Genomic DNA, 72,089 nt, shown 5'->3' with positions numbered 1-72,089 from the left:
ATGATGGAATTAAATGAATGAATGGATAATTTTCCAATCCCATAGGCAAATTCCCTACTCCTATCTCCACTAATGTAGCAAGTACTATCAAGAAATCAAAGGTCTTTTTAGGGATGTAATGGGGCCATGGGGTTCAAAGTGAGGCTAAGAAGAAAAAGGGATAAAAAGGATTCAAAGCATGAGAATATTTTCAATCTTGAAAACATAAGGTACATTTCTTATTTTATTTTATTTTTCTATATATATATATAGAAGAGAAATACACAATGAGAATTGTCGAGTGCTAGCATATTTTACAAAATACATAAAAATGAAGGGACATTTTGATACTTTAAACTTTGAAACTTGTATTTTCTCTTGATGATTGTCCCTAAAAATGCCACCTCCAAACTCATTTCTTTTAATACTTTGGGTGGATTTCTTTCAATTTGAATGACAATAATGAAAAAGCACATATACTAGCATTTTTACAAGATGACAAGCATTTCTTCTCCCTTTTATTGTATTTTTTTCTCTTTTTTTTTATGTGCCTAATATTATAAATAATTATTCTCATGAAAAGGGTTGGAGTGTTTGGTTCATTGGCTAGGTAGCAATAAGGGTTTCAAGAAAAATTAGGAATAAAAAGGCTCAAAGGGGTTTGCAAGGGTCAATTTTAATTAGGAAAAGGGCCAAAGGTTTAAAATGAGATGGTTTAAATCAAAGAATGCCTAATCATCTCTCTTGTCAAGTACAAGCTGGTATTTCACCTTGAAAGGTTTAGAAATTTTGTTCTAGGATTGGTGAGATATCATTTGACTACCTTATATCCAATAACTCCCTCTAAACACTCCAATCTCTAAAGGACTAGTTGGGTGGCTTTTTGGTTAAGAAGATATAGGCAAGGGATAGACACTTCAAAACTTTGCACCTCTTAGGAAACTTTCAATCCACAAACCCAACTGAAGATAAGTCAAATCACTTTCATAGGCAATTTTTCAATACTCAAGGGATTTGGCAAAAGATTTTAATGCATGATGCATGATTCCTAAAAATGAGCAATGCATTAACTAAATGGAGGAAATCTATTTGTGTGCAATGTGTATAATTTCGAAGTGATGTATAATGTGTGTGTAAATGTGTTATGTATATGTATGTATGGATGTATATGTAAAATATTTACAATATATGTAAATGGAATGAGGTGAGATGTTCCTATACTCAAAATGTGAAAAATGTAGCAAAAATCAAAATGCACACCCCCAAACTCAAAATTGGACATTGTCCTCAATGTCTCAAGTAGTGCATTATCAAAACTCAAAGCAAAAAGGAATTACTAGGAATAGTAAAATTTAAGAGCAAAAAGAAAGAGTTACCTGGTATAGAGCAGATGAGAATTCAAGAGATAATGGTGATGCATAAGAAGCTGCACAGGTTATGCAGAATAAAATGCTATATAGAACAGGTGCATAAGGAGGGTGCATAAGCTGTGCAGTTCTGCATAAGTTGCATAAGAGACTGCACAGGCTATGCAGAATATTTGCATAAGGAGTTTCATAGCCTGTGCAGTATATTCAAAAGCTGCTGCATAATGATATAGCAAGGAAAAATGTGCAAACACCAGTAGAGGCATGTAAATATATACAGTGTATGGACAAGTATGCACAAAAGGGCAGTAAAGGCAATGAGAATCAATGAGAAACTAATGGAATAGCCATCCAATAGAACTTTAAGGAAACAGAATTCAAGGCAAACTAAAATTGTTTCAGCACATCCAAAAAGAAAAACTACTAGAAGTTTGAACAAAAGCAAAATAAAAACTAATCTAATTCTATGGTTTTGCCCTTGTCCAAAGATGCTGCTAAAGGACTGGTTGGAGCTGGCTGCTGTCGAAGGGGTGGTTCTGGAGGAGGTGATGGAGGTGGAGGTGGCATTCCCAGAAAAGCCATGAGCTGCTTCATCATCTCTTTTAATTCTTTCTGCTTATCCCTGGTTTCCATGACAAAATCAAAGAGTTGATCATGACGATCCTTGAGGGTGTCAAGACCAGATTCAAGCTTCCTATCCACAAAGTATACATCATCACTAAGCCTCTCAAGATAGGTGAATAAGGCTTTAGTGTTGAAGGGAGGAGGTGCTGTGGATGATGAGGGTCCATCTGCAGAAGGTGTTGGTGTGCGGTCTGCCGGATATCTGTGCGGTGAGTGGGTGGTGCAGGTTCAGTAGAATGCTGTTGGACTGGTGGTACAGATTGTGCCTCTGGTTGTGCAATGGGTCCTGTGTCTGCTGCTGGTTGTGCAGTGTCAGAAGGTGGCAAACTGAATCCAGTTTTGTATAGGTGAGTAGCATCAAAATATAGTGTGTCTGAAAGTGCTGGTAGTGGATGCTCTTCCGAATTAAAACCAAAATGCTTAGCTATAATAGTTATGAGCCCACCCATAACTATATCACCTATAGATTTGGTAGCAATATGTAACACATGCTCATAAAAGAAGTAACCAGGAGATACCTTAACTTTGTGAAAAGAACACCATAGCATGAACAATTCAGATTTTCCAACAGCTCCAAAACTAGTCCCTCTGCCCAAGATAGTACTAGCAATAAGCCTATGGATAAATCTAAGTGCAGGGTTTAGTATTTGAGAGGTTTTGGATCTGCCAGCATAAAAACTCTGAGGTTGGTTTGTGATACTCCTCCAAAACTGAACAACATTCCAAACACCTTTATTTGCTACCTCTATGCCTGTATATGGCACCCTAAACAATCCATCAATTGCAAACCCAAAAATACTATGAAATTGGTCTAATGATAGCTCTCTATTTTACCCCAAACACCTAAAATTTCATAGTTGGCTTATAATCTATCTCATGCAATTTCAAGGTAGTAGAAAATGAGGAAATAAATTCCAAAACTAGAGCTGGATAAACTAGTTCTTGCTTATGCACAAATTTCATCCAACCTAAACCATCAAGGTAGGCAACAACATTATCAAATAAACCCACTGATTGGAGTGCATCTGTAGAGATGTACCTAGTAGGTTGCACTTTCCTGTCCTTGAGTCTCTTAAAGGTTGCCTTGTGAGTTGCATCAGGAAGGGGCCAAGGTAGTTTAGATACCTGTGTTGCTACTGAAGTCTGCTTTTTGCTAGAAGAGGGTGATTTGGCATGTGGGGTAGAGGTAGAAACGTCAACTCCCTGTCGTGTGGAAGCTAAAGTTTTGGGGTTTTTGGGTGGAGGCTCTGAAAGTGGAGTGGTAGGTGGGTCTTTACGTTTTGTGGGAGGTGGTGCAGAAGCCATGGGTCGGGTGGATTTCGACCTGATTTTCCTCTTATAGGTGGATGTGGGAGGTGGTGGAGGGGTTTGTTGTGGAGGAGAATCGGGATTGGGTGACCGCATTGCCAAGGGCGAGACTTGGAAAGGAGAGCCTTAAGGGGAATGGGGAGGCGATTCCATGGTGTTATCGATAATGGAAATGGAGGAAGGAAAGAAAAAAGTGGAAGAGGTAGAGGGAAGTTAGGGCAAAGGGCGGTGAAGAGAGGAGTGGGAAGGAAGAGTGACGCCGAGAAAAATGGACGTGGGGAAGGTGAATAGGAATGACGGGAAGAGGGAAGGTGGGTGCCGAAAGGTTTTTTTTTTTTTATTTGATTTGCATAGGACCTATGTAAAATTGCATAAGGGGAGAATGAGTGTGCATAAGTTATGCACTCCCTTATGCAGGTTTCGGCTGAAATTTGTAGTGTGAAAAGTCAGTTATGCAAAAGTGCATGACTTATGCGCTGCCTTATGCAAGATTTGGCAGATAGTGGAAGTGCAGGAAATGTGGTTATGCGGAAGTGCATAAGCCGTGCACTCCCTTATGCAAGTTTTGGCAGAAATTTGATTTTCAGAAAATGTGTTTATGCGGAAGTGCATAACTTATGCACTCCCTTATGCAGGTCTCGGCAGAAAGTGGAAATGAGAAAAGTTGGTCACGCAGAAGTGCATAACTTATGCAATCTCTTATACAGGTCTCGGCAAAAAATGGAATTCCAGAAGATGTGGTTATGCGAAAGTGCGTAAGCTATGCACTCCCTTATGCAGGTTTCGGCAGATTTTGGAATTCCAGGAAATGTGGTCATGCGGAAGTGCATAAGCTATGCACTTCCTTATGCAGATTTCGGCAGAAAGAGAAAATGCAGGATTTGTGGTCATGCAAAAGTGCATAAGCTATGCACTCCCTTATGCAGATTTCGGCAGAAAGAGAAAATGCAGGATTTGAAGTCATGCAAAAGTGCATAAGTCATGCACACACTTATTTAAGTTTCGGTAGAAATGAAATTTGACAAAAATGTGGCTATGCAGAATTGCATAAGCTAGGCACATTCTTATGCAGATTGCAGCAGGGATGAAAAATGACAAAAATTGTGGTTATGCAAAACTGCATAAGTTATGCAATGGCTTATGCAGGTTTTAGCAAAGATGAGAAATGGCAAAATTTGTGGTCTAAAAGCTGTATAAGCTATGCAGTTACCTATGCACAATTCAACAAGATTGAGATTACAATTGAAAATGATTTGCAAGTTTGAAAAATACACTAGAATGAAGAAATATAATTCTATGAAGCATAAATCATGAGAAATTATCACAAAAAAACACATCAATATATACAAAATCTATTACAATTGCATCATACAAGCTTGTAGAAGTGAGTTCTGCATAAGAGGCATTTATGAATTATGCCATTTCAACTCAAATTCTGCAAATTAGCATTTAGCACATTAAAGCTCAATAAAATCTGCATAAAGTTGCATTTATCCACAAAAGAAAATGGACTGTCCAAGTTATGCCAAGAAAATGCAGCATGTGCACATTGAATCACACAACCCAACTAAGCTCAAAACTACTAAAATGACCCACTTACCATCATATTAACATGATAAGCACAAATGCTTAAAAGTTACACACCCAACCTCAATAAAGAAACAAATGCCATGTGCTGCAGACCCCTCTTTGCTGAAAATTTCATTCTCTGCATAAACCAAGAAGCAAACCTGCACAGGTTATGCAATGAAAATAAACCAATCTTGGGAGAGTTGAAAAACAAAATTTCAGATTAAGAGTCACTCCCTAGCAGTTCACCAACCTTCCTCCATTGAAATACATCTACAAGGGACAAGATTTAACAATGTCAAAAATTGAATTTGGGGAGATTTAAGATAAAGACAAAAGCAATGTAAATAAAAGTAAATCAACAAAAGCAAAATAAAAGAACTTGGGATGCCTCCTAAGAGTGCTAATTTATAGTCCTTAGCTGGACTCTTCATACATTTCATTAAAAAGAGGTGAGGGATCAGAGAGCTTGTAACAGCTTGCTTCCTTTATTGGGTCTCCAGTTATGTAATGTTTCAATCTATGCCCATTGACCTTAAAATTCCCAGATTTTTCACTCCAAATTTCAATTGCTCCATAAGGGAAAACCTTAGAAACTCTATATGGACTAGTCCACCTTGATTTAAGTTTTCCAGGAAACAATTTCAATCTTGAGTTGAACAACAAAACCGAATCACCTTCTTTAAATTCCTTTTTCCTAAGATGCTTATCATTCCAAACTTTAGTTCTTTCTTTATAAATACGGGCACTTTCATAGGCATCCATCCTTAATTCTTCAAGCTCATTAAGTTGCAATAGCCTCTTCTCACTAGCTTGCTTGAGATTAAAGTTCAAGGTCTGAATGGCCCAATATGCTCTATGTTCTAGCTCCACAGGTAAATAATAAGACTTACCATACACCAACCTAAAGGGAGTAGTTCCTATAGGAGTTTTGTAAGCAGTCCTATATGCCCATAAAGTATCATCTAGTTTGACAGACCAGTCTTTTCGAGAATTGCTCACTGTTTTCTCCAAGATTTGTTTGAGTTCTCTGTTGGAAATTTCAACTTGTCCTGAAGTTTGAGGATGATATGGGGTAGCTATCTTGTGCACTACACCATACTTTCTCATTAAGCTCTCAAATTGCTTATTACAAAAATGTGAACCCCCATCACTAATTACAGCCCTTGGAGCTCCAAATCTACTCAAGACAAATTTCTTCAAGAATTTCACTACCACTCTAGCATCATTAGTTGGAGTTGCAATAGTTTTCACCCACTTTGACACATAGTCAACTCCAACTAGAATGTATTTATTACCATATGAAGGAGGAAATAGGCCCATAAAATCTATTCCCCAGACATCGAATAATTCCACTTCAAGAATATCATTTAGGGGCATTTGATCTCTTTTTGACAAATTTCCACTCCTTTGACATTTATCACATTCTAACACAAATTTCCTCACATCCTTAAAAAGATTTGGCCAAAAGAAACCAGCTTGCAGAATTTTACTAGCTGTTTTAGAGATTCCAAAATGTCCTCCATAATCAGAAGCATGGCAATGATGCATAACACTCTGTGTCTCCTCATCAGGAATACATTTTCTTATTAAACCATCACAACATCTCCTAAAGAGTAAATGATCATCCCATCTATAAAATTTTACCTCATGTAAAACTTTTTCTTTTATTGCCATGTCATTCCTAGGGGTAAGACTCCACAAGATAGATAATTCACCAAGTCTGCATGCCAAGGTAATTTAGCAACAAGAGAGAAAAGTTGTTCATCCAAGAAAAACTCATCAATAGGGACTTCATCCATTTCTTCATCATCCAACTTCAACCTACTAAGATTATCCGCAACTACATTTTCAGCTCCCTTCTTATCTTTAATCTCCAAATCAAACTCTTGTAGCATCAGAATCCACCTAATGAGCCTAGGTTTAGCCTCCCTTTTACGGAGTAAATACCTGATAGCAGCATGATCTGAAAATATAACCACCTTTGAGTCAATTATGTAAGGTCTGAACTTTTCCAATGCAAAGACAATTGCTAAGAATTCCTTTTCAGTTGTTGCATAATTTGTTTGAGCCTCATCCTGTGTTCTACTAGCATAATAAATAGCATAAGCCCTTTTGTCTTTTCTTTGACCAAGAATAGCTCCAATTGCATAGTTGCTAGCATCACACATAATTTCAAAAGGTAGGTTCCAATCGGGAGGTTGTATGATTGGTGCAGTGATAAGAGCTTGCTTCAACCTACAAAAGGCATCCAAACACTCTTGGTCAAATACAAATGGTATGTCATGACTTAACAAATTAGAAAAAGGTTTGGCTATTTTAGAAAAATCATTGATAAAGCGTTTGTAGAACCCGGCATGTCCTAGAAAACTTCTAATTCCTTTGACATTGGTAGGAGGAGCCATCTTCTCTATCACTTCAACCTTAGCTTTATCAACCTCTATTCCTCTGTTAGACGCCAAATGTCCAAGCACTATCCCTTCTTAAACCATGAAATGACACTTTTCCCAGTTTAACACAAGGTCAGTATCTGCACATCGCTGCAAAACTTTAGAAAGGTTAGCCAAGCATATGTCAAATGAAGATCCATAAACAGAAAAATCATCCATAAAAACCTCCATTATATCTTCAATGAAATCTGAGAAGATTGCCATCATGCACCTTTGAAAAGTGGCTGGTGCATTACACAACCCAAATGACATCCTCCTATAAGCAAAGGTTCCATATGGACAAGTAAAAGTGGTTTTCTTTTGATCATTTGGATGGATAGGGATTTGAAAAAATCCTGAATACCCATCTAAATAGCAAAAATAAGAATGCCTAGCCAGTCTTTCTAACATTTGATCAATGAAGGGAAGTGGAAAATGATCTTTTCTAGTAGCAATATTTAATTTTCTGTAATCAATGCACATTCGCCAACTAGTCACTATTTTGGTGGGAATTAATTCATTATTTTTATTTTTGACCACTGTCATTCCACCCTTTTTTGGGACAACATGTACTGGACTTACCCAAGTACTGTCTGAGATAGGATATATGATCCCTGCATCAAGCAACTTTAAAATTTCCGTTTTAACAACTTCTTTCATATTTGGGTTCAACCTCCTCTGATGTTCAATAGATGGCTTACAATTTTCTTCTAAAATAATTCTATGCATGCAAAAGTGTGGGCTTATTCCCTTAATGTCATCTATGGTATATCCTAAAACTTTCCTAAATTGCCTCAACACTCTTAACAACTTATCAACCTCTAAAATACTCAAGTTTGCATTTACGATTACTGGATAAGTGTTATTGGTGCCAAGAAATTCATACCTGAGCTGAGAAGGAAGTTGCTTAAGTTCTACCTTAGGTGCATCTTCTTCCTTGAATGATGGCTGCTTAGATTCGACTATTTCCTTTTGTGTAAGTTGAAAAATTGGAGCAGAAATGAATGGTGGACTACCCTCTAAATATTGAGCATATGCAGCCACATGAGGGTTGTCACAGTCTATACTTCCTCCATGAACCAAGCAATTCTCAAGTGGATCTTCTGGATATCTCTTTCTGAAGTGTTCTTCAACCAGCTCATCAATGATATCAATTCTCAAACAAGTATCAGCTTCAGAATGATGCTTCTTCATAGTGTTATTAATATTGAAAACTAATTGATCTTCACCAACTCTAAGAGTCAATTTTTCTCCCTTGACATCAATCAATGCTCCTGCTGTAGCTAAAAAGGGTCTTCCCAAGATAATTGGGATATTAGAATCCTCTTCCATGTCCAATATGACAAAGTCAATAGGTATATAGAACTTCCCAACCTTCAGAGGCACATTCTCCAAAATTCCTTCAGGATACTTAATTGATTTGTCAGCTAACTGAAGAGAAATATGGGTTGGTTTTAAATATCCCATATTGAGCTTCTCATACATGGAGAGGGGCATAAGGCTAACACTAGCCCCTAAATCACATAAAGCTTTTGTAGAACATGATTCCCCAATGTGGCATGGAATTGAAAAACTCCCTGGATCTTTGAGCTTTGGAGGAAGTTTCCTTTGGAGGATAGCACTGTACTCTTCTGTCAAAGCTACAGTTTCATGATCTTCAAGTTTCCTCTTGTTTGAGAGAATTTCTTTTAAGAATTTTGCATAAGCGGGCATTTGTGAAAGAGCATCAATAAAAGGCACATTTATGTATAGCTTCTTCAAAACCTCTAAGAACTTTCCAAATTGCTTATCAAGCTTGGCTTTTTAAAATCTTTGTGGAAAGGGAAGTTGTGGCTTGTAAGGCTCTGGAGGTATATACTTCTCTTCCTTCTCTTCAGTTTTCTCTTTACATTTTTCTGCACTTTCTTTCTCACTTTCTTGTTTTTCACTCTCATCAATTTCTTTCTCATTTTCTCTCTTCTCACCATTTTCATTTTTCTCATTTTTTTCACTCTTCTCATTATTTACAACTTTCCCACTTCTTAAAGTAATAGCTTGACACTGCTCTCTTGGGTTTTCTGGTTGATTTGGAAGTTTTCCAAAAGACTTGGTACCTGAAGAAGATGCTTGTTGTGCAATCTGATTTTCCAACATTCTGTTATGTGTTTGCATCTGTTCTAGCCTCGCTTTCATCTCTCTCATCTCTTCATCATGCTTAGTTTGGTTAGCAAGAATCTGTTGTAATAAAGCTTCTGTGGTGGAACTTTGTTCTTGCTGTTTTGGTGGAGGTGCAGGATTCATGTTTCTCTGCTGAAAATTAGGCAATGGTTGCCTATTTTGCTGATATGGAATTTCTTGTTGCTGTTGTGTTTGAAAATTCTGATTTGGGACTTGATTTTGTTGATTTCCCCATGAAAAGTTGGGATGATTCCTCTAAGTTGGATTATAAGTTTGAGAGTAAGAATTTCCCATTTGTTTGTTTCCATAATTACCAACATATGCAGCTTGCTCTCCATAGTCTACTCCATAACTGGTAGTTCCTTCTGCATAAGCAACTTGTTGTGAACTTCCAGATGATGATGATGAACTAACCAACATACTTAAATCTTCCATCTTCTTAGCAAAACATTTGTAAGTGCATCAAACTTTGCATTAATCATGTTGAATGGATCAAGGTCATACATTCCAGCAGCTTGCCTCTTTTGAGTTAGAGCTGGTCCTCTTGGACTACTCCAAAGATGAGTATTCTTTGCAATTTTCTCCAATAGCTCATAAGCTTCATCTTCATGCTTCATAATAAATTCTCCTCCTGTTTGAGCATCAATAATCCCTCTAATTGCAGGAGTAACATTGGTGTAAAAATTCTGGTTTATCATCCATTTTGGAATGGCATGATGAGGGCATTGTCTCTCTAATTCCTTCCATCTCATCCATGATTCATAGAGAGTTTCATCTTCTCTTGGTCTAAAAGCTGTCATTTGATTCCTCAATTCTTGAGTTTTTCCAGGTGGAAAATATTGTGCAAGAAATGCATCAGTGAGTTGCTCCCAATTTGTAATGGAGTTGTGAGGTAAAGAATCAAGCCAATCCAATGCTCTATCTTTCAAAGAGAATAGGAATAGCTTCAATCTTGCTGCATCATCAGATACTCTAGGTTGTTTTTACATATCACAAATCATAGCAAACTTCTTTAGATGTGTGTGTGGATTTTCAGAAGGATGTCCCCCAAATTGAGAATTTTGAATCATTTAAAGAACTCCAAAATCCATCTTGTAACTATTTACATCAATTCTTGGTCTTGCTATGCTCTCTCTCAAATCATCAAAACGAGGAAAAGCATGATCCATCATACTTCCCCTAGGCACATTAGCATTTACAGCCTCTTCACCTTGGGCTGCATTTTCATTGTTTCGATCATTTCCAACATTACCACCAATTCTAATTCTTTCATCAGCCATGTCTACTTCAATTTCAGTTTCTCTCAAGGCTTCTTTCCTTTTTCTGGTTTCTTTCTTGTTGGCTCTACAAAATTTCTCAATTTCAGGATTAAACAATAAGGATGTGTCACTTGTGTTTCTAGCTCTTCTCATAAAAGATTAGGAGTACCTAAAAAGAAAATAAACAAACACAAAATGAAAAGATAACAAAGATAAAACTATAAACAACTAAAATAATCAAGAATTCAATCTTAAACAAACAACTCTCCGGCAACGGCGCCAAAAACTTGATGTGGCCCAACCGTAAGTGCACTGGTCGTACAAGTAATATAGAAAAGATATCGTTCCCACGAGGAGTTGTGTTAATGATTGAATTTTTAATATAAAAATTCTAACTAATTTGGACTATTTTTGAAATTAAAGTAATAAATTGATAGATATTGAAGTGTGAATTCTATATGTGAAATTAATAATCTATTCAACAATGAAATGATTAACCTAAAATTGTATCAAATTAAAATAAGCAAATTGAAATATGGCAAGATTTAAAATGGCAAGCAATTAAATTCAATTAGAAATTATCAATGATAAAAAGGCAATTTCGGAGTTCGAGAGTTCATATTCAAGCTATTTTGGGATTTTTTAAATTGGTTATCCAATCTTGTGGAACTTATGGGTTTTAAGAAGATTAATTCTTAAATCCTTTGAATACCCTTTCGAGTGGGACAAAGAGTGCCTTAATCAATCTAATCCTACTTTTGTGGAGTTAAAGTTAATCAAGACCCATTAAGTTCCTTAATTAATCTGTAAATCCTCTTAATCCTTAGTTTATTTCTAGATCTAAGTTAATTAAGTCCAATTTCTTGATTATCTATCACAAGGTTTTCTCCTTTCGGTGCCTCAACCATGGATTAAGAACAACACTTAATGGGATCTTACACTAAGCATTTCATTGAGCACACAAGAAATGAATAAAACTCATTAAGACCACAAAATATGAATTACCCAATCAAAATCCATAAAATATCTCAAATATTACATTCCTTACTCCAGAATCAAATGAAAATTACTCACTATCCATAATATTTATAAGATATTCTGAGTTAATATGGAAATAAAGCATTAATCTAAGCTAAGAAACAAGAAACCCAATACTAGAAAGGTAGGAAATATGCAAGAAACGAAAGAAAACTCCAAATCTGGTTGGAAATGGAGGGAGTGACGTTTTTTACTCTTCAGCTGCTGCCCTCTTCCTTTTCCTTTTCTTTTCTTTTTCTCCTCCCTTTCTAAAATGGGATAAGGGTCTATTTATAACTTTTTTTCTGACAAAGAGCCCTAAAATGGTGTGTTTGAGGTGTGATTTTCTGAGGGAATCTTCTGCCAGCTCATTATGAAGTCTTTGTGGGACTGCATAAGTGGACTGCCCTTATGCAGTTTTCGGCTGGCTTCTGGCTCTCTTGTGCGAAACTGCATGAGCGAGGTATAAGACTGCATAAGTTATGCACAATTCTATGAGGTTGCATAAGGGAGGCACGAATCTGCATAAGTTATGCGGTAACTTATGCAGATTTCGGCAGGTGTTTGGGACAGTTTTTTCTCCTTATGCAGAACTGCATAACTTATGCGACAAGTTATGCGTAATTTGGCCAATGCATACTTCAAATTTGAAACTTGTTTTTGACATCTTTGACTGTAGAAATCACTCCTCAAAAGTAATATTTCTTTTTAGTCCTTCAAAAGCACCATTTTTCCTATAAAACAAAGTAAAAATTACAAATTAATCCAAAATTGGCAATTATGAAAAACTAACTAAATAACTAATGAAATTAGCTAAAAATGACAAATAATCAAATAAAATAGCTATGAAATTAAATCTAAATGACTATGCAAAATGTATGTATCACTTGATCAATAGCTTGTGAAACTTGACTGTCATCACAAGAAACAGCTAAGATCATACCTAAGTTAATAATGAATCTCATTAGAATTCAACTAAATAAGCCCCAATTTTTGAGCTAACTAAAATGGGCATGGCCCCTCCACTAAGCTAGACTTTCATCAACACATACATAGGGCCAGACGTACGGTTCAATTAAAAAATTGAAATAGCATACCAGAGTCGTGAGAGCTCGTCGTCCAATGGAGTTTCCCAATCCAAATTAATTTATGGGAAACTTATTTAATTAGGGCGTCTCCTCCGCCAATCCAATGACTTTCGTTGTCCTATTGACAAGGGGAGCTCCTTTCCTCGCCTGATTATTCTCCCACGATCGGGTGGTGTACATAGTTCATTTTGCGTTCTTTGGCAATGTGGGCATTGGAGAAGAGTCTTCCGTTGTGATGTCATGGTTCAGTTTACCATGTTTTTCTCTTCTGAGCGTGGTTGATCCATCACTAATTTAGTGAAAATTTTGCATAACTGCCCCACCACTCATTGCGACCAGCTAATCAATCCTGCGGTGCCATTTGACTCTTGAGAAGACTCAAAGAGGGTTCTTTGAGAGAGTGGATGTAGGCTAGTTAAGCCGAACCACTATAAAAATCATTGTATTTGATCTCTCTAACCTTGACCTCCTTACTTTTGTGCAATTTAAATTTCCCTTTTATACTTGATATTGAATGTTGGTTGAATTGATTAAATTGATAAACTTGAAGACATATTGAATAACTTAAGAAATTAGTTATATATTGTATGATGCATGTTTTGTTAGATATTGCCATAAATATTGATTGAGGCTTGAATTGCTATTTAGGAACACAATGTTGAAACACATATTACCTTCAATATATATAGAGAAGCACCTAGTTGAACAAAGCCACAATTTTTCATTAGGCTACAAGCAAGGGCCGAAAAATTGTTAAAGTCCAATTCACCCCCCTCTTGGACTATTTTGGGACAACAGATTTTAATTCTTTATTAAGAATTAAACTGACCGAACCAAGAATCGATTTTATACATATATTTTTTATAATTTTTTAGATATATCATGTACTTTTAATTATAATATAATATAATTATATATTTATATGCAATTAAGATTTTTTTTATAAGTAAAATTATTTAATTAATAAGAATTACCAGAAAAAACTTAGCATAAACCAATCTGAATATACCTAAGCCAGCAGGTCTCCCCATGACACCCAACCTCAAATTAGTCATGCTAAGTGAAAATGTGCAATTAAGATTATATACATATGTGTGTGTGAACTATGTAAACCTAATATTATCTTTCATTCCTCTATATTTTATTAATAATTATAATTATAAATACATTAAATCACTTATAATTAAGAATCATAAGTGTACTATTATATTATATATTATACTTAATGCTAAATTATATATATACATTATAGTTAAAAATTATACAATTTATAAAAACAAAAACTAAAAGGTATATTATATATTAACAATCAATTTTAAAATTTTAATGATAATTCAAGTGTAACTTTCCGTGGAAATAATTGTATAAAATTATTTCAAGAATTAAAACTCGAACCGAAATGATGGCAAATCGAATTAGAATTGAAGTACCAAAAACCAAATCGAATAAAAAACAAAATATTAAAAAATAAAATTAAAAATGTATCAAAATTTCTATTCGACTTAGTTTTCTTGGCAGACATTGATATGAAATCAGAAGAATGCCTTATCACAATCAATTTCAATATTGATATTGGGCCACTGACAGATATCTAACTCTGCAAATTTTCAAAATTTTTTTTGAAATATTTAAATTTATTTTGCAAAAACCCAAAGAAAAAAAGAAAACTTAACAAATTAAAATAGATCCATACTATTCCTGTTATTAGACTCTACACTTACACCCCAACCTAAGACTTATAGTATTAAGTGAAAAAATATGGAAAATATAATAATACAAAACGTTATATAGTGAATTCGTAGGCTCATTAGTCAAGTGAATTAGTCAAGTGAAAATCAATATCCCTAATCACTTTTTACTTAGTTTTTATCTCAAAGTTTTATTATTTTTATTAGTTAAATTTTCAATTATAATTAATTTTATTTTTAATAAATTTTAATTTCTTAAATTTAATAGTCTAATTAAAGACAATTCATTATATTACTTTCTTACCTCCTAATGTCTATATCCGCTCGATACGAGTGATTGTTAGTATAGCAGTGAAAGGAAGGAACAAGGAAAATATAAAGTGTTTATGCTCTAAAATTTTTGGGGGCCTGAAAATTTGTGTTGCTTTATTTTACAAAACCAAAAAGTTTAGATACTATGAAATCAAGTTCTTGTTTTTATTTTTTATTTTCAATTAGTAATTGACTTTTTCTTATTTAACTCTGATTAAAATTTAAATTTATTTTTTTTATAATTATATCTGAATATAAAAAAAAATAAAATCAAATTCTTGATTGCCTGTTATGGGACAGATTTATCGGTCTTATTAGATTTATCAATTTTTTTTTATACTTGTTATTTATTAATAAAATTTATATTTATTAAAAAAAAAAAAAGAAAAAAGAGTTCTTTGATTTGATTCTCTTTTATTTTCAATTGGTAAAAACGGAGGAAAGAGCAATTCCGATCCAAATAACTGATGACAGTGCAGTGAAAGGTACGTAACAAGTAAACTATATATAACCCTTTTTTTTTTTTAAATTCTTGAACTGTAATTTTTCTTTTTTTCGAATGTATTGTTTAATAGAAAATTTTATATAAATTAAATAAAGAAATTAAAGTGTAAATAAAATAAAAATATAAAAATTAATATATTTTTTAAAATAAAATAATTAAATAATTAAATTTATTAAAATAAAAAAATTAAATTATAATTTTTCCTATAAATAAGTCTTATTGAGGAGAAGTTGGGCACGGCACTTACCTTAGACTACTTGATTACTTGATCAATAGCCTGTCAAACTTGACTGTCATCACAAGAAACAGCTAAGATCGGACCTAAGTTAATAATGAATCTCATTAGAATTCAACTAAATAAGGCCCAATTTTTTAGCTAACTGCCCCACCACTCATTGCGACCAGCTAATCAATCCTGCGGTGCCATTTGACTTTTGTGGCCTCGATTCTTCAAGGTTTCAGATGACTTAGCTTTGGCTGTGTTTCCGTTGGTTTTTTTTTTTTTTCGTAAGCTATGCACTTGGTAACTGAGTTTTTTTCTTTTTGGAATGATTCATATATATATATATATTAGTGAGATTTTCATTTGATATTAGCTGTATCGCATGAGGATGGAGTTTACTGGGTGAATTTTTATGTGGTGGAGGTTACATTTTATTTTTATTTTATTTTCCATCAAAAAAATAAGACCCATGCTCACAAAATTATCTTATTTAAAACTAAAATTAATTGATAAATTTGATATTTAATCCATATATTGCGACACTTAGATAGAGAATGTTCAGTATTCATTAAATTAATATTAAAAAATAATATAAATTAAAATTGAGAAAAGATAATATTTTATCGCCACCTAAATTGACCCGAGAAACTCCATTGAAGGTGGGAGAAAGCAGGCGCAAATGTCGGAACCCGAAGAAAGAGCAATTATTATCATTTTTTTTTTGTCCTATATGGGCTCAAGAAATTATAGGAAATGTCGCCACTCCACTTTACAGCTGTATAATTATAAGAAATTATAGGAATCCATTGCCAATTTGCCCTCGTAATCATTGCCCATGTCGGTTCCCATTTTTAATTTTTAAACAGCAACTTGCATTCCAAGATAAAAAAAAAATCGTAACAACCCCACCCTTCTACTTTATTACCCTGCAACTGTACATAAAATTAATCGTGATATATATTCAGATATAATTATACAATTAATTAAAAATGCACTCTTATCTTTCAAGTGCAGTTATGCCCCTCCTGGTCTTTTTGTCTATTTATTTATGTTTATGTTTGCGATTGTTTCTGTCTGTATCCAATTTGGCATGCATACCTTTGTGTTTACTTATGTCTGCATCTGGATTTGTTTATCTATATATGTGCATATTTGTGTTTACAATTATATGCATCTATAATTCTGTCTATACATGTGTTTGTATTTATTTATTTTTGTTCTCGCCTATGTTTATGTTTGCTTACTTACATCTGTCTATCTATTTGTATATGTATACATATATGTGTTTGTGTCTATTTTTATTTGTATCTATACCCATTTTTTTTATCTATCTATATATTTATGTATGTCTATATTTATCTCTGTATCTATTTGTATTTGTGTCTGTGTTTGTATCTGTATCTATGATTATTTGTATTCATATGTGTTTGTATACATCCATGTTTGTTTGTGTTAGTGTATGTGCATGTGTCTGTATCTATATCTGTTTGTTTAATTATTTATGTTTGTCATATTGATAAAATGAGAAAACGCAAATAAAAAAGAGAAGATAAAATAGAATGATATCTAATAAGATATGATAATTTTGTCACTTAAAATATATATTATTTTAAGTTTTGAATTCATTTGCAAATTCTATCAATTCTGGTGAAATTTAGTTTAATTATAGCACAATTCATAGAACCTATTATTAAAAATTTCAAATAAATTTTTATTTAAATTAAATATTAAAATAATAAATTTACAAATAAATTTTACAAAATTTTATGGAATTCACAAGACCTTAGTTTTGGTGATATATAAAACATAACAATGGTTATTTATGTAATTTTATCATTAAAAATGTATTATTTTGAAAAATTTCAATCCCTCCAATTCTCAACAACACAGGAGAAAATGAATTTCACATCCTTTAATCATTTTTTGCCCTCTCATTTTACTTTAATTTTTAATCCTGACACAATCTTGTTTCCAAACATAGTGTTAAATTGTAAGAAATTGCACAATGTCTTTTTTTAAAAAAAAAAAACAAAGGGATCGTTATAAAAAGCATAATATATTCCTGGAAAACTTTTTACTGCTGATTATAATTAATTAGGATGTTACTGAAAGCCTCATGTTTAGTTTTACTATGGCAACGACTTGAATCACATCCTTGATTTTTGACGCATTTGCATGTGTAGTCCAGCACCATACAACCTTGGCAAGAAATCTCCTGAATGCTTTGTCTACAGCCCAAAAATATAACGAATAGTTAATAATAAATTATATAACAAAATTAATTATCTCATTTTAACAATTTAGTATTAACTTGTTAAATGTCACCATTAATAAATATAAAGTATAGACCAATTAATGTAAGAAAAACCAAGAGGGGTCCTAGTCTCTGATGCATGCACTTTATATCATCATTTATGTATAATTTTTTGCACATAATTTACCCTTGTTCATAGCTATTACTATAGATATTAGCATATATTTAGTCAATTTTGCATTTTTACACTTCTTAGTTTAATTTTTGGAATTTATTTGTTTTGTAGGTTAAATTTGGAGAATTTTGGTGTATTTTGATCAGAGCAGCCATTTGGAAGAAACTAGAGTTGAATTGCAAAATTTTGAAGTTGAGTTAAAAAGGTCGAAAGTGACACAACCTGCGACACAGCTTGTGCCACAGGTTGTGTCGATTGTCAGATATAAAGTTTTTCTTGGGCAGCATGTTTCACAACCCGCGACACAACCCGCGACACAACCTATTTAGCTTGTGCCGTTTTAATGAAAATGGCTGACGTGGCACTTTCGTCCCTCTAATTTAATACATCACTTTCTCCAGAATCTTCTACCTTTTTACCCATTCTAGGGCAAACCTCTGAACCATATAAAAGCTCCTTTATCTCTTTCTTTCCATAAGGAGAAAGAGAGGGAGATTTTGCAAGAAAGAAGGAGAGGAAGAGGAGCTCGTGAAATCTGGTTTTGCAGCAATAGCAGAAGCCGTTTTCTGCAACTCTCCAGCAGTAGAATCTTCATCATTTTACTGGGTTTTTCTATTCCTTAGCTTAGATTTTCATTATTTCTTCCTTTCTATACTTGGGTTCGTCATGAAACTATGATTTGTGAGTAGATCTTTGAGATTCTAGAGATGGGTTTGTAAATATTGCTTTGTATTGTGGTTTTTGAACTGATTTAGTCATTTAAATGAGATTTGCTGCATTTTGATTTATTGCTTGTGAGCTTGTTGCCTTGCTTGATGAATGGGCCCTCATTAAGTTAAGTTTTAATCCTTGACAGATGGACTGAAAAGTGAATGTTTGGGATAGATAATCTTGCAATAAACTTAGTTTTCTTAGTGTTAGAGATAAGCTAAGAGGATTAAGGGGATTTTCCAAAATCAATTAGAGTTTTAATTGGGTTTTTGTTAGGTTTGAAATACCGTGAAAACAGGGTTTGATTTAATGAATACCAACTTTGAAATGCTTGAAAAAGGTTTCAAAGAACTAAGAATTGATTTCCCTCAAAATTGCAATTCTCATGTGTTTGGTTAAATTAGGGATAAACCACATGCAAACAATATTGAAAACCCTATCTCTAGAATCACTTTAATTTTTATTGAATTTAGATTTAATTCCTCATAATTTCATAATTAGCAATTTCAATTTAAATTTTGGTAATCTAGTTTAATTAATTTAGTTAATTGTTTGATTTAGTTTAAATTCTTCAAATACCAATTTTAATTTTAAATTTCATTCTTAATATCTTTAAATTTTACCATCCTAATTAGCTTATCCTTTTATTTCCAATTTAAGCACAATTCCCTGTGGGAACGATATTATTTTTAAAACTATACTACTGTGACCCGTACACTTGTGGAAACTACTTCACAGCTAGCACAACCAAGTTTTTGGCGTCGTTGCCGGGGAATTGTTTGTTTTTAAGTTGGATTTAATTGTTTTAAGCTGATTAGAATTTTTATCTTCTTTTATTTTCACTGCTGTTCCTTGTGTTTTTCAGGTACTTTTCTTGTTTATGAGACGATCGAAAAGCACAAGTGATACTGAATTGTTGTTCAACCCTGAAATTGAAAAATTTTATCGAGCCAACAAAAAGGAATATAAGAGAAGAAAGGAAGCAGAAAAAAAAGAACAACAAAGATTTGACCAAGAGGAGAAAATTGAAAATATGGAGAATCAAAATAGAGCTATTGATGGAGATAATGGAGGAAATGAACAAAATAGGCAGAATGAAGTTGTTAATCAAAATGATCCTCAGAAAAGATGCATGTCAGATTATGCTTTTCCTAGATGTGCAGATGTGAGAGATAACAGACCTATTATTGGAGCTAATTAATTTGAGTTAAAGACTGGTCTCATTCAAATGGTTCAGAATTCACAATTTGAAGGTAGTCCACTTGAAAATCTGAAGGAACGAAAGCGTGAAAAACACAAGTTTATACCATTGAATTCAAAAATTTTCACCTAGGGTCACATGCATCATGCAAGATTTATTTTTATCTATTTTATTTCAATGATAAACAACATATTAAAACTCTTTTAATATGTTTTTGGATCTATATTTGTTATTTAAGATTTTAAAATTAATCAGATTAATTTTAGAACCCTAGATTAAATCAAGAACTATTACACTAACCTCTTGATGCACTGCAGCGTGTCTGCGCCTTTCAAATTTGTCTTCAGAACACCAGATGTTGTCCCTCTAGTTTGTCCACACCAAGAACACCTATGGCAGCCCTTGAACAGCTTCTAAAGCTTTTTCTATTAATTAAAAATTCAAGCTCTGCCTTTTAAGAGATTAGAGATGTAAACAGGACACTAGAAACAATTTCTAGTGTTCTTAATTCAAGAGATTGATGGCTAATCTCTTTGAATTGATGAGAGATGAAGAAGAATAGATAGAGAGCCTCAAAATGGCGTGACAAAGGAGAGGAGTGGCTGCTGGTTGTTTTTCTTTTTCATAACAACACTTATATAACTAGGTTAACACATTAAACTCTTGCCACATGTCACCCTTTGATTAGCTCTAGGTTTAAGTGACCCAATCACATTGTGCCAAGTGTCAAATCTATATTTAATCTTAATTTTAATCATCTTACATGATTAAAAAATATTTGGCAAGCTTATGTATTATGCCATGTGTCACCATCTCATGGTGCCACGTGCCACACTGCAAAATGACCAAAATCCCCCTGTGTCTTAATTTTGAGTTCTCAACCCAAAATAATTATTTCTCTTCTTCTAATCAATTTATATCAAATATAAATTAATTAATTAATCTCTATTAATTAATTTCTCATTAATTAAATTCATATTTAAACACTTTAAATATAAATTTAATTTATACTACACATCCAATAATCTAGATTTGGTTTCAAGTCATGCTAGGGACTTTGCAATCTAATTGCAAATCAAACCTATGTAATTAATCAATTAAACTCTTTAATTAATTAATTAAATCATATTTAATTAGGTGATAACTTGTGTATGTGTATGACTTATTAGGCTCATCACTAATTGGCAATGAGATATGATATCAACTCTTAATATCATCAGTACTTTTTCTTACCGTAAATGATTTCTCTAAATCATTTTATGCAACTCATAGACCATGGTTAACACCTAGCATAGCATGCCATGGACCCCCAATTAGTAATAAGGTTTACCTTAAATGAACCTATAATCATATGTTACCATGCACTAGAATCTCTCTGTTATAAAATCCCAACTCAAGCTGGAGTCATGGTTTATGTCAAACTCCATTTGCTATGAATATTATGTTCTCTTTTAATTCCAGTTCTTGATTAAAAAGATTTTTCTCATCAGAAACTCTTTTCTGAATAAATCTATCTGTCCTGGCCAGGAACTTGAAACATCAAGAACAATTAAATGAACATAGGATTTTATCTCTATTTACTTAGAGGAACAGATTCCATCTTGATCAACACCTACCTCCATATATAACTAGTAGGAGCCAACACATGCCATATACCCATACACAGTACAAGTATGAAAGTAGTATCAAACTCAAACTACTTATATACAAGATAATCATGCTATCTCAGTCTAAAGATTATATGCCTGATATGATTTATGACAAAATATTGACAAGAGTAAACTCCATGTGCTTGTCATAAGTGTCACTGTTGACCTACTTATCATTTATAAGTGCCTATCATGTTTGTTATATGGCATGAGACTCACCATTCCATCTTATTTATATCTCATATAAATAACTTGGGAACAAATATGAATACAATCTTTCTGGATAAGTCATGTCCTTATTATGAAGTATCCTCGATTGTGAACCTATTTATGATACTTTGTGCTATAAATATTGTTACTCATATTCTTAACAACTTAAGAATAATATTTCTAACAAAATATCAATGGACCTTTTCTATTACACATAAATATATTATGTAAACGGAAAAGTGAAAATGCCTTTTATTAATAAAAATATGTACAAGATACATACTAAATGATATGCTCTAGGGCATACTACTAACAATTTCCCACTAGCACTAGAGCCATTCATTATAATATCTTAGACCTATCTTCTCCAGATGTCGGTCTAACTGAGTCTGTGACATAGGCTTAGTGAATGGATCAGCTGGATTTTCAGCTGATGCTATTTTCTGCATGGCTACATCGCCTCGCCCAACTATTTCTCTGATAATGTGGTAGTGCCTTTCTATGTGTTTGGATTTCTAGTGAGACCTTGGTTCCTTAGCTTTGTATGTTGCTCCATTGTTATCACGGTGTAGTGGGCTGGCGACTCAATGGAAGGAACCACCGTAAGTTACATCACGAACTTCTCTATCCAAGCGACTTCCTTTGCGACATCGATGCAGCAATATACTCAACCTCTGTAGTGGAATCTGCGATCGTGCTTAGTTTGGAACTCTTCCAACCGATCGCACCTCTTACAAATGAACACATATCCAGGTAGACTTTCTATCATTGATATCGATTGGAAGTCGAATCGGTATAACCATCCAATTATAAGTCTCCACCTCCATAAATCAAGAATAAATCCTTAGTTCTTCTCAAGTACTTAAGGATATTCTTGTGACTATCGATGTTCCAAACCTGGATTGGATTGATACCTGCTAGTCAAACTAACAGCATATGCAATATCCGGCCTAGTACACAACATTGCATGCATTAAACTTCCAATAGCCGAAGCATATGGAATCCTAGCCATCTTATCTCTTTCTTCAGGTGTCTTTGGAGACATCTCTTTAGAAAGGTGGATACCATGTCTCACTGGTAACAATACTCTCTTGGAATCAAGCATGTTAAACCTCTTTAACACCTTTTCCAAATCTGGACTTTGGGATAAACCAATTATTCTTTTCGCTCTATCTCTATAGATGCGAATCCCAAGAATATAGGTTGCCTCCCCTAAGTCTTTCATGGAGAATGTATTTGACAACCATACCTTTATAGTTGTCAACATACCTGTGTCATTACCCATCAACAGTATGTCATCCACATATAAGATAAGGAAAGTGATAGCACTGTCAATAACCTTTTTATATACACATGGCTCATCCTCATTTTTAATAAAACCAAAGGATTTAATGGCTTCATCAAAACGAATGTTCCAACTCCTCGAAGCTTGTTTCAACCCATAAATGGATCGTTTTAGCTTGCATACCTTGGAACCATCTTGGGATTCAAAACCCCTAGGTTGTTCCATGAAAATGTTTTCTTCAATGTGTCCATTGAGAAAAGCTATTTTGACATCCATCTGCCAAATCTCATAATCATAGTATGCAGCTATTGCTAATAAAATCCTAATTGATTTAAACATGGCAACAAGCAAGAAAGTCTCCTCATAGTTAACTCCTTGCCTTTGGCGAAACCCTTTTGCTACTAGCCTTGCCTTATAGGTCTCTACCTTTCCATCAGAACCAATTTTCTTCTTGAAAACCCATTTGTTCCCTATAGGTATAATACCTTCAGGTGGGTCAACAAGATTCCAAACTTGATTCTTATACATGGAATCAATCTTGGATTTCATAGCATCAATCCATTTTGAAGAGTCTATATCTGATATAGCTTCTTCATAGGTAAGTGGATCATCTCCATGATCTACTTCTTCATGAGTAGACAACTGTTGTTCTTCTTTATGAAGAAAACCATATCTCACTGGCGGGTGAGATACCCTGGTTGTGACGCCCCTTACCCGTCTACCGTATAGCCGAACAAGAAGTGCCACATTTGGTGCCGGAGCACCCTATCTTGTTTTATCATATCTATTGTAAACTTTTGATGTCATTTAAAACATGTATTCTATGAGTAGAATTTTTTTTTTTTTTTATATCTTATTTCTGTGGATACCCGGACAGAGCCTCCCTTATTTTATTAGCATCTGGCGGATTCCACTAATCACCTGTTAACATGTTCATATTCATTTTACACATTTCCATATCATATTCTCATGTATCATATCATTTACAATTATTTATGAGATCTCAAAATGAAGTATTATCTATTGCATTCATATAGAAATTCATAGATAATAAATTACAAGTTTTCATTTCAATCTCAAAGTTTAATTACAAGTCCAAAATGAAATACATCATAAACTAGTAATTACATCATGACTAAACATAATGAACCAAAATACTAGTCTATACATGGGCCCTACCAAAATACAATAGACCGGTGAGGTGACTCTGGACAATGGCAGATCTGATCAAAGCTCTGTCAGTGTACTACTGGTGCTGCTGCTGCGGCTGATCTCCAGTACCTACGCGATGGAAAACCAACTCGCTAAGCATAACGCTTAGTGGTGCATAATTTATAATAACAATAATTTAATAATTTGAAATAATATATGCAACTCATAATTTCTGGGTATTTTACATTTTTATTGCTCTTTGGAAATAATTAACATTATTGGGATCTTTTATGATTACTTATTGTATTTTAAGTCTTAATTAATTTTTTTTTTAATTGCCCAAGAAAACCTATAAAAAATTATAAAATCTGGATCTATGGGTGTATCTTGGTTAGACAGACCATATGTCTATCCAAAGATATCGTCTGTCCAAGCACGAGGCGGTATCGGGCACGAGGCTCATTGTCGAGCTTGTAAAGCAGAAATAAAGTAGGCATATAGCACTGTAGAACAATCATACCAGACATATATTGTCAGTTCATGATTTTCTCGGTAGGCAGTACTGCTATCTGTAGTCCCTAATTGGTATACCAATTTATCCAACTAAATAAATAAGTCTAGGTATACTATGGGCAATTAAATATTTTTAATTAATTTAGCACTATTCACTATTACTATTATCTAGTACTGTTCATTGGTACCATAAATTTCATATTAATAGGACATTAGTCCTAATTTACATATTCATATAATTTTTAATATTAAATTTTCCTTATGAGTATTTTAATTATCCTATATAGCATTTTTCCCATGAACCTTTCTTTAGGTTCATGTTGATGTGTTATCTTTATCTAGGAATTTGACTAGGTTGGGATGTCTATTTAGTCACAATTCCTTCATAACAATTGCTCCTCTATGTTTAAACTTGAATTTCAGTTTTTGAATCACTGAGTTTGGGGTTATAGAACTCAAGTTATGGTCAAAATACCAAAGGAATAGTATTTTGGGACATTTTCTGGGTTGGCAGTTTCAGTGACCCAACTTGTGCTAACAATTTGAATTGGTTAAAGGCAAAACTGGGTTAAGTGGTCTTCATGAAAAGTGTAGCCCTATGTCTAAACTTTCCATGGTTAAAATTTTAGGTCATTTGGACCAGTATGGAGAGAGTTATGACCAAATGAACACGTACTGTTCATTTGGTCATTTTCTGGGTTGGCAGTTTCAGTGACCCAATTTGTGCTAACAATTTGAATTGATTAAAGGCAAAATTGGGTTAAGTGGTCTTCATGAAAAGTGTAGCCCTATGTCTAAACTTTACATGGTTAAAATTTTAGGTCATTTGAACCAGTATAGAGAGAGTTATGACCAAATGAACACGTACTGTTCATTTGGTCATTTTCTGGGTTGGGTTGCAGGGAAATCCGAATTTGGGCAGTATTTAGGTCAAGTTTTGGACAGAATTTGGGCATGGTTTCTTCATGGAAAATGGGCTATTTTGGGTCTAGTTTCACCTCCAATTGGCCTCATACCAATTGGGGTCACACAATTTTATTTATGGCCTAAAATGTACACTGCCCTCAACAAACACAACCTCATTAGATCAATTTCCTCCAACTTCCTTACTTCAATTTGCATTTAATACACTTCTATAAGCAACAATCTCATCCCAATAGATCAATTTCAACATTTTACACAAAGTCCTCAACATTTACACAAACCCTAGTTTTCAAAGTTTCAAATTTACACAAACACTACACAATCAAACACCCAAACATTTCAACTATTTACACATTCTCATGGAACCATTTTTCATCACTTAAAAGCAATAAACTTCAAGTTCTGTGGCTGCCAAAAATTCAAGGGTTCTTTCCTCTAGATTTTTGTTTTGTTTTAATGGTATTTATGCTTAGCTAAACATGCTTTTCATGTTTAATAAAGAGAAGAAGAGGGATTAGTGCACTAACCTCTTGTGACCCACTTCAAACTTTAATCTTTCTTCTTCTTATGGGTATCTAAAGCTTCCTTATGGTGTGGGCTAAATTTTTTGTGAAGGGGTCTATGGGTTTTGGTCAGTGAAAGCTTGGGAAATCAAGCTTTAAGCTTGATAACAATGGTGGGGAGGGAGAGAGCAAGGGAGACGGCAAGGAGAGAGAGAGAAGAGGAAGAAGAAGATGGTTGGTGGGGGCTTTTGTCTCTTGTGGTTATTTATATATATATATATATATATATATATATATATATATATATATATATATATATATATATATATATATATATATATATATATGTGTGTGTACTTTATTGTTTTTAAATTTCATAAATCTATTTCCTTTCTTTTCTTTCTTTCCTTTTTTTTTTTTTCTTTTCTTCTTCTTTCTCTTCTTATTTTTCAAATTTAAATTCATAAAATTAATTTATGTTAATTATTCTATTTCCAAATTTTAATTTGACATTTAAGTCAAAATTCACCTCTAAGGGTGAAATGACCAAAATGCCTTTCATGGTGCTCATCGGATTATTTTTATTTTTTTTATACCAATTAATAAATTCTTTAAATTTTATTTTATTTCTCAAAATTTTTCCTATATTTTTTTTTAATATTTATTTCATTAATTTATGCCTTCTCACTATAGTTTAGGTGTAGTTCCAGACATTTTGACTGTCTGAACAGATATGAGTCGTCGGAACAGTAAATTGTACGGACTACCTATGGTAAGGGCATTACACTGGTTGTTCTACGAGGAACAGCTGTAGATGTTTCATCAACGAGTATAGGTTGACTAGATGGATCTATATCTATCTGACCTGTTGGTTGGTCAGAATTCTCCAATTCTAACTCTATTTGCCTTCCTTTGCCTCCTTCTTGAACAAACTGTTGTTCAAGAAATGTGGCATCTCTACTTATCACAACCTTTTGTGAATGTCACACCCTACTCCTCGTAAGATGTAACATGTTCCCGTAGTACACTTAATGAATTACCGTACTTCACCTACCGGTAACCCATTAAATATACTACAAGGGATTTTAAAATAATTTTCGTTCATTATGGAATTGATGGGTAAAATTTTTTTCAATTATTAAAAACCTTTATTTAAAGTCCAAACACAAATCAAATTTTTGGATATTTAAAATCTCTACAATTTTTTTTACAAAAATTTCGGCAGAATGCCGTCTATATTTTGAGAAAACAGTTCTTCAAAACCTGAAAATAAAAACACTACCAATATTTTTCTCAATCACAACTTCATTTGCAACCACCAAACTTCAAATCAACAACAATGGCAATACTTCAACTCAAAATCCAAATTTCAAATCAAAAATTAATAACTCAAAATATTTCATAAACTCATGCACATTGCATTTTAAATCTTTAATTTACATCCACTATTAAATTTACAAACACAAAATCTCCAAAAATAATATTATTACAATTTTATCTGTACAACTGCTCAAACTACAGAGATACATATGCATACTATCATCTTTACATCAAACTAAACTATCAGGGTATAGACAATACCTGTACAGAAATTCTTCAATTGTGCTCCTCTCTAACTGTAGCAGCTCGCTCTACTGCTATGTCCTTTTCTCTATCTGCGACAGCAAGTTAAAGCTATCGCTGAGTATATAAATACTCAGTGGTGCACAATAAAGCATAAAATGCAAAATATAAAACATTTATGAACAAATCGTCATTCAAAAATCTCATAATCTCATTTTACAATTTTTTTTTCTCAAATCACATTTATAACAAATCATAATTTTCAAAGCTTCATACAACACAAAATTTAATCAAACAATTTAATAAACATAGTGTTGCCAAACAATAACACAACTTAGGCCATGACACAATTTCCGAACATGCCGTGTGTACATCACGACAAGGCAAACACCCTCACTAATCGAAATCAATGAGGGAGGTGGCTAGCTAGCAAATGAGTACTCATCCAAACTCGCCCCTCAGACTGGGAAGCCAGAGAGGGAGGAAACTGATCAAATATCAAACTCACCCCACAAGTGGATGAGGAACATATTAATATTGCCATGCCAAGTGTGAATTAAAACAATTTAAATCAAGTTATTCAAATATTTTATGCAAAACATAATCAATTTCTAAAGTCAAATTTTCATTCACAAGTGGCAACACCGTAGTACTTAAAACCAATAATTAACACAAAAAATTTCACAATGCAGAAAATTAAACAAGCTTCATTTCAAATCTCCATTGTAAAATAGGTAGCATAACATTCTCGAAATTCATAATAAAATAAACATATTCACAATGTATAACAAATCAATTTTCATTGTGAAAACTATAATTTATAAATTTTTATGCACAAACCTGATGCGAGTCGCCTATCGGCCTTGACTCGATTCCTCGGGTTCTTTTCCGGTGTTCTTTTCCACTGAAATACGCAATTTTACAATGTTTTAGTACTAGAACTTAAAATAAATCCAAAATAAACTTAGCTTCACATTTACCTAGCTCTAACGTGTTAAATTCGACGTTCTCGAAATTTTGTGTTTCGAGTTACTATTCACTATACTATTCAAGTCAAATTATTGACTTTCTAAGGCTTAATAGGTATGGGAACTTCAACTTCACCCACATACCACATTTTGGTCACCAAACTTGTTGGTTTTGGTCATTTTCTCAAAACTTAAATCCTTTTGGCCAAATTGTCAAATTTTCGGTTTTGGTGCTCCTACTTACACTGTTCCATTGGTCGATCTACTGTTGAAATTTGACAAAACTTCCTTCATAGAAAATGTTCCTTATTGTCTTAAGTGTATTCTCATTTTTGGATCACCTTAATCGGAGTTTTGTAGCTCAAGTGTACTGTTCATGCTGAGATTTTGGGTTTTGGCAGATTCTGATCCAACTTTGATCAGTAATTTGATCAAGTTAAGTCCATAATTTGGTCTAACTTTCTTCATATGAAATGTTCTACTATGTCTTAGGTTTCCATCGGTTCAAGAATCACTTAAATCCGAGTTTTCTAGAGAGAGTTATAGCCATTGAAACTTTACTGCTCAATGGCAATTCTGCAGAATCGCAGGTTCAGTAACTCAACTTTGCTCAATAATTTGATTAGGTTAATGGCATAATTTGGGTTGGTGTTCTCATGAAAGTTTTAGATCTATATCTTATCTAATTACTGGTAAAATTTCAGGTCAATTTGACCTACCTAGCTCAAGTTATGACCAAATGAACAGTTTGATCAGTTTGGTGCAGTGGCAGCCTGCTCTCATTTCACTTTGGTCAATTGGTTCACTAAGTTTTAGTCAGTTTTTTGCCATGGTTCCTTAATGAAAATTGTGCTATTTTATGTCTATTTTCATCCCCAATTGGTGGTATATCAATTGGACTTGTAAAATTTCCATTTTGGTCCTTCAAAGTTGGCTTGGTCATGCTGCATTAAACCTACGAATTTGCCTTCCACTCTAATAATTCCCTCACATCTCCTTTGGTCATTATTGACCATTTTTCAGTTCACAATAGGTCAAAGTCATCATTTATGCATTTCTCCAAAATTTGCCTCAAAACCCTAGGCCTTCAAACCCTAACTCACTAATTTTTTTGCATTTAAACAATTCAAATCATACTAACATCACTCCATCACTCAATTAAGCTTCCATACATATTGAATTCAATCAAATTCATGCATACACACATCAAACCCTAGCTGGCCTAAATTCAACTTTGGTCCCTCACAATTATTTTTGTTTCATTTTAAGTTACTTTCTAAGTTAATTAAACTAAGAACATAGAAATTTAACAAAAGAATTCAAATTTACATACTAACCTTTGTTTGATTTTCCAATCACTAATTTTCTTCCCTTTTTTCTTCTTTCTTGCTTCTTCAATCTCCTCTTCTAGTAGCCCAAACAAAGCTTAATCATAATTTAGTAGAATTTATGGGGAATTTATGGGGTTGATTCAAGCTTTGAAAGCTTGAATTTCATGGCTATGGAGGAAACTAAGGAGAAAAGAGAGAGAGAGGAGAGATGCACGTTTTTCATTTGAAGAAGAATGATTTTTTTTTTCTTTTCTTTTAGCTAATTTAACTTATGGAAGACCACAAAAATCTAAATTAATAATTAACTTAATTAATTTATTTTATGACATCATGCATGAGGTCATGCATGATGTCATCACCTTTTTTTACTTTTTCATTTTTCTCTTTTTTTTTCTATTTTTTTTATTAGTTCTTTAATTTAATTCTCAATTCCGAAATTTTCTTTTCTATGATTTTATTTGACAGTTAGGTCAGGAGTCAGCTCTCGGGGTCAATTGACCAAATTGCCCCTCGCCGGTTCATCCCGGTTTGCAAATAACTTCATATTTCTTCCGGCTCCCTGACCAAATTATTTGACTGACTTAACAATTCTTTTTTGTGATTTTCTCTTTTCCACTGTGTTCGTAATGGTCCTAAGGACCGCAGCGTCATATTTTACGGTTCGAAATTTGACTTTAAAACGACTTCGCAGTTGTTCCCGAGGAGGTCACCCATCGCTGTGACTCTCGGCTCATTTAACTTCTTGTGTTCCGTTTTTCTTATTTATACTCAACTAATTAACAATTACTAATTATTTATGTTTATGGCTTCTCTTGTTGTCTTAAGTGTGGTTCTAATCCCCTTAATTATCCGGACCGACACCGGTCACCGGAACAGTGAAATCTACCAGGCTATGCAAACGGGGGTGTTACAGTGAAGTAGGCAAATAAAAATAATATCCAAAACTATCTTTTGGATATCCAAAAATATCGACCTTTTTCTGATCTGGTCTCCAATTTATTAGTGTTCAGCTTTTTGATATAAGCTGGACAACCCCAAATCTTAACATGCTTAAGACTTGGTTTTCTTCCATGCCATATCTCATAAGGTGCGGAAGAAACTGATTTTGATGGAATCCTATTCAGAATATACAAAACTGATTCTAATGCAAATCCCCAAAAGAAGATTGGCATATCAGTATAGCTCATCATACTACGTACCATATCCAATAGGGTACGATTTCTCCTTTCAGATACACCATTCAGCTGTGGCGTTCCTGGAGGAGTCAGCTGAGAAACAATGCCATGCTCTCTCAAGTATTCATCAAATTCAGTACTCAAATATTCACCTCCACAATCTGATCGAAGAGCTTTAATACTCTTTTCTGTTTGATTTTCCACTTTAGATTTAAATTCTTTAAACTTTTCAAAGGATTCATGTTTGTATTTCATCAAATACAAATACCCAAATCTTAATTTATCATCAGTAAAGGTAATAAAATAATGAAAGCCCCCTTTAGCCATTTCTTTAAATGGACCACATACATCACTATGTATTAGCTCTAAAATATTTTCAGCTCTTAGCCCTTGTCCAATAAAGGGTGATCTAGTTATTTTGCCCTGAAGGCAAGATTCACAAGTTGGAGTAGGCTCAGAGCCCAATGAGGATAGAATCCCCATTTTCTCCAGTTTTGCAATCCTATCTTCTGCAACATGATATAACCTTAAGTGCCAAATAAATTTTGAACTTCAGTTGGTTTTCACCATGGCATTGCATTCTTTTAGATCACTTGCATTCAATTTGTGTTTGTTAATATTATCCAAGTAATAAAGACCATCATTCATATAACCTGAACCAACATATTTATTTCTAAAATAAATATTGCAAACATCATTTGTGAACTGAAATTCATAGCCATTTCTAGTCAAACTAGATATAGAAATGATGTTCTTAAAAGCATCAGGTACATATAAAATATTATCCAAACACAAAACATATCCAAACATGTAAAAAGATTTAGATCCTATGGCTAAAGCTTCAACAGTTGAGCCATTGCCAATCCGGACTCTAATATCTTGAGAACGTAAGCTGCTACTATTTGCTAGTTCCTGCATATCATTAGAAATGTGAGAACTGGCACCAGTATCTAAAATCTAAGCTGTAGATGAACTATGAGTATCATCAGAATCTAAATAACAAGATATGGACATACCTTCCGAAGGTGTATCCTTCTTGTCCTTCAGAGAAGCAAGATACTCTGGGCAGTTCCTTTTCTAGTGCCCATCCTTTTGGCAATGGAAACACTTTCCTTTGCCTCCATCAGTTTTAGTCTTCCTTTTCTGTTTACCTATTTTCTTGGAAGGACCAGGAATCTGAGATTTCTTTTTCTTATTGCCCTTTTTCTTGTTGGACTTTCCAGCAGAAGAAGATGCAATCAAAGCTACCTCTTTTCCTTTATTGCCCGATATATTCTTTTGGGCAATAACCAGCATGTTGAGTAAACCAGCTAAGGTGCATTCCTGTTGAGTCATATGAAAATTTGTCACAAAATTCCCAAAAGACTCAGGAAGGGACTGAAGGATCAAATCCGTCTGTAGTTGGAAATCCATGTTGAAGTCAAGATGTTCCAACTGCTCAATTAGCCGAATCATCTTGTGGACATGATCCCCAACATTCTGTCCCTTAGACATCCTCATATGGAATAGCTGTCTAGATATCTCATACCTAGCATTCCTGCTGTGCTCACCATACAACTCTTGTAAGTGAAGGAGGATCTCACTCGCACTCAATATGTTCTCATGCTGCTTTTGTAACTCATTACTCATAGAAGCAAGCATGTAACACTTAGCTCTCATATCATGCTCCTTTCACTTATCCAAAGTTTCATGTTCCTCTTGTGTGGCCTCTGGAGGTAAGGGACCAGGAACATTTGAATCTAGAACATATCCTATATGTTCAAGGTTCAGGACAAGTTTCAAATTTCTTAGCCAATCAGACAGATTAGGTCCTGTCAACCTATTGCGATCAAGTATGCTTGCAAGGATATTAGATGGTGGTGGTTGTTCTGTGCTCATTTTTATCAGAAAATTAATTGCAGAAAATAACCAGATTAATTAGTAAATGTATCATGTAATTAACCAAAATGATTATGGTCTTTTAATCAAATTGGTGCTCCCACTAACTTAGCGAATCCTACGCTTCCAAAGTAGAAAACGGAAATCCTAGTTGGATGGATTTCTAGTGGGTGATTGAATTCTTATAATTCTATTGATCATCCTCAGGTACATCCATTATTGGAATTACAATAAACTATAAGTGAGCAACTCCTTGCCCATCACATCTCATGTGAGGTTCAATCCTTTACCTAGCCCCTAATACTCAAAATCTTAGGTACATCCATTATTGACTTATCTTACATTAGTTAAGTTGATCCCATTGAGCCAGTAATTATGCAAATAATTTTAATATCCTCAGGTACATCCAATATTGGCCACCAAACTATTTATATATTTACAACATCTTATGCTTAACAATTATTCTTAAGAAAATCTCTTAAATTAATTGCATCTTATGCAACTATTTAAAATTTCTTAAAATAATTGCCCCAATGGAGGGCCTATATTATAATTACTTTAATTATAGCATTTCCAACTTAATCATTTGTTTGGAAGATTTTATGGTCATTCTAATTACTATTAAGGTCTCACTTTGCACATTATCCAATTAGTATGCATATATCATATAATAGCATACATTCCCATACATCTCATGCATTCAAGGATAAGCAATAAATATGGTATGATCATGGACTTTCTAGGGGATTCAATTCTGAGCCACCAAGAATTGAATCAGGACATTCCTAGGTGCATTTCATTCATTCATTTTACAAGAGTTGCTGAAGGAGTACATAATCAACACTTGATCTTGAATTCCTCCCACTGGTCCCACCAATGCTCTTGACCTCCTTGAACTTCTTGCAATCTAATATTACATAGTAATCCTTGGCATACCAAGGCCAATTTACAAGAACTTAAATAAATGAAATTACAACCCAAAAATTATTACAAACTTAATAATACATGCCCAAAATAAATTAAAATAAATTAATTAATTTACAATCCCAAAGAAACATAAAAGAAATAAATCCAATCACATTGGTCTTTTATAGTCCATGATCATCCATCATGCATATCACTATTTAACAATTAAATAAAACATACATACTTAAATTAAATTGAATATCTCATATTCAACTTAAAAATCCAGATTTGAATATGATTCAAATAAATTTAAAAATTCAGATTTGAATCTCATTCAAACAAATTTAAAAATTCAGATTTGAATCACATTCAAACAACTTTAAAAATTCAGGTTTGAATCACATTCAAACATTTTTTAAAAAATCAGATTTGAATCACATTCAAACATTTTTTTTAAAAATCAGATCTGAATTTTATTCAATCAATTTTAAAAAATCAGATTTAAATATGATTCAAACAACTTTAAAAATTCAGATTTGAATAACATTCAAACAACTTTTAAAATTCAGATTTGAATCACATTCAAACAATTTTTAAAATTCTGATTTGAATCATAATTTAATTGTGTGATAAAAATTCTAATTAAACAATTTAATTAGACATAAAATGGATCTTAGATCATACAACAATTGCACATTCACCATCCATTTACCTTTGCACACCATTGTGGTGCATCAACCATGCGCACCATGGTGTTCATCATTTGTGCCGCCACCTTGGCTTTGCAACCAGCAATGAACTTTTGATCTCATGATCAAACACACAATTAAATCATATAAACATCAATCTAAATGGCAAATATAGTGGCTCTGATACTAATTGAAGGAACGGAAGCGTGAAAAACATAAGTTTATACCAATGAATTCAAAATTTTCACCTAGGGTCACATGCATCATGCAAGATTTATTTTTATCTATTTGATTTCAATGATAAACAACATATTAAAACGCTTCTGTTAACACCTATTCTATTCTAGTGAATGGTTAACACCTATTCTAGTGCATGGTTAACACCTAGCATAGCATGCCATGGACACCCAATTAGTAATAAGGTTTACCTTAAATGAACCTATAATCATATGTTACCATGCACTAGAATCTCTCTGTTACAAAATCCCAACTCAAATTTGGAGTCAAGGTTTATGTCAAACTCCATTTGCTATGAATATTATGTTCTCTTTTAATTCCAGTTCTTGATTAAAAGATTTTCTCATCAGAAACTCTTTTCTGAATAAATCTATCTGTCCTGGCTAGGAACTTGAAACATCAAGAATAATTAAATGAACATAGGATTTTATCTCTATTTACTTAGAGGAACAGATTCCATCTTGATCAACACCTACCTCCATATATAACTAGTAGGAGCCAACACATGCCCATATACCCATACACAGTACAAGTATGAAAGTAGTATTAAACTCAAACTACCTATATACAAGATAACTGTGCTATCTCAGGTCTAAAGATTATATGCACTGATATGATTTATGATAAAACATTGACAAGAGTAAACTTCATAAGTGTCACTGGTTCGGCCCACTTATCATTTATAAGTGCCTATCATGTTTGTTATATGGCATGAGACTCACCATTCCATCTTATTTATATCTCATATAAATAACTTGGGAACAAATATGAATACAATCTTTCTGGATAAGTCATGTCCTTATTATGAAGCATCCTCGATTGTGAACCTATTTATGATACTTTGTGCTAGAAATATTGTCACTCATATTCTTAACAACTTAAGAATAATATTTCTAACAAAATATCAATGGACCTTTTTTATTACACATAAATATATTATGTAAACGGAAAAGTGGAAATGCCTTTTAGTAATAAAAATATGTACAAGATACATACTAAATGATATGCTCTAGGGCATATTACTAACAAAATCCTCATTCTCATTTGAAGAAATTTTTGATGATATGTGGCACACAAAGGCAGCCTGGAGTTTCAGATGAAGTGATTCGGCTCACCTTATTTCCATTCTGTCTTCGAGATTCAGCATTAGAGTGGTATGACTCACTTCCACAAGCTACTATAACTACTTGGGAGCAACTATCTCAAGCTTTTCTATCTCAGTTTTTCCCACCTGGGAAGACTACTCATTTGAGGAATTTGATGATAGCTTTTAAGCCAAGGGATGATGAAACTTTGTATGAATCTTGGATGAGATTTAAGGAGCTTGAAAGGCAATGTCCTCATCATGAAATACCCAAATGGATGATTATTCAGAATTTCTACACCAGAGTTACTCCAGCCATAAGAAACACAATTGATTCACAAGCAGGAGGAGATTTCATGAGAATGACAAGTGAAGAATGCTATGATCTATTAGAGAAGATTGCTCATAATATCAATTTATGGGGAAATCCTAGAGCACTTGAGCCAAAGAAGGCTGGGATTTATGAACTTGACTCAGTTATCTATATGAATGCAAGATTTGATCAGTTGACTCAGCTTCTTAGTGATTTTTGCACAAAGGCAACAACCTCAACTCCTACAACTATGCAACAAGTTGCCTACACAGATGGAACTCAAAGTTATGGAGTTGATTACTCTTCTTATGGTGATGATTATTTGCAAGAACAAGCTGCTTATGTAGGAGGTTATCAACAGAAACCTATGGGAAATTCTTACTCTAATGTGAACAACTCAGCATGGAGACCACAACCAACTTTTGCTCAACAAGGTCAAAGCTCAAATTATGCTCATAACCAGTAGTATATGCAGTAGAATATACCTCAGTTTCAGCCTCAATTTCAGCCCACAAGGCAGCCACAACCTGGATATCAAGCAAGAGCACAACAATCCCTTGCACCTCATGAACCAAAGCCAACCTTGGAAAGCATTATGGAGAAATTTTTTGCTAAACAAAGCAAGATGAATAGCAAATTGGAGGAAGAAATGCAACACATGAGACAAACCATGGAGCAATTACAAGTCCACAATCGTATGTTGGAGACTCAATTGGCTCAACAAGCAAGCTCATCAGGAAGTAAATCCTGTGAGAAACTACCTAGCCAACCACAAAACCCTCATGAATAATGTAAGGTTGTGACCTTGAGAAGTGGTAAGAAAGTTGGTTAAGAGAGTGAAAACAAGAGAGAAGAAAAAGAGAGCACAAAAGAAGAGAATTCAGTTGAGAGGAAGAAAAATGAAAAAGAAGAAGAAAGCAAAAGTGAGCAAGATGAGGGAGAGAAACCATACATCCCACACAGGCCTTACAAGCCCACCCTTCCCTACCCTCAAAGATTCATCAAGCATAAGCTAGACAAACAATTTGGCAAATTCCTTGAAGTGCTAAAGAAGTTGTATATCAATGTGCCATTCACTGAGGCACTATCCCAAATGCCAAGTTATGCCAAGTTTTTGAAGAAGATTCTTACCAACAAGAGAAGGCTACAAGATTATGACACCATCAACTTGGGAGAGCAATTTAGTGCTATAATTCAGAAGAAGTTACCTCCCAAACTCAAAGATCCAGGTGTGTTTTCCATCCCTTGTCATATAGGTGATAATTGTGTGGCAAATGCCTTATGTGACCTTGCAGCTAGTGTCAGCCTAATGCCACTTTCAATAGATGAGAAGTTGAATATGGAAGAGTTGAAGCCCACAAACATGTATCTTTCATTGGCTGACCGTTCAATTAAGTATCCAGAAGGCATTATAGAAAATGTGCCTATCAAGGTTGGGAAATTCTACATTCCGGTGGACTTTGTCATTTTAGATATGGAAGAAGACACAAAAATTCCTATCTTATTGGGAAGACCCTTTTTGGCAACAGCTGATGCATTAATTGATGTAAAGGGTGAGAAATTGACACTTAGAGTGGGAGATGATCAAATGATATTCAACATCAATCCAGCCATGAAAAGGAAACATGAAGAAGTTGAGTCTTGTTTGCGGGTAGACATTATTGATGAGATTGTTCAAGAGCATTTCAGAAAAAGCTATCCACAAGACCCACTTGAAAATTGCTTAGTCCATGGTGGGAGCATTGATGATGACAATCATAACATAGCTGCTTTTGCACAACACTTGGAGAGCTCTCCACCACATCCTGAAGCCACAATTTTTCAGCTTAAAGAAGTGCAAACTTTGGAGATTAAACCACCATCATTAAAGGTAGAGGATGCCCCAAAGGTAGATCTTAAACCTCTTCCTTCCAACCTCAGGTATGCTTTTCTTGGACCAAATGGAACATATCCTGTTATAATTAATGCATCTTTAACTGATATTGAGATTGACAAATTATTGAGAGTTTTGAGAGAATATAGGAGAGTTTTGGGTTATACAATTGATGATATAAAGGGAATTAGTCCAACAGTCTGTATGCATAGAATTTTTCTAGAGCCAAATAGTAAACCTTCTATTGAACACCAAAGAAGATTGAATCCTACAATGAAGGATGTTGTGAAAAAGGAAATCCTGAAATTACTAGCTGCTGGAATTATTTACCCCATTTTTGATAGTGATTGGGTTAGTCCTATGCATGTTGTACCAAAAAAAGGTGGGGTGACAGTTGTTAAAAATGAGAATAATGAATTGATACCCACTAGAACTGTTACAGGCTGGAGAATGTGCATAGACTATAGGAAGTTGAACAATGCTACAAGAAAAGACCATTTTCCCCTTCCTTTTATGGATCAAATGTTAGAGAGATTAGCCAAGCATTCTTACTTTTGTTACTTAGATGGATATTCTGATTTCTTTCAAATTCCAATCCATCTTGATGACCAAGAAAAAAACTACCTTTACATGTCCCTATGGCACCTTTGCATATCGAAGGATGCCATTCGGATTGTGTAATGCGCCTACCACCTTTCAACGGTTCATTTGGTCATTTTCTAGGTTGGCAGTTTTAGTGACCCAAATTGTGCTAACAATTTGAATTAGTTAAAGGCAAAACTGGGTCAAGTGGTCTTCATGAAAAGTGTAGCCCTATGTCTAAGCTTTCCATTGATGAAATTTTAGGTCATTTGGACCAGTATAGAGAGAGTTATGGCTAAATGAATAGGCTGTTCATTTGGTCATTTTCTGGGTTTCAGTGTTTGGTCATCCGGGTTTGGGTAGAGAATTGGTCATCATTTTAACAGAATTTGGGTAGGGTTCCTTATTGAAAAATGAAGGTTTGGATGTCCCAAAACACCTCCAATTGGCCTCATACCAATTGGGGCAACACAAAGGGAGATATGGCAATAAAAACCTACTGGATTCAATAACAACACAACCTATAGAAAATTCACACTCCCAATTTCAATCTCCTCCTTCTTCCAAACTCCAAATAAGCATATATGGCACTTCTATAAGCATCAATCTCAACTCAACCAAGTCAATTTCAAGTATTTAAATAAAGTCCCCACATTATATACATAAACCCTAATTCCAATCACCCAATTTACACAAACTCAACTCTTTTACACTTCTTATCATATCAACTATTCAAACATCCTTATGGAACCATTTTTCATCATTTAAAAACAGCAAACCTCACAAGATTCATGGCTGCCAAAATTAGGGTTCTTCTATTTCTTTTTATTTGTTTTCATTTTCATGGAATACTCACTCATCTCATCATTCTTACAAGATTTAAAGAAGAGAGGGAGTGGTATTTTTGCACTTACCTTGTGACCCAACTTGCAAACTTCAATTTCTCTTCTTCAAATGGGTATCTAAAGCTTCCTTAGGGTGTGGGAAGTATTTTTAATGAGGAGTGTTATGAGTTTTGATGAGGAAATGAGGGAGAAATCAAGCTTGGAGCTTGAATGACAATGATGGAAATGAGGGACCAAGGGTGGGAGGCAACTTGAGGGAGAGAGAGAGAAAGAGTGGAGAAGAATATGGTGTTTGGTGGCTTTTGTCTCTTATGGCTATATATATATATATATATACATTTATGTGTACTTAAATTTTTTTTTTAAATGCCATAAGTCTTTTTATTTTCCTTTCTTTTCTTTTCTTTCCTTTTCTTCTTCTTTCCTAATTCAACTCATAATATTAATTTGTGTTAATTATTTTTATTCTCTAAATTTTATTTTGACATTTAGGTTAAAATTCACCTTTGGGGGTAATATAACCAAAATGCCCTTAGTAGTGCATATTGGGTTATTTTTAATATTTTTGTACCAATTTATAAATCCTCTAAACTTTAATTTGTTTTTCTCCAAATTTTTTCTATATTTTCTTAACATTTATTTCTTCAATTTATGCCTCCTCACTATAGTTTAGGTGTAGTTCTAGACATTTTGACTGTCCGAACAGACATTAGTCGTCGAAACAGTAAAATGTACAGACTACCTATGGTGAGGGCGTTACGATTCTTCCCCTCTAATAACAATTTCGTCCTTGAAATTTACCTAATGTGAAGAGCTGAGGGAACTGCTGCCTCATCATCTCCTCGCTCTCCCATCAGATTAATTTTAGAACCCTAGATTAAATCAAGAACGATTACACTAACCTCTTGATGCACTGCAGCGTGTCTGCGCCTTTGAGATTCGTCTTCAGGACACCAGATGTTGTCCCTCTAGCTTGTCCACACCAAGAACACCTATGGCAGTCCTTGAACAGCTTCTAAAGCCTTTTCTATTAATTAGAAATTCAAGTTCTGCCTTTTAAGAGATTAGAGATGTAAACAGGACACTAGAAACAATTCCTAGTGTTCTTAATTCAAGAGATTGATGGCTAATCTCTTTGAATTGATAAGAGATGAAGAAGAAGAGATAAAAACCCTCAAAGTGGCATGACAAAAGGAGTGTGGCTGCTGGTTGTATTTTATTTTCTCATAACAACACTTAAATAGCTAGGTTAACACATTAAACCCTTGCCACATGTCACCCTTTGATTAGCTCTAGGTTTAAGTGACCCAATCACATTGTGCCAAGTGTCAAACCCATATTTAATCTTGATTTTAATCATCTTACATGATTAAAAAACATTTGGCAAGCTTATGTGTTATGCCATGTGTCACCATCTCATGGTGCCACGTGTCACACTGTGAAATGACCAAAATGCCCCTGTGTCTTAATTTTGAGTTCTCAACCCAAAATAATTATTTTTCTTCTTCTAATTAATTTATATCAAATATAAATTAATTAATTAATCTCTATTAATTAATTTCTCATTAATTAAATTCATATTTAAACACTTTAAATATAAATTTAATTTATACTACACATCCAATAATCTAGATTTGGTTTCAAGTCATGCTAGGGACTTTGCAATTTAATTGCAAACCAAACCTATTTAATTAATCAATTAAACTCTTTAATTAATTAATTAAATCATATTTAAATAGGTGATAACTTGTGTATGTGTGTGACTTACTAGGCTCATCACTAATTGGCAATGAGACATGATATCAACTCTTAATATCATCAGAACTCTTTCTTACCATAAATGATTTCTCTAAATCATTTTATGAACCTCATAGACCATGGTTAACACCTAGCATAGCATGACATGGCCACCCAATTAGTAATAAGGTTTACCTTAAATGAACCTATAATCATATGTTACCATGCACTAGAATCTCTCTGTTACAAAATCCCAACTCAAGCTGGAGTCATGGTTTATGTCAAACTCCATTTGCTATGAATATTATGTTCTCTTTTAATTCCAGTTCTTGATTAAAAAGATTTTCTCATCAGAAACTCTTTTACGAATAAATCTATCATCTGGCAGAACTTAAAACATCAAGAACAATTAAATGAACATAGGATTTTATCTCTATTTACTTAGAGGAACAGATTCCATCTTGATCAACACCTACCTTCATATATAACTAGTAGGAGCCAACAGATGCCCATATACCCATACATAGTACAAGTATGAAAGAAGTATCAAACTCAAACTACCTATATACAAGATAACTGTGCTATCTCAGGTCTAAAGATTATATGCACTGATATGATTTATGACAAAACATTGACAAGAGTAAACTCCATGTGCTTGTCATAAGTGTCACTGGTTCGGCCTACTTATCATTTATAAGTGCCTATCATGTTTGTCATATGACATGAGACTCACCATTCCATCTTATTTATATCTCATATAAATAACTTGGGAACAAACATGAATACAATCTTTCTGGATAAGTCATGTCCTTATTATGAAGTATCCTCGATTGTGAACCTATATATGATACTTCGTGCTGGAAATATTGTCACTCATATTCTTAACAACTTAAGAATAATATTTCTAACAAAATATCAATGGACCTTTTCTATTACACATAAATATATTATGTAAATGGAAAAGTGGAAATTCCTTTTATTAATAAAAATATGTACAAGATACATACTAAATGATATGCTCTAGGGCATACTACTAACAATCTCCCACTAGCACTAGAGCCATTCATTACAATATCTTAGACCTATCTTCTCAAGATGTCGGTCTAACTGAGTCTGTGACATAGGCTTAGTGAATGGATCAGCTGGATTTTCAGCTGATGCTATTTTCTGCATGGTTATATCGCCTTGCCCAATTATATCTCTGATAATGTGGTAGTGCCTTTCTATGTGTTTGGATTTTGGGTGAGACCTTAGTTCCTTAGCCTGTATGACTACTCCATTGTTGTCACAGTGTAATGGAACTGCTGACTCAATGGAAGGAACTGCTGTCACGAAATTCTTTATCCAAACAGCTTCCTTTGCAGCATCTGATGCAGCAATATACTCAGCCTCTGTAGTAAAATCTGCAGTCGTGCTCTGTTTGGAACTCTTCCAACTGACTGCACCTCCATTACAAATTGTCGGCATATGACTTCTGTCTGTCCGATGCGACTTTCAAATTGTCTCTGATGAGTTTCACTTTTTCCTTTATTTGTCTCACTAAATCTGGGCCCACTACTTTCTCCTTACCCATTTCTGTCCTACAAGGGAGTTCTACATCTCCTCCCATACAATGCTTCATATGGAGCCATTTTTATACTGGCTTGGTATCTGTTGTTGTAAGCAAACTCTACCAAAGGAAGATAATTCTCCCAACTTCCTTCAAAATCAATGATACAGCTTCTCAACATATCCTCTAATACCTATTATGTGATTCACGTCATTTTTAGTAGTCTTTTAACATTTATAATAATTTACTAGGTTCTAAGGGTTACAGATCACCTGTTACATTGTCCATCCGTGCAGGGATGAAAAGCCATACTGAAGTGTAGTCGAGTGCCTAAAGACTCCTGTAGCCTCTTCCAAAACCTCGAAGTAAATCTCGGGTCTCGGTCAGATATGATCGATGTTGGCACTCCATGTAGCCGGACTATCTCATCTATGTAAATTTCTGCTAATCTCTCTAATGAGTAGTCGGTTCTAACTGGTAGGAAATGAGCTAACCTGGTCAATCTATCCACAATCACCCATATAGTATCATGCTTCCTCTGTGTCAATGGTAGCCCAGTCACAAAATCCATAGTAACGCGGTCCCATTTCCATTCTGGTATGGATATAGGTTGCAACAACCCTGATGGAACCTGATGCTCAGTCTTAACCTGCTGGCATGTCAAACATCTAGTCACAAAATCACCAATCTCTTTCTTCATTCCAGGCCACCAATAATGTGTTTTCAGGTCTTGGTACATCTTAGTACTTCCTGGGTGCATAACATGGAAGCTATTGTGTGCCTCTTTCAAGATATTCTTCTTCAGTTCCTCATCTCTTGGTACACATATTCTGCCTTTATAGTACAGGCACCCATCTCCTTTCAACTCATAATCAGTCTCCTTCCTCTCTTGAGTTCTGACCATAACAGTTAGCAACTTTTCATCCCTTAACTGTGCTTCTTGTATTTGCTGTAGCAAGTTTGGCTTTACAAGCAACTCAGCCATAAGTACCCCATCTTGTGCTAAAGACAATCGAGCATTCAATGCTCTTAAAGCCATCATGGACTTCCTGCTTAGGGCGTCAGCCACTACATTTGCCTTCCCAGGATGGTAGTCGATCACACAGTAATAGTCTTTAAGGAATTCAATCCATCTCCTCTGTCTCAGATTGAGTTCCTTCTGAGTTGGCAAGTACTTTGGACTCTTGTGATCAGTGTAGATGTAACACTTCTCACCATATAGGTAATGCCTCCATATCTTCAATGCAAATATTATTGCCGCCAATTCCAGATCATGAGCTGGATAGTTCTTTTCATGTGGCCTTAGCTGTCTAGAAGCATAGGCAACTATTTTCCCTTCCTGCATCAGAACAAACCCAAGCCCATTATGAGAGGCATCACTATAGATCACATAGTCTTTCTCTGACTCTGGTTGTGTCAATACTGGAGCTTCTGTAAGCATAGCCCTCAGCTTCTCAAAGCTAGTTTGACATTTATCATTCCCGTCAAACTTTGCATTCTTATGCAGTAACTTAATCAGTGGGGCTGCTATAAGGGATAATCCCTTCACAAATCTCCTGTAGTATCCAGTTAACCCCAAAAAGCTTTTGACTTTTGTTACATTTTTGGGAGGCTTCTATTCAACTATTGCTTCAATCTTCCTTGGATCTACCCTGATTCCATCTGTTGACACAATGTGTCCAAGAAAGGATATCTCATCCAACCAAAAGTCACACTTGGATAACTTGGCATACAACTGCTTTTCTCACAGTGTCTGTAGTACTACTCTCAAGTGTTCATCATGCTCCTCCCAGTTCTTAGAATACACCAATATATTATCTATAAAAACCACAACAAACCGATCCAAGTAAGGATAAAAGATGCAGTTCATTAGGTCCATGAAAGCTGCTGGTGCATTTGTTAGCCCAAATGGCATCACTAGGAACTCATAGTGTCCATACCGGGTCCTGAAAGCAGTTTTAGGAACATCTGTCTTCTTCACTCTCAACTGGTGATAGCCTGATCTGAGATCTATCTTGGAGAATACTCCAGCTCCCCTCAACTGATCAAACAGGTCATCTACCATAGGTAAAGGGTATTTGTTTTTCACAGTCACCTTATTCAGCTATCGGTAGTCTATACATAGCCGAAGGGTACCGTCCGTCTTCTTCACAAATAGCACTGGTGCTCCCTAGGGTGACACACTAGGGCGTATGAAGCCCTTGTCTAGTAGCTCTTGTAACTGAACTTTCAACTCTCTTAGTTCTGTAGGTACCGTCCTATATGGAGCAGTGGACATTGGCGCAATACCTAGCATAACCTCTATGGCAAACTCCACTTCTCTATAGGGTGGCAAACCCGGTAACTCTTTCGGAAACACATCCGGAAAATCACATGCAGTGGGGATCTCCTGCATGCTTGGGCTAGTCTTCCTGGTGTCAACCACATGTGCTAAGAAAGCCTCATAGCCCTTTCTTATCAATCTCCTGGCTGTTGTGGCTGATGTGATGGTGGAAAGACAACCCGTTCCTTCACCCACAACTGTAACCTCATCCCCATCTACTGTATATAGTGACATCCTCTTTAGCCGGCAATCTACCATCGCTTGATGATGTGATAACCAGTCCATACCCAATATCACATCGAACTCATGGAATGGTAGCTCAATCAAATCAACTAAAAACTCATACCCTTGTATTTTCAGAGGACAACCCTTGTAAACCTTTTTCACCATGACACTATGGCCTAAAGGGTTTGTAACTTGTATGTCCTCCTCTAGTTCCTCTACTTGTACCCCTCTATCAACTGGTGGTGTGATACACACATATGAATGTGTGGAACCCTGATCAATCAATGCACATTCTAGCATATCATAAAGGGAAAATGTACCTCTAATGACATCAGTTGGCTCTGGCTCATCTCGAGCTCTCATGGCATAAGCACGAGGTGCTACCCTAATCTCCTGCCTCTAGACTGTCTCTGCAGTAGGCCTCAGTGACAGATCTAGTCGGAACTCTGTCCGAATACTACTGTGGCGGCTGCTGATCTTTAGTACCTACGCGATGGAAAACCAACGCGCTAAGCATAATGCTTAGTGGTGCATAATTTATAATAACAATAATTAAACAATTGAATTAATATCTACAAATCATAATTTCTGAGTCTTTTACATTTTTATTGCTCTTTGGAAACAATTAACATTATCGAAATATTTCATAATTACTTATTGTATTTTAAGTCTTAATTAATTTTTTTTTATCAGTACCCAAGAAACCTATAACAAATTATAAAAGCTGGATTCATGGGTGTATACTGGTTAGACAACCATATGTCTATCAAGTATACGTCTGTCAGGCACGAGGCCAGCTGTCGGGCACGAGACCCGCTGTCAGGCTTGTAAAGCCAGAAATAAAGTAGGCACAATGGCCAGTAAGTAGGCATATAGCCTGTAGAACAATCATACCAGACATATATTGTCAGTTCATGATTTTCTTGGTAGGCAGTACTGCTATCTGTAGTCCTTAATTGATATACCAATTTATCCAAACTAAATAAATAAGTCTAGGTATACTATGGGCAATTAAACATTTTTAATTATTTTAGCACTATTCACTGTTACTATTTTCTGGTACTGTTCATTAGTACCATTAATTTCATATTAATAGGAATTTAGTCCCAATTTATATATTCATATCATTTTTAATATTTAATTATCCTTATGAGTATTTTAATTATCATATATAGTATTTTTCCCATGAACCTTTCTTTAGGTTCATGTTGATGTGTTATCTTTATCTAGGAATTTGACTAGGTTAGGATGTCTATTTAGTCATACTTCCTTCATAACAATTGCTCCTCTATGTTTAAACTTGAATTTCAGTTTTTGAATCACTGAATTTGGGGTTATAGAACTCAAGTTATAGTCAAAATACCATAACTGGTCCCTTTGCCTCTAAGCTGTCCAGAATTTATAATTCCTGGTCAATAAATTTTGACCAGTCATTTGATCATTTTATGGTCATTTTTAGACTTAGGTTCCTTCACAAGATATGTTCCTCTATGTCTTAGGGACTCCTAGGTACAATTTCATAATTTTTCAAGCTTGGTATAGTAAGTTATAGTCAATGTATTAACTTAGACTCTCAATCCTATAAAGGCAATAACCAAACTTTAGGGCAGTATGTTTGACCCTCCTTTTAGGGTCTTTACACTTAGAATTTGAAAAAGGTGTCTAAATCAATGTTGTAGCCCTAAGTATCATGTTTTCATATCATATTGGCACATCCCAAATGGAATTTCCTAGTGGGAGTTATGGTCAAATGAACACACGGGTATCAAATGGCATTATGGGTTCAACTTAATATTTTCCATATTTCAATTCCTAAATTTGGCTAATATTTTCCCTAGGATGCAATGGTTTCTAGAGCTTATTAAAAACATAAAAATTGTTGTGCTATGTCTTATAAAACTTTTGGCACTAGTTTCACTCAATTTGCAACTTTGGAGACCAAGTTATGGCATTTTTGCCAAAACTGGTCAAGCATACCAAAGGAACAGTATTTTGGATAATTTCTGGGTTAGCAGTTTTAGTGACCCAAATTGTGCTAACAATTTCAATTGGTTAAAGGCAAATTTGGGGCAAGTGGTCTTCATGAAACGTGTAGCACTATGTCTAAGCTTTGCATTGATGTAATTGTAGGTTATTTGGACTAGTATAGAGAGAGTTATGACCAAATGAACACGTACTATTCATTTAGTCATTTTCTGGGTTGGCAATTTTAGTGACCCAAATTATGCTAACATTTTGAATTGGTTAAAGGCAAAACTGGGTCAAGTGTTATGAAAAGTGTAGCCCTATGTCTAAGCTTTCCATTGATGTAATTGTAGGCCATTTGGACCAGTATAGAGAGAGTTATGACTAAATGAACACGTACTGTTCATTTGGTCATTTTCTGGGTTGGCAGTTTTAGTGACTCAAAATTTGCTAACAATTTGATTTGGTTAAAAGCAAAACTGGGTCAAGTGGTCTCCATGAAAAGTGTAGCCGTATGTCTAAGCTTTCCATTGATGTAATTTTAGGTCATTTGGACCAGTAGAGAGAGAGTTATGACCAAGTGAACACGTACTGTTCATTTGGTCATTTTCTGGGTTGACAGTTTTAGTGACTCAAATTATGCTAACAATTTGATTTGGTTAAAGGCAAAACTGGATCAAGTAGTCTTCATGAAAAGTGTAGCCCTATGTCTAAGCTTTCCATTGATGTAATTTTAGGTCATTTAGACTAGTATAGAGAGAGTTATGACTAAGTGAACACGTACTGTTCATTTGGTCATTTTCTAGGTTTGGTGCAGGGTATTCCGGATTTGGGTAGTATTTAGGTCAAGTTTTGAACAGAATTTGAGCATGGTTTCTTCATGGAAAATGGGCTATTTTGGGTCTAGTTTCACCTCCAATTGGCCTCATACCAATTGGAGTCACATAATTTCAGTTATGGCTCAAAACTCATGCTGGACTCATGAGTCCCAAAATCTGCAGAAAACAAGCACTCCCAATTTCAATTTCTTCCCTCTTTCTTACTTCAATTGGCATGCATAGCACTTCTATAAGCAACAATCTCAACTCAACCAAGTCGATTTCAAGCATTTACATAAAGTCCCCACATCATATACGTAAACCATAATCCAATCACCCAATTTATACAAACTCAACTCTTTTATACTTCTTATCATATCAACTATTCAAACATCCTTATGGAACCATTTTTTATCATTTAAAAACAGCAAACCTCACAAGATTTATGGCTACCAAAAATAGGGTTCTTCAATTCCTTTTTATTTGTTTTCATTTTCATGGAATGCTCACTCATCTTATCATTCTTGCAAGATTTAAAGAAGAGAGGGAGTGGTATTTTTGCACTTACCTTGTGACCCAGCTTGCAAACTTCAATTTCTCTTCTTCAAATGGGTATCTAAAGCTTCCTTACGGAGTGGGGAGAATTATTTGTGAAGAGAGTGATGTAGCAAATCCGCAAGTATACGGATCGTCTCAAGTAATAAAGTGATGAATCAAGTATCGTTCCCATAAGGATTTGCCATTTGAATACCAAACTATGAATGAAGCGATTATTTGGGCTATTGATTAATGAATAAATGGTAAATGTAAATAAGCAAGGTAAATTGATTAATCTAATTGGATTGGGTAAAGAGCAAAAAAATAAATTCTAGATCTAGTTTTCAATTAAACTAAATTAACAATGGGTAATTCAAATCAAAGTCTAATTATGTTAAAGGTGATTCCAGAGTTGGGGGTTTATGCATAAATTAATTGGGATTTGTCTTGGGTATTCCAATTTTAAGGGAAAAATAGAGTTTGAAGGAAATTGATTCTAAATTCCTTTGATATCTTTTTCAAGCAAACCAAAGTGTGTTCTAAAATAACCAAACCTACTTTCGTATGTTATTTGATTACTTTAAAACCCATTAAGTTTTGTAACCAATCATTAATTCCTCTTAAAATCCTAGTTTATTTCTAAATCTAGGTGATTTTAAATTCCAATCCTTGATTATCTATCAATGACTTTCACCTTTTGGTCCTTCAATCAAAGATTAACACAATACCCAATGGGTACCAACATTAGGTAAGTAAATCAAGCACACAAGGAAGGAATCAAAACTCGTATTTATGTAAAATAAGAAAATACCCAGTCCAAATCCACAAATTAATCTAAAACATATTTTCCAACTCTGAAATCTAAAGAGTTTACTCACTCATAATGGTATTTACAAGAAAGATTGATGGAAAAGTAAAGAAAAACATGATAAGAGGACTAAAATAGAAAAACCCAGGTAGAAGAATCTAAAACTCTGGTTTCTGGAGCTCCAAAAATGGTTGCAGCAGCTCCTCCACAGAAAATGGCATCTCCTCCTCTCTCTCTATTTATATTTTTTTTTCTTTTTGTTTTCTCCCCCTTTTCCTCTTATGGCAAAAGCTAGGAAATGATGAATTTATATGGTCCCAAAAAGTTGCCCTAAAAGTAAATAAGAGCCAAGGAGTGGATAGGAAATAAGGTGTAAAATTATCCAAGTCAGCAGCATTATTCACGTTCTGAGCAGTCTGCTTAGGGGCTTAAACCTAAGTAGCTTCTTAGCAAATTTCAGCCTCTGGTCACATTGTTTGCTTAAGGTTAAGCAGACCCTCAGCAAATCTCGGCAGACTTGGAGTAAAATGGACTTTTCTGCTCATGCTTGACTTCCAGCTTGACTTGTGCTGCACCTTAAGCACTGGCGCTTTACCCTAAGCAGGATCTTAAGCAATTCTCGGCAAGTTGTGGAGTAAAAGCTTGAATGTGTAGGATTTAAGCCGTGCTTGACTTTCAGCTTGAACAGGCTTAAGGTTAAGCTTATATGACATACCTTAAGCAACATTATAAGCAAAGTCTTAAGCAAATTTCGGCTAACTTGCTCTTTCAAAGCTTGATTTCTTCAACTTTCCTCCATGCTTAAAGAATTCCAAATTTCTTCAAATCACTTCCTAATGCACTCATTGATCTTTGATTTGCCACAAGATCCTATCAAAAACAACAAAATTACAAAAATCAAATATAAAGTATTTAAATTTAACAAATAAGCTAAAATAAAGCTAAAAACATAAAATATACTAAAATATAAGGGCAAAATGAATGCAAAACTACCCTAAAATGCCTATATGAAATGAGTATAACAAATTCCCCCAAACTCAAACCTTTGCTTGTCCTCAAGAAAATTAAAAACAATCAATGCAATTTGGGGTACCTTACCTTAAATTTATGAAAATTACTTATCCAAACTCTCAAGCTTACTTTTAGCCACCAACAAACCATATACCCACTTTCAAGATGCAAAGAATTCAATCCTTACCAAAGTTATCACCGCTTAGCCTTGGGTCAATTATCTATATTATCAAGCCCAAACCAATCAATCACAAAGAATAATCATGCCTATAGTCTCACTTTCAAGATGCAAAGAATTCAATCCTTACCAAAGTTATCACCGCTTAGCCTTGGGTCAATTATCCATATTATCAAGCCCAAACCAATCAATCACAAAGAATAATCATGCCTAAATAGACTATAGGATAATCCACAAACTACAGTGTCTCAAATAATGATGGAAGTAAATGAATGGATTAATGATATCACAATCCCATAGGCAATTCTCCTATTTCAATCTTCACTAATGTAGCAAAACACCATCAAAAGATCAAAAGGACTTTCAAGGGTTGTAATGGGGCCAAGGGGGTGATAATGTAGCTAACAAGGAAAGGATAAAGATAACAAAATATGAGAATAGTTAAATTATTAAAAGATCAAGACACACAAAATTTTTTTTCTCTTTTTTTTTTTTTGAATCAAATAGGGGAAGGAACTTTACAACTATTCACCAATGCTAGCATATAATTTTAAAGCTTTTAGAGGGACTACATAAATAACATTGACTTTGAATTATAATTGTCCCTTTCAATTCACCCCCAAACTCATTTCTTTGTGTACTTGGGTGGTGAATTACTTTACATACCATAATTGAATTTGCTAGCTTTTTTTTTTATGTTGAATCACTTCTCCCAACTAATTATTATTATTATTATTATTATTATTATTATTATTATTATTATTTTTAAGTGTATCTATCACTCAAAGAATTATTCTCATGGAGGATAAGTAAGTGTTTGGGTTTATGGCTAGGCATTAATGTGGGTTCCAAAGAAATAAGAGGGATAAATGTAGGCTCAAATTAGTTTCAAAGGGAAATTTTGAAGTGAGCTTGGCTAAGGCTAAAATATGGGTTTAAAATTCAAAGAATGCCTAGATCATTTCTTTCTCAAGTGCATGCTATGATTTCGCCTTGTAAGGTTTAGAAAGATTATTCCAGGATTGGTGAGACATCAATTAGCTACTTCTCACCCTAGAGTTTTCTCTAAGCACTCAAAGTCAATGCAATTGATTGGGTGACCCTTGGCTAAGAAGATATAAACTAAAGCAAGAATCTAATAACTTTGTACCTATCTAGAACTTTCAATTCATCAAACCCTTCTAAAAGTAAGCTTAATTGCTCTTCAAAGCAATTTTCAATCCTCTAAGGACAAGGTAAAAAAATTATTTTTATGATATGCATGATCCTAAAATGAATGCATAAATCAAATTAAAACTAAGTGTAATCTATATGAAAACTATATGCAAATGTATGTGTATGAGTATAGACATGTGTGTGGTATATGTAAAAGTGTATGGATTATCTATATATGAATGAATGAAATGCAATAAATGAATGAATGAAAATTTTAAAGAAAATTTTAAAAATTTTGCAAAAATTTTGCCCTCACCCCCAAACTCAAATGAAACATTGTCCTCAATGTCGAAAATGAATGCAAAGATGGGAAAAATTGTGTGAACTAATCAATTAATGAAATATATGCAATTGGGGATTAAATCAATATAAGCTCAAGTATTTCAAAATTAGCTCAAAATGATATTAACAATGAAGCTTTAGAGAGAAAAATGTGAAAAAGTATTCCAAATGTATGAATTTACACTGCTTAATATGTTGCTTAAGATTAAGCTTAAGATTAAGCAAGATCTGCATAAGGTTAGGCAAGATCTTAAGCTCTGGGAACATGCTAAAAAAAATATAGAAAGCACTGTAAGTGATTCAGTACCTCATGATAAAATGAAACAGATTTGGCTGAAGGTAAACTATGCCACTCATTAATATCTACAAAATTAGAACTGAATAAAGTAGAAAATGCAAAGATAATATGTACTAAGATGGAAAATAGGAGTATTCAGAAAAGAACTAGATTCACTACTGCAAAATCATACAGGATAATAAAATAGGAGAGAATAAGCTAAACAAAATATGTAAGTGTGAGGACAACCATAAAATAAGATAAATCACATCTGTTACCAAAGTTTGAAGTTTAACAAATAAAAGATAAAATGAAACCAAAGACTAAAGTAAACACAAGAACAAATACAGAAATAGAAACTTGTTAAACTAAATAAACTGCTGCTACTGCTTTTGCTGTCAAGGCTTTGTTGCTGCTTCAGGTTCTGCAGTAGTTTCATTGTAATCTGAAGCTTCAGAAGCAGTCTCCAAATTTTCTGTGAGTTCTTTCATTTCCTGGAGCATGTCTTGGTCCCAATGATATAAATTGTTATAAGATTGGGCCAATTTGTTGTAGAGCTCCAACATTTGAAGTTGTTGCTACTGCTGCTTCTTTTTAAGAGATGAAAATCTCTTTTTAAGTTTCTTTTCTAGCTTCTTCTTTTGGTTGACCTGCTACTGACCCATGGTATCAATTTTAACTTCTAAGCTCTTCAAGGTTGCAAGGATATCTATGGTGTCAGGTGAGGGAACAGATGGTTGGGTAGTGAAGCTGGCTACTTTGGATTCCAAGGATCTTAGGAGGGATAAAATATCTGCTGAAAACTGCTGGGCAGTGGCTGTTTGAGGTTCTGCTAGTGCAAAGGCACTTGGTTCTGCAGTACCACTGGCATAAGCATGCTACTGTAACAAAACATAAGTATGTCCTACTTTCTCATAAAGATCCTTGTGTAGCAACATTGTGCTGTCTATAAAGGATTCACCAGACACTGGCAGTAGCTTATATAGACTAGCATCAAAGCTAAATGAATTGGCTATGGTAGTTATATAGCCTCCAAAAACTATGCTACCTGTGGTATGCCTTGTGACAGTTTGGTGCCAATGAGTAGCTAGGAAATGGCCTGTGCTAACTTGTTTTCTCTCCTTGATGCACCACAAGAAAAATAAGTCTCCAGCACCCACAATGTTGTTACTATGTCCCTTTCCTAAAACAGTGTAAGAGATAAATCTATGGAGGTATTTCAACACAGGATCTACTATCCTAGAGGCTTTTGCTGTCCTCTGTCTGTAATAACCCCCATAAGGTGCAATTTCTTTCCAGAACTGAACAGGGTCATAAATGGTTTGTTGCCACTCAATACTTTTATAGCCCGAACCCTGAAAACCAAAAATTTCACTTATAGAATATATGTCTAACTCCCTATCAATGCTAGCACATCGAAAATAGATCACATCCTTATGCTCAGGAACTGTTGGTTTGAAATTCAGCCTTAAGGAACTCAAAAATTCCAAGGTCAAATCTTTGTACACTGGTTCCCTAATCCTAGCAAACTTAGTCCAGTGGACAACATCTAAATAAGCAAATACAGAGTCATAAATGCCTAGCTCTTTTAAAATCTGCTCATCCATATATTTGTTTGCTGAAATAGGCTTAGGAGCTAAACTCTCATAAGCATTTTTCATATCCATGTCTTTAAAAGCCCAAGGTAATGGAGAAAGTACCTCCTCTATATCATTGGCAGATGATGCAAGTGCTGCTGGGGCAGTGGCAGGCTGGGGAGAGTCTAAGGGTGACTTACAAGGATTTGAACCACTGGTGATGAAATTTGCGATGAGGACCTAGTTCTTTTACTGACTAGTTCAGAGGGAAGTTGAAGTGGAGAGTTTAAGTCCAAAGGAATAGAGGGGTTTCCTTTTCTTTTTCCGACTGTGGCTTTCTTGGGTCTACCGGCAGCCATTTTGGTTTTACCTTTAGATTTGGTTTGAGTTGCACGAGTTGGACATTGGTTCTTGAATCTGAGTTTCAAAAATGGGTGCTTCATTTTGTGGTTCATTTTGTGGCGAGAGAGGGGTTGGCGGAATGAGGGTTGGTGTTTGGTTTTGGGGTAGTGGTGGTGTTTGCGGTGGAGGCTGGGATGGCAGCGGCAGACTGGGACTGGGGTTAGGGTTCGCAGAAAGTGAAGATGGAGTAGCCATTTTCGATTTAACAGAGCATTTGGATTTTCTGGGTTTGTGGGTAGACCACATCTTGGTTCTCACCATTTAATGAAGAGAAATAAACTCTTCAGCTTCCCTAGAATGGCCGAAAAAAATGGTGGAGGGGGGGGTGGAATAGTGCTTTGGTTTATCGGGAGTGAGGGCGAGGGGTTCATAAAAAAGGGCGAAAATTTTGGGGCTTTTTAAAATGTAGGGCAGACATTTGGTAATTTGGGTTATGCTTGGGTTAAGCAGAAATTTGCTTAGGGTTCAACAGAATTTGCATTGGTTACAGCTTAGGGTAAACAACATCATTAGCAAGTTTCGGCATGTTTTGAAAAAATTTGTGATTTTACTTACCAAAAACAGTCCAAATGATATGGAATGCTATCATGACCCTCATCAATTACCAAATACACACAAACACCATAAAATTGAGGAATTTAAGCTCATCATCTCTTAGAAACTTATCAAACATAACATAACCATGAAGGGATTGAAAGGCAAACAGCTTAAATTAGGCATGGATTGTAATTACCTTTCTGTAAACCCAACGAAATGGTTTTATTTCCAAGCTTATGCCCAAAGCACATTTTCAGCAGCATTTGAGACAAGTTCCAAACATTCAAAAATTACAGAAAAGACATAGAAATTGACTTCTTAAGCAGCATGAACATTAGCGTGAACAGTAACAAAAATTAGCAGACTACAAAAACTAGCAGCAATTCAAACAAAAACATGCAAATTCTAACAGACTACAAAAACTATATGTATACTAAAAGGTAAAACTTTACAAACACTATTTTTGCACTGTAATAAAGCTCACATTAGTCCTAAATATCAAAATTGATCCTCATTCAAGTTGCATTTCACAGAATTTACACAAGACACAAAATCAAATATGTGCTATCAAGTAGATTGCAATATCAGTAATTTAGCATAAGTTTAAAGGTGTTACTGTTCACAGGTACTAGATAAAGTGCAGAATTTTGCTTTATACTTGCCCCCTTTCAATTCTTTCTTTTTGCTACAAGTGTCAATTTGCCCAATCTTCATGAATGAGCTACAAAAGATAAACAACTGTCACTTTTGAGTTTAATGAGGGTAAAAACTAAAATGAGATGAAATAGAAGATTAATAAACTACAAAAGGATATGTTTGGGTTGCCTCCCAAGAAGCGCTTGTTTAAGGTCTTAAGCTTGACCTTCCACTCCAAATCACCTAAATATCCCCAATTGGGGAACTAAGCCATGAAACCTCTACAGCCTTTTATGTGGGTTCTCCAACAATATAATGCTTTAATATCTGCCCATTAACTTTGAAAGTCTTTGAGGTTTCATTCCCTATTTTAACAGCTTCATAGGGATATACTTTTATAACAGTGTAAGGCCCTGACCATCTTGACTTTAATTTTCCGGGAAATAACCTTAACCTAGAATTATATAAGAGAACAACATCCCCTTCCTGAAATTCTTTCCTCCTAATATGCTTATCATGCCATCTCTTAGTTCTTTCCTTGTAAAGCTTGGCATTTTCATAAGCATCCAATCTAAGTTCCTCAAGTTCATTTAGTTGCAGCATTCTTTTTTCTCCTACAGTTTTTAAGTCAAAATTCAGTGTCCTTATGGGCCAATATGCTCTATGCTCCAACTCCAAAGGTAAATGACAAGCTTTCCCATAAACCAATCTAAATGGGGTGGTGCCAATAGGAGTTTTAAAAGTCATTCTATAGGCCCAAAGAGCATCATCTAACTTTAGTGACCAATCTTTCCTTGAACTATTCACTTTAGTCTCAAGAATTCTTTTCAACTCTCTATTTGAGATCTCCACTTGACCACTAGTTTGTGGATGGTAGGGTGTTGCAACCTTATGCTTTACTCCATATTTTTGTAATAATCTCTCAAATTGATGGTTGCAAAAATGAGAATCTCCATCACTTATAATGGCACGTGGAGTTCCAAATCTTGTAAAAATAAACTTTTTAAGGAATTTAATCACAACTCTAACATCATTAGTTGGAGATGGTATAGCTTCAACCCATTTGCTCACATAATCAACCCCAACTAAAATGTATTTGTGTCCAAAGGATGATGGAAAAGGTCCCATGAAATCAATGCCCCACACATCAAATAGTTCCACTTCCAATATATTTTGGAGGGGTATTTCATCTCTTTTTGAGATATTACCCATCCTTTGACACCTATCACATGCATTTACAAACTTTCTCACATCTTTAAACATAAGTGGCCAAAAGAACCCTGCTTGAAGAACTTTTCCTGCAGTCTTTGTTACACTCATATGACCCCTATAAAGTGAAGAATGGCAATCTTTAATAACATTCCCTATCTCCTCATCAGCTAAACATCTTCTAATCAACCCATCTCCACATCTCTTAAACAAAAATGGCTCTTCCCAATCGTAATCCTTCACATCAAAAAGAAATTTCTTCTTTTGCTGCCATGTTAGGTCAGGTGGAAGGATTCCACACACCAAATAGTTCACGAAATCTGCATACCAAGGGGTTTTTGCACTCATGATTACTAACAGTTGCTCATCAGGAAAATAATCATCTATTGGGAGCTCTTTTCCCAAATTATCTCCTTGTTCTTGCCTCAATCTAGACAGATGATCTGCTACTACATTTTCTACTCCTTTCTTGTCTTTAATTTCCAAGTCAAACTCTTGAAGGAGTAGCACCCACCTTATCAATCTAGGTTTGGCCTCTTTTTTCATAAGGAGATATTTGATAGCTGCATGATCTGTGTACACTATTACCTTAGACCCCATAAGATAAGACCTGAATTTATCTACTGCAAATACCACTGCCAAAAACTCTTTCTCTGTAGTAGAGTAATTTATTTGAGCCTCATCTAAGGTTCTACTTGCATAGTATATTGCATACACCTTCTTATCTCTCCTTTGTCCCAAAACAGCCCCAATGGCATAATCGCTAGCATCGCACATTAACTCAAAAGGTAATGACCAATCGGGTGGCTGCATAATAGGAGCAGATATCAAAGCTTCCTTTATCCTGCAAAAAGCGTTCATACAATTAGTGTCAAAATGAAATTCCACATCTTTGCTCAATAAATTGGTAAGAGGCTTAGAAATCTTAGAGAAATCCTTGATGAATCTCCTGTAAAATCCAGCATGCCCCAAGAAACTCCTCACTCGCTTCACGGATGTTGGGGGTGGCATTTTCTCAATAATTTCTACCTTTGCTTTATCCACCTCAATACCCCTGTTTGACATAAGATGTCCCAAAACAATTCCCTCTTGTACCATAAAATGGCACTTTTCCCAATTCAAAACTAAATTGAACTCTTCACATCTCTGCAAAACTTTAGTTAAGTTAGATAAGCATTCATCAAAAGATTTACCATACATAGAAAAATCATCCATGAACACTTCCATAATATCCTCAATCATATCAGAAAATATGGACATCATACATCTTTGAAATGTAGTAGGGGCATTACATAGTCCAAATGGCATCCTTCGATATGCAAAGGTACCATAAGCACATGTGAAGTTAGTTTTATCCTGATCATCCGAGTGAATAGGGATCTGAAAGAACCCTAAATAGCCATCCAAATAGCAAAAATAAGAATGATGAGCTAGTCTCTCAAGCATCTGATCTATAAATGGTAATGGAAAATGGTCCTTTCTAGTTGCATTATTCAACTTCCTATAGTCTATACACATTCTCCATACAGTTACAGTCCTTGTAGGTATTAGTTCATCATTTTCATTTTTTACTACTATGATGCCCCCCTTTTTGGGTACAACATGAATTGGACTTACCCAATTACTGTCAGAAACAGGATAAATGATACCTGCATCAACCAATTTCAAAATTTCCTTTTTCACAACCTCTTTCATATTTGGATTCAATCTCCTCTGTGACTCTCGAGAGGTTTTATGATTATTTTCCAACAAAATTCGATGCATGCACACAGAAGGATGTATTCCTTTAATATCATCAATGGTATAACCGATTATCCTTCTATGCTTTCTAAGAACTCTTAATAATTTTTCAACTTCACAATCATTCAGTTTAGCACTAACAATTACAGGATATGTAGAATTTTGACCTAGAAAAGCATACCTGAGATTTGTTAGAAGAGGTTTCAACTCTACCTTCGGTGCTTCACTTTTTTCAGGCTTTGATGATGAAGTTGTATCTTGCTTTAAATCCCCAATCTTCTCAGTATCAGCCATAGGCAAAGGTGGATTTCCTTCCAAGATTGTAGCATATTCTGTAGCTTCTTCAATCTCATCCCCTTTTTTGATGTTATAAACCAAACAAGCTTCTAAAGGATCTTCAGGATGTTGCTTTTTGAGCACTTCTCTGATCTCTTCATCTATCACATCAATTCTCAAGCATGAATTTGAATCATCTTTCTTTTTCATTGCTTAAAACAAATTAAATTCAACTTTTTCTTCCCCAACTTCTAATGTAAGCCTTCCATTTTTTACATCATTCACAGCTCCAGCACTAGCAAGGAAAGGTCTACCAAGAATAATAGGAATGTGTACATCCTCCTCCATCTCCAATACCACAAAATCTACTGGTATGAAAAATTTTCCAACTTTCAGAGGAACATTCTCAATTACCCCAATTGGAAATTTAATAGACCTATCTGCTAACTATAGTGAAATGGTAGTAGGCTTCATTTCTCCAATCTTCACTTTCTCATAGATAGACAATGGCATTAGAGTAACCCTAGCTCCAAGATCACATAAAGCCTTATCTATACTGATATCCCCAATGTGACATGGTATGGAAAAACTTCCAAGATCTTTCAGTTTGGGTGGAAGCTTATTTTGCAAAGTAGCACTGCTTTCTTCTGTGAGAGCTACGGTCTCAAATTCCTCCAATTTCTTCTTATTAGATAAAATCTCCTTCAAAAATTTAGCATATGAAGGCATTTGTGCTAAGGCATCAGTGAAAGGAATAGTCACATGCAAAGACTTCAATACCTCCAAAAACTTCCCAAATTGTTTATCCAATTTCGCTTTCTGGAACCTTTGTGGGAATGGTAAAGGTGGCATGTAGGCTTTAGGTGCTACATATTTAGGTTCTTCCTCTTTGTTCTCTCTCTCCTTACTTCCTTTTTCTTCCATTGAATTTTCTTTCTCAGCTTCAATTCTAAGTTCAACTTCAGTTTGTTCATCTCCTTCTCTGTTTTTCTCTTCTTCAATTTTCTCTTCAATCTTTTTATCTCCATTCTCCAATATTTTTCCACTTCTCAATGTAATAGCCTTGCAATGCTCCCTTGAATTTTCTGGCTGGTTAGGGAGCTTCCCAAATGCTTTGTTATTTGAAGAGCTAGCTTGTTGAGCTATTTGATTTTCTAACATCTTGTTGTGTGTTGCCATTTGATCTACTTTAGATGCTAATTGAGAAATCATATCTTGTTGACGTTGATGGCTCACAAGTAGAGTCTCAATCATAGCTTCTAATCTAGCTGTCTTGTTTGGTTGTGCTTGTTGTGGTAGAGGTGGAGCAGGTGCATTTTGAGGTTTAGGAATTCCAAGAGGACCTCTATTCTGCTGAAAATTCTGATTTTGTTGATACTCAGAAGGTTGCTGAAAATTTTGATGTTGTCCTTATCTACCTCCCCAAGAGAAATTGGGGTGGTTTCTCCATGCTGGATTATAAGTTGCAGAAAATGGGTTACCACCTGGTCTTTGATTGTAGTTCCCCACATAATCCACTTGCTCACTTGAAAAATCTTGATTAAATGCAGAAAAATCAGCTGCACAACTGACATTTGCAGCTCCAACTTCTACTGAATTACTAGAACCTCTAGCTGAAGAATCTACTTTCATGCTTAGCTTATCCATCTTCCTTGTCAAAGCATCAAACTTAGCATTAATCATATTCATAGCATCAAGCTCAAACATACCAGCTGGTTTCTTGATCTCATTGCTCTCACAACTCCATTGGTAGTTGTTCTATGCAATTTTATCAAGAGCAGAAAAAACTTCATCTTTAGATTTCTCCATAAGAACACCTCCAGAAGATGCATCAATTGTACTTCTAATAGCTGGTGAAACTCCATTGTAAAAGTGTTGAACAAGCATCCACTTAGGAATCCCATGATGTGGACATCTCCTTTGCAAATCCTTGTACCTCTCCCATGCTTCATGCAAGCTCTCATCATCTCTAGGTTTGAAAGAAGTTAGCTCATTTCTTAGCTTAGCTATCTTGCTTGGTGGAAAATATTGAGCTAAAAATGTTTGAGAAAGTTAATCCCATGTTGTGATGGAACCCGGTGGCAAAGAATGTAACCACTCTCTAGCTTGGTCCTTCAAAGAAAAAGGAAATAATCTGAGTCGAATTGCATCATCAGAAACTCCACTTATCTTCAATATATTGCTGATCTCAAGAAAGTGTGCTAGACGCACATGTGGACTTTCACTTGGACTTCTCTCAAATTGTGATTGTTGTACCATCTGACAGAGTGCAGGCTTCAGTTCAAAATTATTAGCTTCTACTCTTGGTCTTGTGATACTTAGCATGAAATCCCTAATGTTAGGATAGGCATGATCATTCACAGAGTAGTTGTTGTTGTTGTTGGCCATTTCTTCTTGTAATTGCTCTTGCTCTTGTGCTCTTTCTTGTTGTTGTTGAGCTTTAATTTCAGCTTTCTCCTCTTAGATTCTGCTCTTAAAGTTTTTGTTGTCTTTTCTATTTCTGGATCAAAGAATAAATTGATTTCTTCACTTTTTGTCCTTCTCATAAAATAAAGTACCTGAAAAACAAAATAAACAAATTCTCAAAGTAAAATGGTAAAAAGAAAATAAAATAAAATACCCAAATTAACCAAACAAACAATTGTTCAATATCAAACAAAAATCAAATCCCCGGCAACGGCGCCAAAAATTTAATGTGGCGAATCCACAAGTATACGGGTCGTCTCAAGTAATAAAGTGATGAATCAAGTATCATTCCCACGAGGATTTGCCGTTTGAGTACCAAACTATGAATGAAGCGATTATTTGGGCTAATGATTAATGAATAAATGGTAAATGTAAATGAGCAAGGTAAATTGATTAATCTAATTGGAATGGGTAAAGAGCAAACAAATAAATTCTAGATCTAGTTTTCAATTAAACTAAATTAACAATGGGTAATTCAAATCAAAGTCTAATTATGTTAAAGGTGATTCCAGAGTTGGGGGTTTATGCATAAATTAATTGGAATTTGTCTTGGGTATTCCAATTTTAAGGGAAAAATAGAGTTTGAAGGAAATTGATTCTAAATTCCTTTGATATCTTTTTCAAGCAAACCAAAGTGTGTTCTAAAATAACCAAACCTACTTTCGTATGTTATTTGATTACTTTAAAACCCATTAAGTTTTGTAACCAATCATTAATTCCTCTTAAAATCCTAGTTTATTTCTAAATCTAGGTGATTTTAAGTTCCAATCCTTGATTATCTATCAATGACTTTCACCTTTCGGTCCTTCAATCAAAGATTAACACAATACCCAATGGGTACCAACATTAGGTAAGTAAATCAAGCACACAAGGAAGGAATCAAAACTCGTATTTATGTAAAATAAGGAAATACCCAGTCCAAATCCACAAATTAATCTAAAACATATTTCCCAACTCTGAAATCTAAAGAGTTTACTCACTCATAATGGTATTTACAAGAAAGATTGATGGAAAAGTAAAGAAAAACATGATAAGAGGACTAAAATAGAAAAACCCAGGTAGAAGAATCTAAAACTCTGGTTTCTAGAGCTCTAAAAATGGTTGCAGCAGCTCCTTCACAGAAAATGGCGTCTCCTCCTCTCTCTCTATTTATATTTTTTTTTTTCTTTTTGTTTTCTCCCCCTTTTCCTCTTATGGCAAAAGCTAGGAAATGATGAATTTATATGGTCCTAAAAAGTTACGCTAAAAGTAAATAAAAGCCAAGGAGTGGATAGGAAATGAGGTGTAAAATTATCCAAGTCAGCAGCATTATTCACGTTCTGGGCAGTCTGCTTAGGGTACGGCTTAACCCTAAGCAGCTTCTTAGCAAATTTCAGCCTTTGGTCGCATTGTTTGCTTAAGGTTAAGCAGACCCTCAGCAAATCTAGGCAGACTTAGAGTAAAATAGACTTTTCAGCTCATGCTTACTAGTTATGATGTAATTACTAGTTTATGATGTATTTCATTTTGGACTTGAAATTAAACTTGAGATTGAAATGAAAACTTAAAATTTATTATCTATGAATTTCCATATGAATGCAATAGATGATACTTCATTTTGAAATCTCATAAATAATTGTGAATGATATGATAAAAGAGAATATGATATGGAAATATGTGAGATGACTATGAATATGTTAACAGGTGATAGTGGAACCTGCCAGATGCTAATAAAACAGGGGAGGCTTTGTCCGGATCTCTACAGAAATAAGTCATAAAAAAAAAATTTTACACATAAATTACCTGATGTAAATGACATTAAAATTTACAATGGACATGACAAGACAAGATAGGGTGCTCCGACACCGAATGTGGCACTCATCGCTCGGCTACACTGTAGACGGATGAGGGGCGTCATATAACTTCTCTTCCTCACTACTTGTATCCATAATAGTAGTGAGTTAACTTTCCAATAATGTGAAGTCAAGGTCCAAGACACTTAAATGGAACTTGACTTGCTCACACTATTCAAAAAAGTTCAATCCATTAAAACAATAACATATTAAGCTTGCGAATGAAGAGAAAAGCTACAATATTATATTTATATGCTCAAAATATATTCAGATAACTTTAATAATTAGAGTATATTATAGTTTTCCTTTGGGTATATACTATAATATACTATCCAAAATTAAATGCCTTTAAACTTGATTGGACAATAATTAACTTACATCAAATATACATGTTGTCTTTGGACATCCAATATATATTTGATAAAATATTATTGTCCTCATAATTCTCACTATCGTAGAATAATTGATTTACCTTTGGGTAAAATCCTTAAGTTGTGATGACTAATGGGTATCAATTGATCCATTTTTTATCATAGGCATCTACTAGTATGGATAGTTGATAATTTTTATATGCATGTAAACATCATACATAATTCGGCCACTTTGGTGACTAACAAACTATTATTTTTGTTTTATTTTAATTTGGCCACTTTGGTGACTAGCAAATTAAAATAAATATCATAAGGCATGCATATAAATTATGTATCTTAATAAACCTAATATTTATTTATTTATTAGGTTTAATTACAAATCTTAATTAGATTGGGAAAATATATTTTTTTTCTTTTAATTTCTTTCTTTTGAGAAAATATGATCTCAAACTTAAATCTTTTTATAACATGATTTGTCATCGTGTTAATAATCCTCATGCCCAAAACTTAATTGGGTCAAATTTTAATAATATTATTATTATAATTATTTTAATCATTAACATTAATCATAAAACTTTCACGATCTACACTTTAATTCTACCCATATCTAATAACAAGTAAGAACTTTAACATTATGTTCATCATCATAATTTTGATGGAGAAATTTAATTGTTCAAAACCTAGAGTTCTGATACCAAATGTAAAATAAATCTTAATAAATCATAACAATCATAAACATAATGTGAATCATAAATGTAAGATTCAACTATCACCCTAATAATGAATATTAAACAAATAAATTCTCACAGATCTAGAAAGCGTACCTGATGCGGAGTTTTACTTGAGTCATGGCAGTAATTGAGAGAGACCTTTTGATTCAACAAACTGATTTCTCTCTCTTGACCCTTCTTGATTTACACACAAGACTTTAGCGATGGAAGATTTTCTTGAGATGACCCTAATATCTCTGACTTTATGAAAGAGAATGTGTGTAACCTTATGGGTAGAGAGATGACCAGCTTATATATATATCCAAGACTTAATCTGATAAGTCCATCAAGTATCCTTATACAATTAAAATTATGATTTACTTTAATTAGAGTAATCATTATACGATTAGGATTTGTATTAATTAAAATAAATATCAATTAATATTAGACCACATTAAAGGAATTGATTTTGGCCCATATGTAATATTAATTACTGGACAAAATCTTATAGGTCTCGATCTAAACAGGACCTCAGGCTTCTCAACATATATTATTATATTTCATTGATATGCAATAAATGTCTAATTAGATTATCTCCACCGCCCACCCCCTCCTCTCCGTCTCCTTCTTACTACTGGCGAAAAACCTCTCTGGTGAGCTACAGTAATTAACTTTTGTTGTAGAAATCTGCAAGTGTGCAACTTTTAACGGCCTTTTCGCTTGGTAACTACCAGTAGTACGGCAACTCTCCCCCCTCCCCTGCGCACTCTACTTTTTGCTGAAACATTTAATTAATAAATGAGAGGGGCTAAAATTTAAATTCAAAACTTTTTAATCTAAAAAACTCTAATATCATGTTAGGAAACTACCCAATCTATAAATTTAAACTTATAGATGAAAGCACTAAAAATAATCTTATATCTCTAATATGAATTTCCATGTTGTTATATAAATAAGGTTTAAAAGTGATTTAGGGTTGAGGATCATGCATGGGGAAAAAAAATTGCTTTTGTGTGAATCAATTATTTTGATTTACTTTAGAAAGAAATTTTGTTTCTAACAGTAGCATTATGGTTTTAAAACCTTTTATCATTGTATATATCTTGTATGAAATGAATTGTGAATTTTTGGATTTCATTTACATAATGAGATTTGAGAGAAGTGGTGATATCGAATCAAATCAAAATAATTGATAGAATTTAGTTTTGTCTAGATTAATTTTGGTTCAATTTTCATTTTTTTTTCAATTATTTAATTTTTTTTTAAAATTTAATTTGAAATCAAATCGACTGTTTTAACATTTTGCAATTTATGTTTATTTTAAATTTTCTAACAATTGTTCTCGGAGTAAAAAAAAATGTTTGAGGTTTAATTTATATTTACTTTAACTTTTTATTTTAGACTTTTGTTTGCATTAAAACACCATATAAAGCAAAAACCAAGAACAACAATGAATTTAAAGATGACGAAAATTTGAAAAAAAAATTAAAGAAGAGAATAATAAAAAAAAGTCTTGCATTTGGATGAAGAACTTAAAATTTGAGACTTAATTAATAAAATTATAGGTTTTTTCAATATTTATTAGAGTTACAAATTTATTTTAACATCATAAATATTTTATTTAAGTATGAAATACTTTATAAAATGATTTTATTTTAATTTCACTCCAATAAAATTCTTAAGTAAAGAATAAATCAACTTTGATTCAATAATTTATACTAAAATCAAATCCAAATCCATTATTATTTTAAATTTTAAAAACTAAACAAAATATATAGTAGGTGTAGCTCCAAATTGCCAACAAAATTCTACATGCTAGATTATTGATCAATTAGTTATTTTGTAACCAGTTCTTAAGATTAGTATACATTTATAAATATGGTAGAAAATTAAAGTTTAATTTTGATATAAAAATTAATTAACTCTTTCTTTTATTAATATTCAGGCAAAGCCTTGAATTATACAAGCTTTGAAGGGAGAATATATGAATTTTGTTGATTCTTATTTGCAAAAGTATAATAGAGGGGAAATGCGATGAATGATCATTTGTGCTGCATCTTGTGTATATAAATCTTTATATTTTCGACCAACAATAAAAAATGTAAGAGTTAATTGTTACTTCTGTTGCTTGAATTTTGGATATATTTTTTATGAATCAGAATTGTGATCCGACCCGAAAGTTTCACGCTGCGACCCGATTGGGATAAAAAGTGAGATCTGTGATATAAGTGGAGGGCACGGGCCAATAGGCCTGGGCTCGTAGCCCACCATTGATCTCCTTGGAGGTGCGCAAACAACGCCCCTGCGTTATGGACCAATATAAATATTTTAATATTCTACCTTTTAGGGAAGAGTTGTGAGATATTCAGAAAACACACTGAGGTTAGGGTTTGAGAGTTCTGAGTGATTGTATCTTGCTCTTTTCATCATAGTGGAACTTTTTCTCTTGTCTTGTCCGTGGACGTAAATATTACGGTTGAACCACGTTAAATCTTGTGTTATTATTTTTCTCTTTTCTATACTGTGTGATTGTGCGATTTGTGTGTGTGCCTTAGATTTGTGTGCTTGTTATAACATTAATCATATATTATTTTTTCTAATTGGCACATCCCAATGGTTAAAAAAAAATGCATATCACATACTCTATTACTTATTGTTTGTCTGTCACAGAACTCAAAATTGGGAGATTACACATAGATGACCAATAACCTTTTTAGTATTGCCATTACGTGCAGATAGTTCGAGCTCTAGAAGAAGATAAATGGGACATTCCTCTTAAAGATATATGGGATGACAACGACTACAATTTCCTCAGTATCACCACAATTTACCACATTGTCACATTAATTTCAGTTTTGATTTTTATTTTGGTCTTTTTGGGTTTTATTTCTATTTTGATCAAATTTAATAGATAAATTTTTAAAAAAATATATATTTAAAAACAAATGGGATTTTGACTTGAAATTGGACCAAACCAAACCTATAGATTCTAGTTTAGTTCATTGCCCATTTTGATCCATTCTCTTTGGTGATGATTTCCTGTGACATTGCCCTATCTTATAACACTGCTCTAATATACCATTCTCTTCCTTGATCTAGATAACCTTAATGTCGAACTTCTCCAGACTATGGTGCCGAAGCTTCCTAACAATGTCGTTGAACCCAGGAGAAAACCAACCATGGAAACTAACACCATTGGAGAAACTTCATCCAGTGGAAGTGTTAAAGTTTATAAGCCAAGGAGTTTTACTTATAGAGAACTAGCAAAGGCAACAGCAGGTTTCTCCGAGACCAATATACTTGGCGAGGGTCTTTTTGGTGTAGTTTATAAGGGACTCCTACCTAGAGAAGTCAATGTTGCCATTAAAAAACTTAAAGACCTTCCAAATAAACAGCAGAAAGCAGAATTTGAGAAGAAGATTAAGGATATTAGCAGTGTGAATCACTCAAATATTGTTAACCTGATGGGGTACTGCATTGACAAAAATCTCAATAGATTGCTTGTTTTAGAGTATGTTCCCAGCAGTAAATCCTTGAAATATCATTTACATAGTGAGTCCCTTTCATGCTTCCTCGTATATATTCACACAAAAGTATTTGGGCATAGCTATAAATATATGATTTTAATATCTTACAAATTGATGAGATTGTAGGAACGGAGACATTGGACTAGCCAAAAAGAACGAAAATCGCCATTGGTTCTGTAAAAGGATTGAAACATCTGCATGAAGGTTGTGAGTATAAAATTAAATTAATATATATATTCGCTGCTAATTTCTAGGTTTTATATTTTTTTTTCTGTGTTGGTGTAGATAACAATTTTTCATTAATATATTTCCTATTAAAGTTTTTTACTCTTTATATATACAGGTAAAATCATACATGGAGATATGAAGACAAATAATATTATACTTGATAACAATTTTGAGCCGAAGGTAGAGAAATTATAAAAACTTTTATATGATTGGTTCTAATATATTCTCCATTAATTTACTAACCTTAATTTTTATTCAGTGTACAAATTTTGGACTTATCATGTTTTTCCAACCTGAGGAAACTGATGAGTAAGATTTTTTTTTTTTTTTAACGTCTGCAATTATGTTTTAGAGTAGTTAAAATAAAATAAAAATACAATCAAAAGCTTTAATAGAACTGTTAAGTCTTGGATATAAATTTTAATTGAAATTCATAAACAAAAGAAATAAAAATAGAGAAAGAATTCATTTATGGGCTTTTAGTCTTTTTTTTCTTTATAATGCAATTATGCAGATACATAGAATAATAAGAAAACTTCTGAAAAATCAGATATCTATGCCTTTGGTGTGATATTTTAAAGCTGATTACCGGTAGAAATATTAATGAGAAAGGCGGTAATATTATTAATTGGTTACGTCATTAATCTATAATATATTGTGGGTTTTATTTTTTCTCTTTTGTAAAAACTTTTTCCTTTTGATTTTTGGATATTTTTGTCTAGTTATTTATCATAAAATCTAAAATATAAACATATAAGATCTAAGTTAAATCCTATTATACATTTTATGTCTTAAATTTATGATAAATCATATATAAATAAGAATTTCTCTTAATTTATAATTTTCAATAAATGATTTTTACAAGTCATCATCTTTTCATCTTTCCATCTTTCCTTTTCTACCACTTCCAAAATTTTATGAACCATGGGAACCAAATTTTCCCATAGAAGCCCATCTCCAAATCTCCACAATTCCGTGAAGAGAAATCTCAAAACTCAAAATTAGTTTCAATCTTTTTACCAAGACTCAATTTCACAGATTCAGAGAATAACAGAAACCCACATTAGAAAGCACAATTCTAGGGAACACAATCTTCAAAAATCAAGGTTCTGCAATCTTATTTTTACAAAGCCTATCTTTAGCAAAGAAAGAAGAAATGGAAGAAGAGATGAAATGGAAGAAGACTTTATTCTTATCAAGGTTCTGCAATCTTATTATTACAAAGCCTATCTTTAGCAAAGAAAGATGAAATGGAAGAAGAGATGAAATGGAAGAAGACTTTATTCTTATCTTTCATTGACAATGAGAGATAGAGAAAGAATGGTTTTCAGAGAGTGAAAGAGGGAAGGATTATTAAGTTTAAGTTTTATTTAAAAAAATATAAGTTATTAGAAATAATTTAAAAAAAAATTAATCTTATTAGTTGGGATTGATTATATAGATCCTTTTTTGTTATTTAGCTCTATTTGAAATACATTCTGTCTAAATTTAGCATACATTTACAAATATAATTGAAAAAAAAAAGTTCAACTTTGATTGAGAAAAATAATAAATATTTTCTTTTGATGAATATTCAAGCGAGGACTCGAATTGATTTAAAATTGCAAACTTATGACGGATCATAAATGAAGCAAATGATTTATTGTGCTGCTGCTTATGTGTATAAACCTTTAAATCTTTGTCCACAAATGAGCAAGGTAAAAATTTAGTCATATGTTATGTTATCAATGAGTATATTGATTTCAAACTCTTTTTGCTATTAATTAATTATCTGTTAAAGAATTCAAAAAGTGGGTGATTATATATATGATAGACATATAACCTTCTTAACTTTGCTATGTCTTGCAGATAGTTGAAGCTCTTGAAGGACATATTCCTCTAAAGAATAAATGGGATGGGAATGACAACATATTCCTACACAGCTGTTTTTAAGATATTAGAAGAAATTATTTATGTGATATGTTTTAATGAATAATGTTATTAGATTATATTTAATTTGTATTGTTGTTTTATTGGTCTATATTACTTTTTTTAATCAGAAAGTATGATTTATTCATTGTGAATCGTATTATTTACATGGTTTATAATTAAAATATTTATTTATAATTTGTGCTACTTTTTTACTTTCATAGGAAAAAATTTTATAGGTATATATTTTATTTATCAATTTATTGTTAACCATATCATTTACATGGTTAGTGAGGATTTTTAAAATTATTAATTTATTCTGTTAAATTTATTTATTTTAATATAGAAAAAACAGATTTTTAGCAAGGGACTAACGTCTCTGTCGCGAAACAGGTCGCAAAAACCCATTAACAATAAGGTCTTCAGCCGTGATTATAATGCGTCGCTAGACAAGTAGTTAGTTCAACAAATTGATTTTCAGCAACGGACTTGGTCTGCCACAAAAGCTGATGGATCTGTAATTTGTTAGCAACAAATTGATTTTCAACAAATTGATTTTCAACAAATTTTTTTTCAATTTAATTAATAATTTAAAAATTAAAATAAATTGAATCAAATAACTTATTTATCAAAACAATTAAAATTAATTATTTTTAATTTATTTGGTTTCAATTTAATTTGTCTTATTAATTTAATCAATCATTTTAAAGCAATAAAATAAATTAAATAGAAACAAAATCCTATAAGAAAAAGTGCTAAATAAATTTTTTTTTATATATATTCTAAATGATTTTAACGCAATAAAGAGTTTTTCTCCTTTTTACCAACCAAATATCATATTCATTCCTTAAAAAACATAACTACAACAAATTCAAACAATTAGAGAGATTTTCTAATTAATAAAAGTAAATGTTGGCAATATAGCACATAAACAACAAAATCGTAATAATTTATACCGTTTGAAAAATCAAAGTAATTAAAATATTTATAATTGGCACTTCCATCATTAACTATAATCATCCTTCAGTGGAGGCCAACCATATTTGTCTAATAAAATACTGCATTAATATTTAGAAATGTAATGCTTGTTTTTCTTCGTATTCTTCGAAATTGATTAAAATCCTTATACAAAGAATTCTCTTTCTTGGTTTGTTGCTCTTCTTTTGATAGATAATATAATGTTTCTTAAATTTGTTTTTATGTGGATCAAGACTTTGAAAAGCCAATTGATGTTGATTTCCTTGAATTTTCTATTCCCAGTGATGAATTTATTTGCAATAGAGATATTGATTACAAAATGAAAGTTGTAAGTTTAGTTGTAAATTCACAAATGAAAGGTGTCACGAATTATTTCAATGTCGTTGAATCAAATAGGGCTTAGAATGATAAATTTATTCGGCCTAACTTCAAAAGATATTTTATGAGAAACGTTAGACGTAATTCATTTTATCAACATGGTATTTGGGGATGTATATGATGCATGCATTTTGCATAATCATTTAGGTTTAATTTCGTAGCCATTTTATTTGATTATTAGTCACTTTTAGCTAATTTCATTAGTTATTTAGTTAGTTTTTCATAATTGTCAATTTTGGATTAATTTGTAATTTTTACTTTATTTTGTAGGAAAAATGGTGTTTTTGAAGGACTGAAGAGAAATTTTGCCATTGAGGAGTGACTTCTACAGCCAAAGATGTCAAAAACAAGTTTTCAAGCTGAAATATGCATTGACCAAATTGTGGATAACTTGCCGCATAAGCTATGCAGATCTGCATAAGGAGAAAAATCACTGTTCCAATACCTACCGAAATGTGCATAAGGAGACTGCATAGCTTATGCACATTCACGCCTCCCTTATGCACTCTCACGGAATTGTGCATAACCTATGCACCAAGTCATGCAGTTTCGCATAAGTGAACTGAACTGAAAATCGCATAAGGGATCAGATAACTTATGCAGTCCACTTATGCAGTCCCATAAAGGTTTCATTAATGAGCTGGCAGAAGATTCCCTCAGATAATTCCTCCTAGAACACACCATTTTAGGGCTCCATGTCAGAAAAATGCTATAAATAGTCTCATTTCCCATTTTAGAACGGGGGAGACAAGGAGCAGAAAAAGGAAAGGAGAAGAGAGGCAGAATTTGAGGAGTCACTTTCACCTTCCACACCATTTTCAACCAAGATTTGCAGATTTCTTT

General features: G+C 33.8%; 3 non-coding genes across 3 annotated transcripts; 2 read left to right on the top strand and 1 right to left on the bottom strand.

Annotated features, from left to right (window-relative positions):
- Positions 1-10,141: 10,141 nt before the first annotated feature.
- On the top strand, positions 10,142-10,248 carry LOC131181081 (small nucleolar RNA R71). The gene has a single exon (XR_009149708.1). It is a non-coding gene; the product is annotated as a small nucleolar RNA R71 (small nucleolar RNA).
- A 25,846-nt stretch (positions 10,249-36,094) lies between these two features.
- Positions 36,095-36,201, bottom strand: LOC131181195 (small nucleolar RNA R71). The gene has a single exon (XR_009149823.1). It is a non-coding gene; the product is annotated as a small nucleolar RNA R71 (small nucleolar RNA).
- A 24,544-nt stretch (positions 36,202-60,745) lies between these two features.
- LOC131181052 (small nucleolar RNA R71) lies at positions 60,746-60,852 on the top strand. The gene has a single exon (XR_009149679.1). It is a non-coding gene; the product is annotated as a small nucleolar RNA R71 (small nucleolar RNA).
- Positions 60,853-72,089: the final 11,237 nt, after the last annotated feature.

Source organism: Hevea brasiliensis, chromosome 6 (genome assembly GCF_030052815.1).
Source record: "Hevea brasiliensis isolate MT/VB/25A 57/8 chromosome 6, ASM3005281v1, whole genome shotgun sequence".
NCBI lineage: Eukaryota > Viridiplantae > Streptophyta > Magnoliopsida > Malpighiales > Euphorbiaceae > Hevea > Hevea brasiliensis.
This window is presented reverse-complemented; position numbering and strand designations above follow the sequence as displayed.